At 36.1% G+C, this 72089-nt stretch overlaps 3 protein-coding genes across 3 annotated transcripts; 2 read left to right on the forward strand and 1 right to left on the reverse strand.

The window, feature by feature from the left end:
• The first annotated feature begins 31427 nt into the window (after positions 1-31427).
• On the forward strand, positions 31428-36941 carry LOC104248251 (two-component response regulator-like APRR5). The gene is made up of 8 exons (XM_009804478.2): positions 31428-32134; positions 33194-33355; positions 33453-33583; positions 33674-33829; positions 34020-34188; positions 34307-34628; positions 35107-35860; positions 36228-36941. The coding sequence occupies exons 1-8, from the start codon at positions 31888-31890 to the stop codon at positions 36327-36329; spliced, it is 2043 nt and encodes a 680-aa protein (XP_009802780.1). The 5' UTR covers positions 31428-31887; the 3' UTR covers positions 36330-36941.
• A 7497-nt stretch (positions 36942-44438) lies between these two features.
• Positions 44439-45515, forward strand: LOC104248252 (NDR1/HIN1-like protein 26). The gene has a single exon (XM_009804479.2). The coding sequence runs from the start codon at positions 44509-44511 to the stop codon at positions 45154-45156; it is 648 nt and encodes a 215-aa protein (XP_009802781.1). The 5' UTR covers positions 44439-44508; the 3' UTR covers positions 45157-45515.
• An 8081-nt stretch (positions 45516-53596) lies between these two features.
• On the reverse strand, positions 53597-54914 carry LOC104248254 (uncharacterized). Its single transcript, XM_009804480.2, has one exon. The coding sequence runs from the start codon at positions 54733-54735 to the stop codon at positions 53896-53898; it is 840 nt and encodes a 279-aa protein (XP_009802782.1). The 5' UTR covers positions 54736-54914; the 3' UTR covers positions 53597-53895.
• Between the last annotated feature and the right edge of the window lie 17175 nt (positions 54915-72089).

The raw sequence follows: 72089 nt of genomic DNA on the forward strand, positions 1-72089 counted from the left end.
TTGATGTTAAAAATTCCGACAAGACCACCCAAAACTTTTATCACAGTTCCTCGATTACCTTTTCCTAGGTCATTCCACCACATGTGGAGCTGTAAGGGGATCTCTTCAAGAGCTGCGAAGGGTTCGTTTTCATCTGTGCTCATCCTGCACATTTATTAGGGTGATTTAATTTAAAAGGTTATGACTCATTTTGACTCAAGAAAAGGTTATCACTATTTTTTTTTAAAATTTTCATAAAAAATCCGGCTTTGCAAATACGGCCTTTCAGCACTTCGGGGAAGAAGATTTTAAGGCTGTGTTTGCTAAACGGCCAAAACCTTAAAAAAACTACTAAAGGTGGTTGTTCTTGCAAAAACGGCCTTCCGGCACCCTTTTGGGGACATTCAACTATTTTAGACAAGAATGACATCACCTTCTTATTTACAATTAAAACAAAATTTTTTGTTCTTTTTGGGCTATTTTTACAAAAATGAAGTTGGACCCGATGGGAGTTGCCTACGTATCCCACATTCGGTGATAATCAAACTAGCGTAGTTCGGGAAGACCAAAAATAAAGTAAATAAACTAACTCTTTTTTTTTTGGAATATTTTAGTTTCCGCAAGAAAGACTTATAAAGAAGAAAGAAAATCTTTTTGATTTCAATTTTTTTTGGGGGGAATTTCGAAAGAGGAAAGATTTTTTTTTTAATTTAGACTTTTACTGTTTTTTTTTTGGAATTTCGATAGAAAAAAAACTTCTAAAGAAGAAAGAAAAATATTTTTGGAATTTTATTTTGAATTTATGAAAGAAATGCTTCTAAAAAAATGAAATATTTTTGAATTTTGAATTTTCTTTTCAATTTTGAAAGAAGAATGAAAATATTTTTGGATTTTAGGAAGAAATTAAAAGAAAATATTTTTGTATATATATATATATTTTTTTTAAAACAAATAGATATTTTTGGATTTTATTTTTTGAAAATTATGGGCCGGAACCGATGAGGTTTGCCTACGTATCTCACATCCGGTGAGAATCAGACCTGCGTAGTTCGCCAGTTTTGACAGAACATGGCAGTTGAAAACTTTGGCACATTTGGAGATGACTTTTTTTTTTCCCGGAATTTCGGCAGAGTTTCAGAATTTTCTAAATACCTACCTCTCACTCCTATATTATTATTATTATTATTATTATTATTATTGTTTTTTTTTATTTTTTGATATTTTTTTTATTTTCTTCCTCTGTTCTAGAAGCCGGTCAACATGCAAGCCGAAACAAACAGATGCGCAAGTAGCACGTAAGATGCATCAGGATGGTCTTTTTCATTTGGGTACACCTGTCCTAGACAGACCCAACCCTTGTATTGAGTCTCCAAGGTCAAATGCACATGATGCAAACAAACGTTCCTACTAGGGATCCGGCATGAGGCTTGTTATACAAGGTTTAAAAACCTGGGTTTATTGTTCTAGACCTGGCTTACCCGAGCGGACAGCTCGAGCCGAGGGGGGCAGCGTACCGGGAATACAGAAGCTTCACCGGCTTTGCAACTTGTCCAAACCTCGTTCTAAAATTGGGATAAGACTCTAACAGAAAAGAAGTCACACGAAGTGCACACTTCCCAGATGATTTAGAAGACTCAGAGAGAGGAGGGTTTCGTAGCAATTTATATACAGTCCAAACAATATCAAAGCGGTAAAAGCGGCATTTAGCACATTAGGCTCAACATGTAAAAATCAGATAAAACAAGCCAACTATAACAGTTATTCTAAGCTCGAATTCTTGAACCCTAAACCGAAGTTCTGGGTTTGGATCCCCAGCAGGGTCGCCAGAGCTGTCATACCTCTTTTTTACACACCCGAAGGTATATAAGGGAGTTTTTCTAATTTAAGTGACATTATTCGAAATGAGATTAATTATTCAATTCAGAGTCGCCACTTGGGATAGTTTATTTGGTGTCCCAAGTCACCGATTTATTTTAAATCCCAAATCGAGGAAATTTCGACTTTCCTTTTGAAGTCTGCGAACCAGAAATTCTGAGTAGGGAATTCTGTTAACCCGGGAGAAGGTGTTAGGCATTCCCGGATTCCGTGGTTCTAGCACGGTCGCTTAAACTATTACAATTGGCCTATTATCTGATTTTTAAAACATGTTTCAACCTATGGTATATTTTTAACTTATTAGCCGCTTTTAATTATTATTTTTTTGGAAAATTCAACGTCATATAAAACACGTATTGAACCACGTCACATGAAATGCACCCGCGATCCACGACACATTTTATCTAACGTTGTTGAGATTTGGATTTGGGTCACATAAAATGCACACCCGAGTTTAGGAAATTATTTTTTTTAAAAAAATAGCGCGCCTAAAGCAACTACGCACTTTCAATTTTGCGAGGGCCATGGAAAATTCAACTAAATGGCACGACTCGATTTCTAAGTATTAAAATTAATTAAATGAGGGCCATGAGTTTTGAGATTTTATTTGGCATGGCGCGCCTCGATTATTCTAAAAGGATTGTATTCAATTTAAAGCAAACTACAAATATTCATGATTATGTTTCTTCCTAAAACTACTTTGAGATTATTGCAAGGTCATGATTTATGAATATGGAATTATTATTGAAGAAATATATGATTTGAGTTATTATGGACCTAATCACCCATGTCGGTATCAAATTTGCTATTGACTTAACATCCTTTAATTTGGATCCAAGCTATTACATCGTTCTCTCTCCATTTTGAATACATTTTCCTATCTTTCCCTATGAACTACAATCTCATTGAAGAAACTCATTCTGTCTTTCACGAATTCTATTTCTTGATGCTCTTCCTTCATTTTTTTTGTTCATATCTTTCAAGTTGGTAGATAACCAAAATATAATATACAAATCAAAAGGAAATACGGTGAAAGAAAAATAATAGAAACATTGGTTAAGAAAAGAATGAACCTTTTATAGATGAAGATCTTATTCAATACATATGGAGCAAACAACCATCAAATTTAATGTGCAAATAAACCACAATCAGAGGCAACGAGCGGAAACCTTTCGAACCGAACTCGACTTCGACCTCTTCGGGCTAGTATTTTAGGCTATCTTTTAAATTGAGTTTGAAGCTTTTGGATTTGATTTTTGGTGTGATTTAGCTCCTGTTTTTGAGGTATTTTTTTTTAAACAAGATAATGAATGGATATATGTTTTTTTTTTGTTGAAGGAAATAGGTAGAAAGAATAAAACTAGTAGAAATTCTCTTTAGCATAGAAGAAGAAAATTTGTTTTCTCTCAATATTCTTCCCTCTTCTCTTCTCTTCTTTTCTTCAAATATTTCTCTTCTATTTATAGGAGAATTTTCAAAAAAAATCAGATTTTTTTATTTAAAAGAAATCCCTCTTACATTTTGCTTTTTTTTATTTTATAAAAAGAATTACCACCTTTCTTTACTTTTATTTAAAAAATTATACTTTATTTTAATTTAATTTTTTTTAAAATTTTCAGCTACCTTTATATTATTTTTTAATTCCAACTTTCATTTACTTTTTATTTTTAAAAATTTCCACAAAATTTTACTTTTATTTTTTAATTTTTCACTTTCTTTTACTTTTTTAAAAGAGAATTCCACCTACTTTTAATTTTTTTTAATTCCATACTTTCCTTTTTCTTATTTTTTTAAATCTCTCCCGAAAATTTAAAAAAAATTAATATTTTTTGGATTTTTTATTATTATTTAAAAATAAGAATAAAAATAATATAATAGTAATAGTAATAATCCACCTTCTAAAATTTTGTATTTTTAACCTATAATAAAAAGTATAACAAAGCTAAAAATTTATATGTTAAAACTCCCTAAAATATTTACATAGAAGAAGTGACAAAAAAAATTAAATATTGTCAAAAATTAGGTGCTCACAATTATTAACTGCTATCACCACCTACCATTATCAACTACCACCATGCCTTCTACCACTACCATACTCAACCACCACCACCACCATCCTCCTCAATCATAGCCGCCACTACTATCGACTACCACCACCCATCATCCCCACCACTCCTACCACCATCATTCTCAACCAGAACCAACACTCATCTAACCACCCCATCACCATTAACAACCATAGTCAACACTGTTAATCATTATAAACTACCACTACCCACCACCACCTTCCTCAATCACATCTACAACCACCACCCGCCATTATTAAGTATAACCACCCACCACCATCATCCTTAATCATAATCACCATCACTATTAATCACCACTAGCTACTACCCTGAACCACCACCATCAACCAAAACTACCACCGCCTCTAATCGGCATTCAAAAGCACCACCGTTGTCTATCACCACCAGCAACTACCATATTTCAAAAAACTATATATACTTTATTGATAGAATATTACATTAATTAGTATTTTATTTGAATTTTATGTTTAATAAATTTTATATATTCAGATGTTAAAAATCAAACAGTCTTAATTATTTAGTATTCAAATTTTAATACACTTCTTAATATTCAAATGTGTATTCTAATTCAGATATTTTAATCTTAATACATATCTTAATATTCAAATATGTATTCACATGTCATAATCTAAAAAAAACGAGGTCTTACTGATTTTGTATGTATCAGCCTTTATTCTTGTAGATAGCGATTTTGTTGGTGGTCTAATCGCGTAGAGAACCTAAACTCTTTTTGTAATGGTCTTTTATCATTTATCAACTGGAGCTTGTGATTGTCCTTTTCTCATAAACCAAGGGACAGTCAATTTATCAGTCAATCTAAACGACGTGAGGTCCAATAAGTTGAAAAATAAACAGAGAATGCATTATCTATGTACGTACTGACATTTCTAATATCAGTTTTCTGTGTTTTCTTTTAATTGCACTGACGTAATTTTATTTTATGTCTTATACAACTTATATGATGTAACTATATGGGTCAAAATTAGATCAGAGAAATTCGGCATGCAGAGATATAAGGCCGAGGTCGGACACGCCGAGGTCGGACAATCATCAATAGCTGAGGTAGGACAAGCCAAGGTCGGACAGTCATCAATAGCCGAGGTGGGACAGTCATCAATAGCCGAGGTCGGACAGTCATCAATAAGGCCAAGGTCGGACAGTGATGAAATAGCTAGTTTGCTTTGGAATCCTCAAAGGGAACTGAATATTTCCTCTAATTGTACTCTTTTAGGATTTTTTATGGATACCCCTTATAAATAGGAAGAGAGAATTTCTAAAAAAAGGGTTGACTCTCTCTCCCCCTCCATCTCTCTAGAAAATAAGTAAGCATACCTCTTTAAAGAAATTAGAGGATCTGTGATCCCAGATCTTTATCAGATCTAAAAAGGGTCTTAAGGTTCTTGTATCTGTTATCATTCGTTTTTATCAAATGAAAGAGGATCCGCTCCACTCAAAATTTGGTGAATCTTTTCTTTTATTTACATTTTATTGTCATTTAATGTTACTTAATGCATCTTTCTTTATGCTATTAAATCTGGTCATAATCACGGCCAATATTTATACTCGGCTATGTTTTTCTATTTATATTATTCATCTCAAATCTAGAGTTAATTATCTTTAACTACGATTTACCCATTCATCTTTGATTGATTTGTTCAAAAATATTTTAATATCTTTTGAAGCAAACAATTTGGCGCCGTCTGTGGGAATTTTCTAGTTAAAATTTTAGTTTCCTTTATATCTAAAATTCAATTCCAACTATGGAGCGTCTTCAGGGAAGCCAAACGAATTTGATACACCAAATAGTTTTTGTATTTGGTGCTTATGCAAATGAGAGACAGCTAATTAAAGGGTCATCATTTGATTTTCTTTTTCCTATTTATTTAAAGAAGACTACTACATTCAATAGGCTGCAGAAAACAGAAAAACAATAATAAAGGCAGTAGGACAATTTTATATATGCTCCCGTAGAAGTTATTATAGAAGTTAAAGACTTTTGCTGCTGATTAATGATCATCAAAAGTTAACTTTTGTTGCTGATTAATGATCCTCATGTTACAGTAAAGGGTAAAAGGAAAAACAATAAGTTAGAAGATCACATTTCTTGATGATGAGAAAGGACAACCTAGCAAACGTCAATGGAACAAAGCTTAACAACAACATACACTTCTATCATTTAATTAATGCTTTCCACGTTTCACTTTTTTTTATTAAGTGCACTCCATTACTGTCCATAACAATTGATGTCTTCCTTCTTTACAGTGTCCCAACATTACACCTGGCAGCTAAATTACCACGGTTGAGAGGTGTGGTTCTGCACAGTGGCGTCCTTTCAGGACTTCGTGTGCTTTGGCATGCCAACTTCACTTTTTGCTTTGACATTTACAAGGACTGAAACTAACTCTCAAGTATGGAGCACGGCGAATTATCTTCCTATATGACTCACAACCCGTCGTGAACCAAGTCATAGAGGCTTTCCAAATAAAAGAACAAAGGATACGAAAATATCAGGCAGGAATTCATAAGCTACTGCCCGAGTTTGACGAGTGTCAACTCGACCAGATACCCCAAGCACAAAACATCAAAACAGACGGCCTTGCCAAATTGGTAGCGACCACTGAAAGCATAATCGGAGAAGGGAACGTGATCAGACTGAGGTAACGAAAGCTTTTATAATGTTTTAACTAACTATTTCTCCAAGTGGAATAAAAGTAGGGGCAGTCACCCAAGAAACGCGTCATATTCTCCAATGCAAGCAAAATTAAGCAAACTGGGACTCACCCAAGAAATGCAGAAGCTAAGCAATATTGGGACTCACCCAAGAAGCGCGGAAGCTAAGCAAAACTTGGACTCCCCTAGGGAACACCCTTTAAGGCCAAGGGCCTTCGCCAAAAAAGAGGAGGTCGACCCCGTACGGCCAAGAGCCATCGCCAGAAAAGAAAAGGCCGACCCCTATGGCCAAGAGCCATCGCCAAAAAAGAGAAGGTCGACCCCGTATGGCCAAGAGCCATCGCCAAAAAAGGAGGTCGACCCCGTACGGCCAAGAGCTATCGCTAGAAAAGAAAAGGTCGACCCCTACAACCAAGGGTCATCACCAAAAAAGAAGAGTTCGACCCCTACGGCCAAGAGCCATCGCCAAAAAGAGGAGTTCGACCCCGTATGGCCAAGAGCCATCGCCAAAAAAGAAAAGGTCGACCCCTACGGCCAAGGGCCATCACCAAAAAAGAAGAGGTCGACCACTACGGCCAAGAGCAATCGCCAAAAAGAGGAGGTCGACCCCGTACGTCCAAGATCCATCGCCAAAAAGAGGAGGTCGACCCCACACGGCCAAGAACCATCGCCAAAAAAGAAAAGGTAGACCTCATTCGAACCACGCGGGTTAACATTTTGACAAGCTCGAAATAACACCCCTACGGCCAAGGGCCATCGCCAAAAAGAAGAATTCGGCCTCGCTCGAATCAACATTCGGCCTCGTCCTAATCAACCTTTGGCCTCATCCGAATTCACATTCGGGGACCTTGCCCGAATTCACATTCGGCCTACTTGCCCGTCCAGATCCGAGGACGCGAATTACCTCCTCCGATGCCGCCATCCCGGCCTCGACGACCTTCCCCAACTCTGTCGTCTTCTCGATCGACTCATCACTCGAATCATTGGCCCTGATCAAACTCTGCTAAAGTTTAGCCCGCGGGGATACCACTTTGACCTAAAGATCGGCACCCTCAGCCGCGATCCACACTAGTCGACCTCCCCATTTGAATTTCTCGAACTACGATTAATGAAGTCCGCTCACCGAGCTCGACCACAAGATGACCTCATTAAGCGGAGGGACTAACTGTATGGGTCAAAATTAGATCAGAGAATTTCGGCACGGAGATATATGGTCGAGGTCGGACAGTCATCAATAGCTGAGGTCGGACAGGTCGAGGTCGGACAGTCCTCAATAGCCGAGGTCGGACAATCATCAATAACCGAGGTCGGATAGGCCGAGGTTGGACAATCATCAATAAGGTCGGGGTCGGACAGTGATGAAATAGCTAGTTTGCTTTGGAATCCTCAAAGGGAATATTCTACTGAATATTCCATCTAATTATACTTTTTTAGGATTTTCTATGGATACCCCTTATAAATAGGAAGAGATGACTTCCAAAATAGGCGCTGGCTCTCTCTCCCCTCTCTCTCTCTAGAAAATATGTAAACATACCTCTTTAAAGAAATTAGAGGATCTCAGACCTTCATCAGATCTAAAAAGAGTCTTAAGGTTCTTGTATCTGTTATCATTCGTCTTTATCAAATGAAAGAGGATCTGCTCCACTCAAGATTTGGTGAATCTTTTCCTTTATTTATATTTTATTGTCATTTAATGTTAATTAATGCATCTTTCTTTATGCTATTAAATCTGGCCATAATCACAGCCAATATTTATACTCGGTTATGTTTTTCTATTCATATTATTCATCTCGGATCTAGAGTTAATTATCTTTAACTAGGATTTACCCCTTCATATTTGATTGATTTGTTCAAAAAGGTTTTAATATCTTTTGAGGCAAACAACAACTTTTTTGTCTCACAGTTTTGTGGACCTAGATTTCTGTGGACCAAGAAGTGTACGATTGGGGTCCACATATTTGTGAGACAAAAAGAAGTTTCATACAACTAGTGTAAGTTGCATGAGACACAAAATAAAACTTCTCCACTGCATATCTATGAGTCACTTTGAAAAACTTGAATTATTAAAGACCCAACATGCAACTCATCTCCTTAATTATCTAGAAAAATCATCAAAAACTTGACACATGATTCTGTGAAATAGGGTTCATCCAATATGCATAAAGAACCTTATAGACCCAAGTTCTTATCGCGACTGAAGCAGCCAATTTAAAAAAAAAATCGTCAATTAATTAAGGATAGTCAACGGTTCCAATTGTTTTCCTTGTTAAGGGCATGTTTCGCCAGCTTTTCAAATTTCATTGCTCTCCCCATTCAAAAAAAAATGAACTCATTTTCTTTATAGTTCGTTTAAAAAAGAATAATTCTTTTCTCATTACTGATAATTTTTAGCCCACAAATTTAAAAAATCTTCCATTCTTTCTAACCTTGGTGCTGCAGAGCGAGGAAGTATATTACTAATGATTTCTTTTGAAATAGAGCTTCAGAAGAAACAATTTGTAAAGCAACAGCTTGTATTTAGTCATATTATTTGAGGAGCACATTTATCAATATTAGAGAAATAGTATATACGAGAGCACTTGATGGTTCTTTTATTTATTTAATTAATTTATTTTACTGACAGTATTAACTGATAGGTAGTTACATGAAAATAGCAGTTTTTGAAATTTTAAATTAGATCTATTAGAAGGAAAGAATGCCGTTAAAAGCAAAAATCAAATCTGGATTACCATGGAAATTAACTCAGATTGCAGTGCAGTCGTTCCTAATATAGCTTATAGGGATATACATTAGCTTTGTCCTCGTGCATACATCTCATCAGACGCAGCCATTCTGCAAACACACAAAGAGAGACCAGTGAGTAAAAGTACTCAGTAAGTTACTACCTGCTCCAGCTTTAATTTTGCCAGAATTGTGTTGTCAACTTCAGTGTACTATATATGTCCCGGCCTTTCTCATGCTTCCAATCTATTGATTTGAACATGCAAAATAGGAGTACTTAACAGGGAGAGAATTCTGGGAGTACTTTCAAGAGCACAGAAAGCGTATTTACCTAAGCAATTCTTGTGTCAGCAAACTTGGCTTCATCTAAACGGTACGGATCAAACATCGGGTTACATGTAAAACATCAAATCTCAGAATGTGTACTCACTTTTTGAGTAAATGAGCTGTTATTTCGTCTTGAACAATACTCATCTAGAGCTGGCTTTTGCAATTGATTTAGGTCAAGGTCCTTTCTTTTCAAAAATACTAAATGAGGGAAGAAATTACAAGTTGGGGAATCGAACTCTCACAAATAAGGTGAAATTAAGTTTAGGTATCTAACCAACTGCATTACTAAGATTTCTCAAATTAGGTATACATTTTTTTATATGTATCATATTTCAACTGTTGTGTTTTCTAATGTTAGCCACTATATAATGTTATTTAGCCCCGTCAAGGCTTAGCTAGGCATGCGAGAGTGTTAGAATATCCCTCATTTCAGGTAGAGCAAATAAGTTATGTCATCTTGGACAATTCTCACACATGAGTTAGATTCCGAAGATGAGTTAAGCTAAACTCCAAACTCCATTTAATCTCAACATGGTATCACAACCAGACTTATCTTTATTGTGTTGTATAGTACTTCTATTCATACGAGTGTTAAATCCCACATTTCAAGTTATAATTAAGAGAATGAGTTAATATTGTCTCCTTGTATGATTCTAGACTATTTTAATCTCACAAACTAACTTTTGGAATTGATGAGTAAGCCCAATATAATGTTCATTTTTTCGAGAGTTAAAATAAAGAATGCATAGTAATTTTGCTTAGAAAGAGATGAAAAGCTTGGCATAGTTTATCAAAAATGAAAAGCTACTCATAGATGCCAGCTAAACTATTTTCTTATCTGAAAAGAAAGAAGGATTTAAGGTGCCGAATCCATTCTGCAGAATATATGTCCGTTCGGTGTTCAATAATTTTTTCATAGCACGATACCCTCCACTACAGCCTACAGGTCACATACTTGATTTTAATATACCAACGCATGTGTGTGCACACAAGTTTTCAAAGGCAAAGCTCATACATTTTCATTATTAGAGGAAAAGCTAGAATCTCGAGAACCTGCTAGTCTTGGTAGAGCATTTATTTATAGTAAATATTATATAATGTAGATATATATGAGATTGTTATACTAAGAATTTCATTTGTTCTATAATTCATTAACTCTTATTCACCATTAAAAAGGAAAATAATGTTTTTCTATCTATATAACCCTTTACAAAGTAAACTAAAAGATCAGATAAAGGGTTCTGTCCAGGAAAGATCCACTTATCGTCTACATTTCCAATATAAATCTATTGTTCTCTCTTTTTTGGGTGCATAAAGGGACTCTTCCGGGTGTACGCCGGAAATTTTGTAAATGGTATCGAAGATTATATAAGAATTGGAATAATAACTTTAATTGTCATACTTTTGGACAAAAAATAATCCTAGTTTATTTGTTTTTTTGAATCTTAAGTTAAAAAAGGTTTGAGTTCAATTTTAATTCATCACAATTTTTAACCACAATTTTTAACCACAAAGGCTCTCTCAAAATATTTGCAAAAAATATGCTAGTTAAGGTTTGAACATCTGAGCAAAATCAAACACATAACCAACAAGTCAAGACCACAATTTATATTGACACTGCTTCGTTAAGCATCCGCCCCTGGACGCTTGAAACTCTGTACAGAAACCCTAAAATGGTACTAATAGAAGAAAAAAATACGAGAAAGTTACTTTAGCATAAAAGCAAATTAAGTAGTAGATCAGAAGGTTTTTGCAATCATTGAGGCATAGAACCTATTGTAGTACTCAATGATAAAACCCAGACAAACAAATTATGCAACTATGATAACTAGGGTTGAAAAATACCACCTGAAATAAAAAGAACAGAGACTGGACTCGACAGTAATAATGAAATAACTGGCCAAAAAGGAGTGTAGGGGTCAAAACCATTATAATTATTCCAACATCCCTGTCGGTAAAAACCTGGAGATTTGCATGCAAATTAAAGTCCAGGAACAGAATGAAAATCCAAATACACGTGCACTTTATCCTTCCCTAGTGTATTTGGTACAATTTCAAATTAATCGAGTCAGTGAGTTTCATATACGAAATTCTTAAATGAAAAGATCCAACAGCAACAAACATTAAAACCTAATCAGAACTTAATACGATATATTAAGAAATCCAACCTGCGGCTTCAGCAGACAATCAAGCAAGGTAAGCCTATATTTGTTTCCAAATTGGGGGGAATGAAGCCTGGTCCGACGACACTATCTCTCATTATTGTTTGTTCATACAACTTTGACAAAAATACTCCTACTCCTTCTTGAACTAGGTTAAATCAAGAGGAGATAGTGGCTTCGAGCCAGACAACATTCCCCTCAAAGCTGGAAGCTTCCCCATCTTGATTTGCTCCTTGAATATAATTATGTTCAGCTAATTCCCTGAAAATCTGCCTCTTATTGAGGGAAGATTCAAAAAAAGTTAGAGTTCTTAGTTCCAAAGTTTAATGGAATTTCAAAACGCTATGATGAATACAATGATTTGATTCTGATGGTGCTTTTTGAATATTTGTGGTGGGGTGAATAAGCCATTGTATATAGGGGTGGGTGAAGCTAAGGGGCAGGGGAAAACTGTAGAGTGTAGGACAGAGCATATAGGGTTCTCCGTTTGGTTTGGTTTGGTATGGTGGAGTATTTATCTACTACGCCTTGTCCTTGTTTCACTAAACATGACACCTCAACATACTTTGTACAACAACAACAACAACCCAGTATAATCCCACAAGTAGGGTCTGGGGAGGGTAATATGTACGCAGACCTTACCCCTACCCCGAACGGTAGAGAGGCTGTTTCCAGGAGACCCTCGGCTCAAAAAAGCAACAGGAGCCGATATATTAGTACCATAAAAATGCATAATAAAATAATAGCAATATATAAGAGATATGAAACACAAATACGAAATAGATGGCTGGTATAGTAAAACTAGAAGGTAAAGCCCTGCATCAATAGACGACCAATGACATTCTTAGTCTAACTCCTAACTGGCTAGTCTCACTCTATTGTGCTGTAGAAATATTCACAACTCTCCCCTAACTTACAACCTTAATGCTCGACCTCCATAATTCCCTCAAGGGTCATTTCATTATTCAACATACTTTGTACCATTTCATTATTTAATTCTCGAAATCAATACTATCTTATTTAAGTCATGATTACTATGCACTTAGTTAGCAAAAGGATGGGGTTAAATTTTGATAAAACGCAGGGGAAAACATTAATTAGCATGATTATTTGAAAATTTTAAATAAACTTCTTTCTCAAATGTTAAATTAAACTTTGATTATATATTAAATATATACGATGGAAATATTTTTAATAAAAAGAATATAGTCAAATTTATGATAGCAGATTAATTATAATTTCTATTAAGGAAATGATTTATACTTACAATAAATATTTATTTATAATTACTTTATAAATGATATGAGTATATAATTACTTATTACATCGCTAGCGCATTCAAATTTGGCAAGCTACTGGTATTTTCTTTGCTTATTTGAGTTTGCTGATACTTACATTAGCTTTGCCTGAATCAATTGTATTTGTCTTACTTCCTATTTTAAATTGGTAAAACTTATGTGAACTCTTAACAAATGATTTTTTTTGCTTACAATTATCAATACATTATTGTTTTATTCTAAGAAAATTTAGCCTCAACTTTACTATTGACCCAATTTAATTTCATTTAAACGTTGAAAATGATACATTTTTGTTCTTATTAATAACCTGTCCAGCTTTAATACAACGATTAAATTCTGAAAGTGGAAGTGGTTGTTATTTGCTTAATAAGTTGGAGATGAAAAGAATTTGGTCTGGTTTTATTTACACCATTAAATAGAAGGAGATGAGATCATGACATGTATCACGGAATCTTGAAGTATGATAACCATATAAAACAATACCATATCTTCTCCACATTCGATTGTCTCCTTTCCATCATTACTTTTTGATGCTTTACCTTTTTAAGTCAATGATTTTCATTTTTTGACCTTAATTTTGAAAAATATTGTTTGTAACTTTGAGAGTCATGCTTTACGGAGAAAGAATTCTCAATTTAGGTCTAATTGTTATTTTCAAAAACTGGTTCCATCGTTGTGGATTCAGTTAGAAAATTGGTCGATTTGATTCGTATGCAAATTTTGTCACATCATAACGTAAAAAATAATCAAAATTTCAACTTTATATGAAAGAGAATTTACATCTTTAATGTCCTTATTATTTTGTTATCGCTACACTTCATTTGACTTGATCGCACAATGCTGCTCATCATTTGCTTTCAGCCAGCGCCTTCTAAGTTCTATCCCAGTTTTAGGGTTAATCAAAAGAAAAATAAGTTAATTAGTTGAGATTTAAACTGATGAACCATTCCCTATTTTAAAGACCTTAAAATGTGATTTTTATGAAGATCATGCTGTTGTATATAACATTCTTTGCGAATTTCTAGAGTACATCTTAAAAGGTGAATCGGGTCAAATTATGACCATAAAACATTAAAGCACAGAAGATAGAAAATCTCTCACTAGAAGCAGTAAAAGGAAAAAAGAATACTTGCTTAAAAATGTTTTTAAAGAGTCAAGACTCGTGGCTTTCATACTTGGAATGGAGATGTAAATGCATAAATTTACCGCCAAGAGTGCGGTGAAATAATTGGAATTCCTTCACTGGAAGCAAAGAGTTTTGGATGCGAACTATGAGAATAAAAACTTTTAATAAGCCCTTTTTACTCTGAATTTTGAATACCAAATGTCTAAATTAGAAGAGAGAAGAAAAAAAACAAAAATTCAAAGGCTTATGTCATAGGCTTGACCAAAGGATGATTTGGGACACATAAATTTGGATTTAGACCCTACCTTTAGGCTTTTCATTTAAACTTTCTACATTGACGCGGTTTAGTCATTGGAATTGGGATTCCTAAAAGGTGGAGAATTGAGAAAAAGAGAGCATCCGCCAATTGGGCATTGGCTCTTTTCCTTTCAACTTTTTGTCTCTTTCAGACTCCTCCTTTTACTATTCCGACATCAATGTACAGGTTTCTATCAGACTGCTCTACAATTCGTTGGAAATGACAAACCAATATTTACGAATATTCTTTTTACTTCGGAATAGTGTAGTATTTGATATCTAAAACAAATATGCTTATGATAATAATTGGGAATCGACCACAGTGATCAAAATTTCACAATTGAAATACAATGTTACAAATTCGAATCTAATGATCTCATAGACCATAGTCACTGTTGTCTTCAATTTTTTTATATCACTGTTGACTCTGTAAATAAATAAGTAATAGTCGGATAAGTAATCAAGCGGACCACTCCCATCCCTTTCGAAAAGAATGATTAGGCTCATAATCTATTCTTTTTACCCTCGCAGGTGGTATGCCTGAGCTGCCACTGTTTGTATAGATGTCTTTCGTTCAATTGACAACTTAAACTAAGTTCCACTTAGAGATAGATTATTTGACTTGATCAGTTACTATTAGTTGTAAACGTCAAAAGGACAAGCACTTACAAACCATATGCATCAGAATGGGCTGGACCTCTTTTACCTGCTTTTTCTCGTTTCTGGCCTAGAATTGTAGCATCATGTTTAATGATAATGGGCTGAGGGCCCAACCTTTTTACATTGTTGGACTAGTGCCACTTCATTAGTTCGGGATGGCAGCTTTGAAAAAAATGTTGGGTGAATGACATAGTTACCCTTATTTTAAAAATTCATTAAATATGTACAAATAATTAATTTAGAATTCACTCACTTAAAAAGATTAAAATTTCGAATTCGTAACGTTTAAATCCTGGCTCCGCCTCAGATTACATTTCTTACTCATAGTAGTTTTGTGGGAATTTTCTCTTTTTTCTTCAATTCTTTTTTATTTCTATGCTTCTTTTCTTTTTTCTTTTTTTTTTCTTTCTTTTCTCCTTTTCTTCTTCTTCTTTTTTCTCTTTTTCTATTCATTCATTTTTGTCCAAATTGTATTATTGTGTTTTTACCACAACTTATTTCACACTCAATTTTGACTCTTTCTTTATTTATTTTTTAATTTTTTTTCTTGTTCCTTTTCTGATTCCATTTAACTCCTTTTTCTTTTATTTTCTTTATTTCTTGTTCCTTTTCTAATTTCATTTAACTTCTTTTTTATATTCTTTTTCTCTTCATAATCAAATTTTATTTACTGTTTTCTCTATTTTTTATTATTTTTTTAATACAATAAGAAAAAATAACTGATATAGTAAATATTTGTTCACCTTTTTAAATATAACTAATATAATATATATTTTATCTTTTTCTCATTTTTTAAATTCAATTATGAAATAATATTAGTTGTCACTTGATCTAATTCACTGAATATCACACAGAGTGTTGTTGAGCACCATAAATTACATAATCAGATTTTAAGAATCAACACGTGATTGCCATGTAAACCTTGATTTCCTTCCTTACAAATATTAGTACACATACTATCATTAGCAGTAATACAATCAATTATGGAGCAAGAAAATATAATCTACGGCCACCAAATTTTCATATATACTAGTTAGAATAAATGATAATAAAATATTGGAAAATATAATAAAAGTATATGTAGCAAAAAATACTTCTAGTACCACATGATACCAATATGGTATACATGTATACCAACAGAGTATATGATTGCTCTAGAAAATTGCTACAACTATCTGCAACTATACTATTGTACCAAAATATTAAAGGATGCAATAAAAGTATGAGAAAATTACATGCTCGCATTGTAAGCTAAATATTCACAAAGCAACTTGCTCATTCCGTATACTAACAGGGTATATAATTGCATGAGATCGTTCCAACAATTGCTTATAACTATAAAAACTATTACATAATACACATATTGGCACAAAAAAATTCCAGCATTGCAAATCATGTTCATATAAATTATTTCATAATGGAATTCACTTAAAAATACAGCTAAAACAACCAAAAAAATGGTCAAACTACCATATGATACCAATATGACATATAACTATACCAACATGGTATACAGTTTTACTGGTTAATTACCGACAACTATATGATTATACTACTATTAGATAACACACATGCGTAAAGAAAAAAAATAAAAAAAGAGTGTACCACATATTAATATAATAAAGTATTTCAAGATATTGTACTATATTACTATTGTTAAAAGAAAATCAAATAGTGTACCAATTAAATGCAGCTAATACAACAAAAAAATAATTCAACTAGCATACGATACTAGGATAGTATATAGCTATACTAATAGGGTATATAGTTTATGGGGTCATTCCAACAACTGCATATAACTATAAAAACTACGAAAAAGGGCCAGATATACTCTTATACTATGAGAAAAGGTTTAAATATAACTCTCGTTATACTTTTGGTCTGAATATACCCCTACTGTAATACTATTGGTTCAAATATACTCATCTTCCATTAAGTTTGTCCAAGGTAGACATCCAATACTACGTGGCACTAACATTATGAGATGAATGACACGTTGCATGCCACCTCAGTGCCCCTAACTCATTTTATCCCTCCCCTATATTTGTTTTTCCACCACTAAAATTTTCTTCGAAGGGAAGGTAAGTTTAGTGATAAAAAAAATAGAAGGAAGGGGTAAAATAGGTTAGGGGCACTGAGGTGTCATGCCACGTGGCATCCACCTCATCAAATATTAGTGTCACATAGGATTGAATGTCCACCTTGGAAAAACTTAAAGGAATAGGGGTATATTTGAACCAATAGTATTATGGCACTATAACTAGGAATATATTTAAACCTTTTCTCAAAGTACATGGATATATTTGACCTTTCTCCGTAAAACTTATTACATAATACACAAAATCTATGTCCATAGGTACAAGAAAATCCAACACAGCAAAACACGATCATATAAATCATTTCAAAATAGAATTCACTTAAAAATATAGCTAAAACAACCAAAACAATATTCCAACTACCATATAATACCAACATGACATATAATTATACCAATAAGGTATACAGTTCTACTAATTAATTCCAGGCAACTATATATGGCTATACTACTATTAAATAATACACATGCATAAAGAGAAAAATCAAAAAATAGTACACCATATATTAATATAATAATATATTTCAAGATATTGTACTATAATATTATTATATATAACAAACGCTTAAAGAAAAAATCAAAATAATTATATAATACACACGCATAAAGGAAAATTGAAAAAAAATCAAGATACTGTACTATTCTATTATTACTAAAGAAAAATCAAATAGTGTACCAATTAAGTGTAGCTAATACAACCAAAAAATGTTCAACTAACATATGATATCAGTATAGTATATAGCTATACCAACATGGTATATAATTGTACGCATAATATTTTAAAAAGATTTTTTAATTTAATTATTAAACTGAAATAATATCAGTTGTCAATAAAAAATTCAAAAAATTCTAAAAGGGCCTAATTGTAAGAGTATACCGTTACATTGTATAGTATACTATAATAGTATATCATTAGAATGAACAGTATAAGAAAATGGTATACAATATATAATTTTGGAATACAGTACAAATTCTTCTTCGCCAGTCCAACGCAATAAATTTTACACTATTGAATTAACCAAAATGGTATATAATATGTTATTTTGGTATATAGAGGATTGGTTCATTCCTTCAAACAAAAAATTAGTAGTATACTATTGTAGTTAATTACATCCTCTTGAATTAATTATTGTACACCAATACAATATACCATTTTGGTATAAAGTACAAATCTGTCTTCTTTGCTAGTTCAACTCAATTTTAACCCAAATTTAAAAATGTAATCTAAAATCTCCACCAAATTGACTCAGAATATAGCCACATCCTCCAATTAACATTTTGAACATACCCCGTCAGAATCGGATCAAAATAACCACAAACTCAACAAACCCAATTTATGAGTTTCAAGCTTCAAGATCCTCCAATGACAGACTAATGTTTGTCACAATTAAATTTTCAAAAATCATCATTAACACCACAATCTACACAATCATAATCAATATCCACTAAATTCCAACAATAAACACTTCAAAACCACATGAAAATTCATATCTAAAATTTTAAACTTATGCACATGGAGTTTACATTCTTTTTTTTTTTTAGTTTGAAATTTTGCCATAATTGAATTGTGTGCTCAACTAATCCAAATACTAAATAAATTAGTAGCTAATTCAATACAGAATTTAAAACTAAAACCGAAAGAAAGAGGGAGAGAAATAAAGAAAAAGTTTAGCTATTTCCAGAACCAACAATCTTGCAAAAAATTAGAATTTAAAGTAAGTTACTTTATTTTTAGTTGATTAACCAAAGAATAACTAAGAAAGTTTGTCAGTTTGGCTTTAGGAGTCTTTGTGACTGAAGGACTAGAATTATGGTGGACGACCGGGTAATAAGTTTGTTTACCCTAAAGACGGATAACAATTGAATTTATATTGTGGTTTTAAGTACAGGTGATTTACTTAGCACAAATTGAGAGAAAACATAAATTGACAATGGAATTAACTACATATATAAATGAAGCAAACCAAATAAAATATATAGCTTTAATCCTTGAGCTAAACTGCCCTCGAATTAAGTAAATATTCTGTCGGAAAGTATAAACACAGTAACAAGAATATTGAGAGTTTAAGAGAAAGTGAATATATTTCTTTTGTAACGTGAGTATGATGCCCTTTACAACTGGTTAGACACCCTTTATATATTAGGGGAATTTTATTCTTGGTACAATCCTAAATACAGTAAAAAAATCCATGATTGGCTAATCAATCGGCCTATTTTTGATACGTGTCGGGATTTATACCATGATCCTCGCCCAATTTCGGATATTTCATCTTTTCGTTATTCGACCCAGTAAGCTTCCCTCGATCTCCCTCTTATTCGGTCCCGATCTTGGTCGATCTCCATCTCGGTTGGTCTCGATTTTGGTTGGTCTCGATCTTAATCGGTCTTAGGTTCTCGAGCTTGGCAATCTAACTTCGCATCACGGTCTGGTATGACATGGGTCAGATCTTGGCATGTCACCCCCAGTCTCAATTAATCATAAAAAGGTCGAGCCCGATTTCGACCGTATACATATAGTCCCCTCATTTTTTGGAGAGTAACGACAAGAAACGATTTGAGCCATCGAACTTCACCTCGATATATCATGATGTAAGCACCATGACATAAGTAACAAAGATAACCGAAACATCATGTCGGTATGGTTCCCCATACATTTAATGCGCGTCAGTCGATGGTCGGCCATTACCATTTTGGACCGTTACTAAGAAATTATAAATATCCTTTTTCTTAACCTTTTAAACTTTACTTTTAAATCTTTTTCATTCTAATCATCAAAACCCTTTGCCTTCCTCAAATCTTTGAATTCTCAGATCCCTAAATTTCTTCACTCGCTTCATCACAAAATACCAAGTGGTCCTCTACAATCCCATTCTTCTTTACTCATAAAAGTAGAAATGGATAAGACTTCAAAAACCGTTCCACAAAAGAAGACTTCTTCATCGTCACGGCCGACCAGTGAGGAACCGGCAGTAGAGCCACCCCTTGAAGAGTTTTTTTCTCGGGGGTGTGTCCTCGATTCTAATTTCAAGGTTGAAAAGACTTCCTCGGTGCCAGTCCGATGCAAATCGGTATTGAGGTATATATATGTTTGATAACCGAGAAACTTCTCTTCCAGGTTAAAACAGATTGCAACTAGGTAAAAACACGTGGTGGTGCCTGCTCCAGAAGAAGAAATCACCACTCAAGTGGAAGGGTTCTTAAGTGTTTATACTTATCCCTACAAGTTGGGTCCCTTGGATCCAATCATCATAGATTTCCGCAAGATTGCGTGATCCTTTATGTTGTTTATTGGAAGATCTCTGTTACCAGTGAAATATATGTATTGCAATTCGTATTTGGGTTGCCTAAGAGAGTGGGCTTGACTGTTGCGAAGGTGAATGCGAGATTTATAGAAGATTTAAAGTACTAGATGGTATGTGTTTCACGAGCTTATGAAGGATTGAGTTTAATCTCACAATGGTATTATGACAGTAATAGAGTATATGCATTATGAGTTATTGTGTGCTTTGATATGTGGCTTTGGGCCAAGTGGGGGAGTCTGTTATTGATTAGTTGATTGCACGGTTATGTGCGATGTTAGTTCCAGTTTGAGGCATACGGGTGAATCATTTACGACTTATGAAGGTTGAGACCGACGATGGCTCGAGTAAAGGAAATTTCAATAAAAGTTATGTTATGCTTCATGGGTATGTGAGAATCACGGAATGACTTCAGTTGTTATTGGTAAAGGATGTGCGATGCATAGAACATAAAGTTGCTTGGTTGCATTAAGGTGAGGTTACATTCTGCGGTGTCGGAGTTCTAATGGAGCATGGGTCGTCCGGTCCGTTTGATCGGTCTAATTGCGGTTTGAGTAAAGCGGATGACTCTCGAGAATGGTTCTAATGGGTTCAAGATTTTACATGTATTAATTGGAGATTTTCAGGTTGTATATTTGGATAGAAACTGAGGTTTGCATTAGAGGGTGTCAAGACTCGTGGTGTTTCTATATAATTATGGGATTCTATATATCAGCATCAAGAAGATAAGGGTAGTGGCTTTGGGGTTCGCAGGGAGTCACTTCAGGGTAGGTATTTTGGAATGTGGTGCATTTGGCATGCGGGTTTGATCGTATAAATTCTCAGGACCCTCCTGGAAAATGGGACTTAGCTTTAATTCAAAACATTCATGAGTACAAGATCTAGCATAAGCTCCACTTCATGAAAATATAAGTTGGTTTGAATTTTTCATTTTTTTAAGACAAGACTCAATTCGAAACTTCAGGACCCTCTTGGAAAATGGGACCTAGGTTAAAATCCAAAAAAAACATAAGTAGTGAATATAGGATAAATGTGCACCAAAAGGGGTATAAGTTGGCTTCAAAGTTCGCATAAGAGTTTTTAGGACCCACCTGAATAATGGGACGTAACTTTAAGCATTTCATTAGATAAGTAAGTGTTGTTATAAGAGAGTACAATTTAGCAGTAAAATTGTCACTCTTAAGATAAGACTTGATTTTTGATTGTCAGGACCCTCCTGGATAATGAGACGTAGTTTAAAACTGGCTTGGATAACAAGATTTAGCATAAGACATACCTTCAGTAGATATAATTTAGCTTTAAAATTGTCGTTAATTAAGAGTTGTCAGGACCCTCCCGGATAATGGGGAGTAGTTTAAAACCTTCTTAGATAACAAGATTTAGCAGAAGTCATACCTTTAAAATATATAGCTTAGATTTAAGATTGTCGTTTAGTTAAGAGTTGCCAGGACTCCCCTAGATAATGGGACCTAGCTTTCAAATTCTTAGTAATATTTGGTAACATGATTCAGTTTAACACTCACAGATGCGCCCAGCTACCAAACTGGGGCAGAAAATTTTCTTTTGTTTTGTCTATTTTTGTTGAAGTCAGGTGCCCATCTGAAGAACAGAGAGAACAACACGGATGTTAAAGATAAGAGCATGACCAAGTACTAGCAATCAGGCGTCCACCTGGAGAACAAGGAAAAATAGTTGAAATATCAGCAATCAGGCGTCCGCCTGGAGAACAAGGAAAAACAGTTGAAATATCAGCAATCAAGCATCCACTTGGAGAATAATGAGCAACAGTTGAAGTATCAACAATCAGGCGTCCACCTAGAGAACAAGGAACAACAGTTGAAGTATCAACAATCAGGCGTCCACTTGGAGAACAAGGAAAAGCAGTTGAAGATTCAGTAATCAGGTGTCCACCTGGAGAACAAGGAACAACAATTCAAGTTTCAGCAATCAGGCGCCCGCCTGGAGAGCAAGGGAGTACAATTCAAGTTTCAGTTTTCAAGTTCTTACTGATATTTGGTAACATGATTTAGTTTACACTCATATATATGCCCAGCTACCAAACTGTGGCAGAAATTTTTCTTTGTTTTTGTCTATTTTGTTGAAATCAGGCGTCCACCTGGAGAGCAAGGGAATACAATTCAAGTTTCAGCAATCAGGCACCCACCTGGAGAGCAAGGGAATACAAATCAAGTTTCAGCAGTCAGGCGCCCACCTGGAGAGCAAGGGAATACAATTCAAGTTTCAGCAATCAGGCGCCCACCTGGAGAGCAAGGGAATACAATTCAAGTTTCAGTAATCAGGAGCCCACCTGGAGAGCATGGGAGTATAATTCAAGTTCAGCGGTCAGGCATCTACTTGGAGGAAAGCGAAAACATCTCAGATTACAATTAAAGTCAACAACAAAAGAAGTTCGCGGCAAGAATGCAAGTCAACAGTCCGAGCTGATCAACAAAAGTTAGTCACGATCCAAAAAAAAAAAAGAGAGAAAGGCAAGAAGTGAATCCAAATGCAGAAGTTGATGAAAGATGTGAGCTTCTCAAGACATGGTTAAGGTGACAAGCACTACATGTCCGATCTTGATCCGAAAATCTGAAGAAGAACGGGCTAGCACCTGCTACTAGCAAGCGTCAAGGTTCAAATCCAAAGTCTGCATGAAGAACCATTCAAGACTCAAGATCTAGCTTCAGAAGACTTATAGATAGGAATCTTGTAACTCATAGTTGATAGGCTTAGCTAGTTTTTTCCATGTTTTGATTTTTGATGTAACATCAAGATTGCGGATCGGAGCCTCGGACGGAACCTCACTCGACTCTCGAACATCACTTCATCACCTCATCCATTTCTGAACTACACGCGACCTGATTCCCTTATAACCCGGGATATGTAGGCTGTCCAAAACCAGGACTCGGTTGCACCTTTTATTTTTATTTCTTTTCCTATTTTGAATACCGATATGGTCAAAAAATTAGTCACATGGTTCACTTTATCTTTTCCCGAAAACTCTTCGTGTTTCCGAACAAAGAGGGGAAGCTGTGAACACCTAATTTTTGACCGCACTCAAATTTTATACTAGTTTAGTGTAAATATTTCTTTTAGGTCTAATCTTAATATTTAAAAAAAAAATTCTTACTTTTAATATGTTTTACTTTAGAAAAAAGGGGTGCCAAGAAAAGTTAAAATAAAATAAATAATAAACTAACGGAAGAACAAGAATCAGTAAATTAAGAAAGATACAAAATAATATCCCTTTTACCCATGATCTCCTCAACCGCCCCACGATTTCTCCTCCTAACTCCTATTTTTCCACTTCCTCATGTTAGTGACTTTCCCACTTCCTCATATTAGTGACTTTTCCACTTCCTCATATTAGTGACTTTTCCACTTTCTCATATTAGTGACTTACCCACTTCCTCATGTTAGTGGTCATGTCCCAATCCCCACTTCCTCATGCTAGTGCTCACTCCCTCACGTCTCACATCATGCGCACACACACAATCACTGGCACACACACATGATCTTACACAAAAACACACATACACATCTATATAATACACTTCACAAATAAAAAGAAGAAAGGAGAGAAAAAAATCAAGTAAGAAGAAACGAGAGGAGAAGTTCAAAACACAGAGGAAAAAAAAGGGATGGCTTCTTCTTAAAGGATACATGGGGTATACACTCGATATACAGTCACTATACATTATATATACACTAGAGATACTCTCGATATACACTGGATATACACGGGCAGCCATTGAAAAATACAAGGTCATAAACCCCACCCCAGACGACCACTATTTTGTCTTCTTCGTCCTCACTGTTGGAAACAGATACACACATACACATAACAAAAGAAAGAACAGGAATTCGTGGGACTTCAGTTAGTTCGAGAAATTCCGGCGACCTCCATTAACGCCGACGAAATCGCATTTTTGTCTCTCTCCACTGTTCTCCTCTCATTTTTCAGTTATTTTAGTGACTTTGTTCTACAAAATCAGATCCGGCTGTTTTTTTAAAAAAAAAATCCAACGAGGTTCCGTCGAGGTCCGAGCTCCCGTTCGTTTGAGTTCCTGTCATGGCTGCGGTGTCGATTTTGTCTGTGTAATTGCTGAATGCTTTGAGGAATTGAAACTTCATTTTTCAGGTGCAATTCTTACTTCTTATGTTTCTCTAATGGTAATGGTGTGGATTCATTTTGAGTTTATTTTGTAAGTATTATTTTCTGTTTGATTTACAACAACGTAAGGAAACATGATTAATTTGGTTATAAGGAGAAGAAAACGGTACTGCCCGTCATTTTGATAATAGAAAACCATCCAATTTTCAATTAAGGATTATATTCATTAATTCATATAAAATAATTGTTAATATATACATTTTGTAATATTGTAATAAGTGTCATTTGGAAGACGTATACATATTGTAATGACACTTATTTGTGACCTTTTTGATTAATGATATACGCATGAGACAAGAACTTTTCCCAACAGAAAGCTCTTTCTTTTCTATATTGTTTAGCATCTTTCCATCCTTCAAGTGCTTCAAGAAGTGCAATATGTGATTTTTACACTGTTTCATCTTTACAAAAGGAATTCTATAATAATCTTCCACGAGTTATATTTTGATAATTACTTGGACTGGAGAATATGTAGTTTCTGTAATTTAGTTAGTCATTGCAGTTGAATTAGCAGTTATCGTGATTGTGTACACGTTCGCGTGACATGATCATGATTCTAATAATCAATTCGGAGTATGCCTTCGCGCAACTTCGATCAAACTTTTGTTAATAATAAAAATGGGTTTTCATGGGCTATTAATTAATTTTAGTTTATATAGCTTGAGGTGTGTCATTCACAATTTTATCATTTGTGGCCCCCGTATTAACTTCACGACTTAGATATAAAATGACAAATGTTTGTAGCATGCTTTAGGCATGATTAATAAATAAACCATCGTGATTGTGTACATGTTCGCATGATATAATTATGATTTTAAAATAAATTGAGGTATGTGTTCGCGCAACTTCGGCAAAACTTTCTTAATAATTAATATAGCGTGATTAATTGTTAAAATAAAAACGCAACTTTCTTTTGTTAAAATAAGTGAGGTGTGTCATGCCAAACAAAATTTATAATTCATGGCACTCGTAAGATTAGATTAAGAACTAACACTTATAGAAAATGTTTGAGGTGTGCCATAAATAAGTTAAATCATCCATGACCCTCACAAATATTGCTTTTAAAAATTTGAACAATCGTAATTTGCTTTATGCCCGATTTAGATAAATATTGCGATTATATATACTTTCGCGTAATATGATTGCAAATTTAACTCTTAAAAGACTTGAGGGATGCGTTCGCGCACCTTCAACCAAATTTTCCTAATGAATCAACGAAGCGTTATTAATTGTGGACATGTTCGCATGACATGATTTTTGACGTGCCAAAGGAAAAGAGTATACGTACGCGTAACTCAATTCTTTAATTACGAATAAATCAAGTGATTTAAATGCGGTAAAAAGATAATTGCACATAGGTTCTAAAATAAGTAATTAGACAATTTAAGTCGAGTATAAATTGGTAAGCGACCGTGCTAGAACCACGGAACCCGGGAATGCCTAACACCTTCTCCCGGGTTAACAGAATTCCTTACTTAGAATTTCTGGTTCGCAGACTTCAAAAAGGAAAGTCGAAATTTTCCTCGATTTGGGATTTAAAATAAACCGGTGACTTGGGACACCATTTAAAATATTCCAAGTGGCGACTCTAGAATTAAATAAATAATCTCATTTCGAATAATGTCACTTAAATTGGAAAAACTCCCTTATACCCCTCAGGTGTGTAAAAAGGAGGTGTGACATTAATTAGCTAATCATGGTATTTACTTCCGTAATTAGAATTGTACCATAGATATGATTCCTCTACTATATAAAGAGGGTTCTAATTATTTTGTAACCATCTTATGTTCACGCATATCAAAGCAATACAATATTTTTTAGCTTATATCCTTGTTCATCAGATTGTTATACTTTTAATGGTTCTTGCATTGGTCAGTTCGAGAATATTCAAACTCGAGGGCTTGACTGCGTTCAAACACTGGTTGGCCTTATTTTATTGTTGATTTTTATTACTGATCTTTACATTTATCTATTGGTATTAGGTGAAATCACGTGTTCTTAAAATCATATTATAAGTTTAATTATTATCTAATTTTAAGGGTAAACAATAATATAAATAGCTCAAGCCCCTCACCTACACATGTTAAGTGAAAAGTGAATCGTTTGAAAGCTCCAAATTTGGAAGTTGAGAACCAAGAAACAATGAGAAAAACTAGAGACAACGGATGAAGAAGGTTATTTTCTTTTATTTTGTTGGTTTGGCTGGAAATTGAAGGACTTTTTTATTTTATTTCTTTTCTGGTCCAAGAGGAGAGTTGTTTATTTTCCTTATTTTCTCTCCTAATTTTCTACCCAAACCAAACAAAGGGAGGCTTTAAAGCTGTCTACTGATCTCTCACTTTCTCTAATTTCCACCAAGGAAAGGAAATAAGAAAAAGTACAGGGATTGGCTCTAAACGAAATATCTATCTTTTTCCTATTTCCTTTCTTAGAGCCCGTTTGAATTATGCTTAAAAGTAGCTTTTAAGTGTTGTGCCTTGTTTTATAAATAAGCAGTTACATGTTTGGATAAAAGTGTTGAATCTTAAAAAAAGTTATTGAAGTGTTTGGTAAACAAGGGCTGGTAAGCACTTTAAAAAGACAAAAATATCACCTAAAATAAATCAAGAACCTACATCTTCCTCTTGCTTATTATGTAACAATCTGCCAAACCTCGATTTCTATATAAGCGGACCATGACCAAACATAAAACTTGCAAAAAGATTGTTACCATATTTTTAAAAAAAAATGTAAAGTCTTAAAACCAGGCTTGGGATAATCTAGGTATACAAATACCTCAAAGAAAAAACATATAAAGAAAAAGCATATAACAAGATGAATAAGAAAAGAAGAAAGAATGATCTTATAAAGATCGAAGATAAAGGAGAAGAAGAGGAACAGAAAGTGGGAATAATTGGATATTTTAGGATTTATTTGATGAGGGTGATTTTGGGATTAATAAAAGTTATAAGGGATAAGTAAGTAATTTCATTGGTCAAAATAAGATTGCTTTTAAGCCAAAAAAGGAGAAGTTAGGATATTCAACTTGTGGCTTTTAGCTTTTTTTAAGTCCTTTTTTTTTTTTTTTTTGCCAAACACTCCAAACATCTAAAAATGCCAATCCAAACAGGCTCTTGGACCAAGCAAGCAAACAGATATTTTTGTACGTTCCCTTCCCTATTCCCAAATCAAATCATACAACAATTCCCCTAACTTTTCAATTATCAATTTATGCAAAAAAGTTGAATTTCTTTCTAGTTCGGCTCATAAACTTTTCCAAGAAAACACATTCATACTCTCGTACCAAAAATTTCCTCTGAAAAAAGCTTCTTGTGCTAGTTATCCCAACAAATAGTCCAACATAATATTCTTTCCTTATATGCCCCAACTAATGAAGAATAATACATTAATGATTTGAGTAGAATCCTTAATTAATTCTCTAATCGGACATTTATGTCATTTTAACTAATTTAAAGAAAAAAGGAATTCAGTTAGAGCAAGGGAAGAAGAAAGTTGTTGACAGTTTTGTCTCCCATTACAATATAGAATTAAGTGAATATATACATAGATCATTGCCTCACGAAAGATTTCAAGTAAATCAAGACAAAAAAAAAATTATGAATTATATAAATACAGTCAAACCTCTCTATAACAACGTCTTTATATAACAATCACTCACTTTAAAAGTCAAATTTTCTTCCGAATCAATTTTAAAGTTATATTTTATCTCTTTATAATAATTTTTTACCTATGGTTTGCGCTCAGCCCATTCCTATTTGCCCTGGTGATGGATGCACTGACTCATCATATTCAAGGGAAGGTTCCATGGTGCATGCTATTTGATGATGACATTATTCTAATTGACGAGACAAGAGGCGACGTCAACGAGAGGCTAGAGATTTGGAGACATGCTCTTGAGTCTAAAGGTTTCAAGTTGAGTAGGACGAAGACGGAATACCTCGAGTGCAAATTTGGAGTTGAGCCGACGGAAGCGGGAGTTGAAGTGAGGCTTGACTCTCAAGTCATTCCCAAGAAAGGTAGTTTCAAGTACCTTGGATCGGTTATTCAGGGGATCGGGGAGATTGACGAGGATGTCACACACCGTATAGGGGTGGGGTGGATGAAGTGGAGGTTAGCGTCGGGAGTCTTGTGTGACAAGAAAGTGCCACCGTTACTAAAAGGTAAGTTTTATAGAGCAGTGGTTAGGCCTGCCATGTTATATGGAACTGAATGTTGGCCGGTAAAGAACTCACACATCCAGAAGATGAAAGTAGCAGAGATGAGGATGTTGAGGTGGATGTGCGGGCATACAAGGATGGATAAGATTAGGAATGAAGATATTCGAGAGAAGGTGGGTGTGGCCCCCATGGAGGACAAGATGCGGGAAGTGAGACTCAGATAGTTCGGGCACATTCAGAGGAGGAGCACTGATGCACCGGTGAGGAGGTGTGAACGACTGGCTGTAGTGGGCACGCGGAGAGGTAGAAGGAGACCTAAGAAGTATTGGGGAGAGGTGATCAGACATGACATGACACGACTTAGGATTACTGAGGACATGGCCCTTGATAGGGATTTATGGAAGTCGAGCATTAGGGTTGTAGGTTAGGGGAGAGTGTGAATATTTCTACAACACAATAGATGGAGACTATCCAGTTAGGAGTTAGACTAGGAATGTCATTGGTCGTCTATTGAGGCAGGGCTTTACCTTCTAGTTATACTATACCAGCCATCTATTTCGTATTTTCGTATTTTCGTATTTAGTATCCTATATTTCATATTTCATATCTCTTATATATTGTTGTTATTTTTATTACGCATTTTTATGGTACTAATATATCATCTCCTATTGTTTTTTGAGCCGATGGTCTCCTGGAAACAGCCTCCCTACCCTTCGGGGTAGGGGTAAGGTCTGCGTACATATTACCCTCCCCAGACCCCACTTGTGGGATTATACTGGGTTGTTGTTGTTGTTGTTGTAATAATTTTTTACCTATAGTAACAATAACAATATTTTATCTCTCTATAATAATTTTTTACCTTAACTGTTAAGCTCTTCAATTATCTTCAAAAGAAAGCTTTTGGATACATTTTTGCTGAAAATTTGGGCACGAATCTTCGTCAATTCAAACGTTATATCGCTAGTAAGAGAATGAAATCTACAAAACAAGCTATAATTACAAAGTTCTTCCATCAATTTTGGAAAAATTTATTTTTTAGGTAGTTTTTAAATGTTTGCCTTAGAGTTTGGATAATTTTTATCTATAACATCCAAAAAAAAAATTAAATATTAAATGTTGTTATAGATGTATAACAGTCATTCATTATAAAAATCAAAAAATATCGGAACAAATGAGTTTATTATAGAGACGGTTGATGTATTAGATAAGAGATAGAGATATTTTGGCAAAAAATATTTATCTTACATAAATGCAATAGCAAAGACACCAATATATTTTAATCTTCCCTTTTTTTAATGGTAAAGTTTTCAATGGTGATCATGAAAGAAGCTTGTCCTTAATTTCTGGCACAGATTGATCCACATTATTTTGGGTTAATTGAGGTTACACCAATCCCTAGCCAACAGGTGTCCCAATTCTGAAGGAAGGCTAAGCTTCTCTGATTGGATAAGGTTGCTTGGCGGCCAGGGTATGCACTTTTTTAAATTGTAGTACTGTAGCTACAAAAATCCTACATATGAAAACTGATGAAAAAGAAAAAGAGAGAAAGAAAAGTAGTTGCAATGTCCACCACTAAATTAAAAATCTTGGAAGATATTTTTATTATTCTGTGCCCCAAAAGAAGACAAATATCTATGCCCATTAAGATATTTAAAATTCATTTCTTTCTAAATAATAATTGCAATATATAGTAATAATCAGGGATGGTAATTATGGCAAAAAAGTATATACATGCTTGGTGTTTACCAAATCACATTAGTTTATTATGATTAAGTTATAAATTAAATTAAAAATATGTATTAATTAACTATAATTTGGTGATTAGAAAATATGTGAAGACATATCATTGGGGTTGATATAAATATCAAAATTAAATAAATTTTTATCCCAATATTATGTAAATTGCCCCTAAATGCACTTTCTTAAGTGTACAACCATCTAGAATTGGAGCTTTAATCTTGATATTGTAGTTTGAACTTATGTGAGTTAGGGTTGAAATCTGACCAAAGATATTTTTGTTCTTTTTTTCCCCCCTTATTCAAAACTCGTAAGCATATTTCTCCTCAAAAATAAAAAATAAAAAGTACCACAAATATCTGCTGCCACGTACACCACAAGGACATTTTCGTAATTAATGGGTGAATTAGCATCTACCAATAACCACGAATCCAAGAACCTTTTCTTATTATGCGATTCCCCAACTAATTACATCGCCATTCGCCAATAGCCAGTAATCAGTAGACTTTTATTTTATATACATAATATATTCCCTAGCACTCTTTCTTCTCCACTCGTTACAATGAAGAAAAAAAAAAAGTATCTTCGAAACCACAAATGAAAAGATCAAGAAGCGGACAATCCACGTGTCGACTTGATATCCATTAGACCCTCCACCCAAAAAATGAAAATATCTTCTTTACCGGGGCCCACTAAAAAATATCTAAAAGAAAATCTATTTCTTTAAGTAAGCGATAGTATAGAGTAAAACAAGGGCGACCAACCAAATTCAACAATTTCATCCTAAGAGAAAAAAAAGCAAAGCCAATGGCCAATAGCCAATGGGTCCTAACTTTTTGATCTCTGAGGCAAGTTGCAACGTGGCCAATTCGGACCTTACACATGGCTCTTCTAGATATTTTATGTCTTTATCGCCAGACTAGAGTATCTATGACCCACTATTATAATTTCAATCAATTTGGACCGTTAGATATTAGGCGGTTAAACATATGTACTTTAATTCACCACCTTTGGATCAAACTCTCCCACTAATTTTTCAGATATTTTTTCAAGATTGTTTTAGCAAGTGGTAAAGAGTTGAGAAATGTGACATGACTTTTTGAGTTCTTTTCTAGCTTCACCACCAACATTAGTGCTTCTTTATTTACTTTTCTTTTTGTTTTTCCCCCACTTTCAAGAAGTACGAGGATTTTGTAATAACAACAGTGGGGATTTTCGAAATGGGTGAAGTAGTTATAAGCAGCGAAAATGATATGGAAGTTATAGGGAGAGATGATATGGAACTGCAGACAGAAATAGAGGCGGCTGAAAAGAATAAGGAAACAGGGGCTGCTGCTGCAGCATCTTCTTCAATTGTGAGATGGGAAAGATTTTTGCCTAAAATGGTTTTTAGAGTTTTGTTAGTGGAAGCAGATGATTCTACTAGACAGATTATTACTGCCCTTCTTAGGAAATGCAGTTACAAAGGTTGGTGTTTCTGAATTTGCAATATTTTCTTTGAATTCTCTTTTGTTAGGCTGTCGGGTTTTGTTAGTTAGTTGTAGCTAATAGTGACTCCTTCCTAACAAAGAATTGAGGAAAAAAGATTGAAACTTTTAAGTGGATTTGAGTAATCTAAGCTCATAAACGTGTTCATTCGAATAATCTTCGAATTGGATGACAATTTTCTTGCTAAATTGCAATGAAGATCTGTTTTTGTGAATTCAATTGGTGTTTTTTTTCCAGATTCCTGGGGAATTGGAATTAAGAGGCTTTGCTTGTAATTTCCCCCCATTTTCGACAAAGTTAGGCGGAGTATTATAGAATTATGTTGAATCTGGAAAATCGTGAAGATTCCCTAAATCCCGATAGATTTTAAGAATCATAAGTTGTGATCTTTCCTTTTGAGGGTTGAGATAACTTCAAATTGATCATCTATTTAGGATCTTTGGGTTTGAACTCGGTTTGCTTAAGGATTTTCTTTTATGTAGAACCTCCTATTTGTGGTAAAAGACAAATTTGGGATAGAGCGGATATAGAGGAGTCCTAGAGCTGATCCGAACAAATTTGGGATTGAGGGGTAGTTGATTGGTTGCATAACCCGGAAATTACATCTTTTACCTGTTGATAACAACCAGTAGAAGAGTAGTTCCGTCTTCTTATTGAAAGTGATAAGTACTGCAAAAAAAATTGATATAGCTTATTGGTAGATGAATGAGCCTTTTTAGCCACAAGAATGAAATGGAGAAGTATCAAATGTACTTGAGCTAAGAGTAGTGTATGGTAGATTTTTCAGTTTAAGGTTCTTGTTACATTTTGGTATATGTTGCTGAACTGTATGCTAACAAGTTTATATCTGTGTTCTTGTCTTCCCTTATGGAAAACAATCAAAAGAATAAAGGAAGAAAGAAAGAGTGCCTCTGATCACCTTTGAATTTTTCCTGACTTGTTAAAAAGAGAAAAAAAATAACAAAAAAATTGATGATGCCTTTAAATCCTTGCTTATGACGATCAGCAATTTATGCGTTAAACTTTATGTTTGTGCAGTCGCTGCAGTTGCTGATGGTCTAAAGGCGTGGGAGTTGTTGAAAGGTAGACCTCATAACGTGGACCTCATCCTGACAGAAGTTGACCTGCCATCAATCTCTGGATATGCTCTTCTTTCCTTGATTATGGAGCACGATACTTGCAAGAACATCCCTGTAATAAGTATGTTGCTTCCTCCATTCAGCTTTTGCTATTGTTACAGAAAAGGTTTGTCAGCATGTCAAATTTACTCATACTCAAAGCTCTTTTTTATCTGCAGTGATGTCCTCTAACGACTCAGTCAGTACGGTTTATAGATGCATGCTTAGAGGTGCAGCAGACTTTCTTGTCAAGCCAGTTAGGAAGAATGAATTAAAGAACTTGTGGCAACACGTCTGGAGGAGAAGAGCTGTAAGCATAATTCAAATTTGCTCTTTTGCTATCTGAATTGTTGTGCCAATCATCTACATATTAACTTGATTTACTATGTTGTCCTTTCAGGCAAGTGTTAGTTCCCAGGGGCCTCTTGATGAAAGTGTTGCACAACAAAAAGTTGAGGCCACAGCTGAAAACAATGCTTGCAGCAACCATTCAAGTGGTTATAATGCTTGCGTTCAGAGAAATCGGGAATGCATTGAGAAAGGAAGTGATGCTCAGGTAATATGCATTATCCTCATGGAATTTCTTTTGGCAACAGTCACAAATATAACTTATCATGAAATTTTTGTTGGATATTTATTTCTGTGGAAATGTTAGTTTAGTTTCCTTATTAAAGATAAACTTTTTGAGATGTCTGCTTCACAATTTGTAGTAAGTGAGATTTTAAACTGTGTTTCCTTTAATGTAGAGCTCCTGCACAAAGCCAGAGTTGGAGAATGAAGGAGAGAACACAGAAGACCTACAGGAATCTATTAAACTGAATAGGACTGCATATCTTCCAAATGGTGCAGATTTGGGGAAAGAAATATTTCTTGAAGCAAGTGATAGATTGAGAATGTCCGAGAATGATGCTGGAGGTAAAATTCTTCTAGCCTTCGCATGATCATGAAAGAAAGTTTGTTCTGTTGAATTAGTTAGGAGTAGGTTTACGTGTTCTAAACTCTTACCATTTTGCCTTCATACAAATTGGTGCAGCTCCTTTAAAAGGCGCGAATACAATGACCACGGGAGAAGATATAAATTCTGATGATAATTGGGGTCATGTTCGTACAATTGATCAAACTTCTGATGAAAATCCTGGTCCTCTAACCAAACAAGCCATTGACTTGATCGGAGCGTTTGATAATTACCTCAAATGTAATTTCAAAAGTTCTGGTTCCAACGTTAGGACAAATAAGGCTGATTCTTCTCCACAACTGGATCTTTCACTGACTAGACCCCATCCAAGTGGATCTGTAAATCAATTTACAAATGAGAAGCAGAGATTGAACCATTCTGATGCTTCAGCCTTCACGCGGTAAGTTTCCAATTTCCTGATCTTTTCTTTTATATACTTTGATGCAGCATTATTCTTAGAGTAAAGTAATAATAAAGATAAAAGATAAAGTATATCTTATTGCCTGAAAAGGAAGTGCCTCCATTGTTGTATTTTGAATTGTTGAAACTTGAAAGCCTCATTATAAACTCATGAAGCTTTGAGAGATTAAACAACTTGAAGGACGTTATTTTACATTTGACTACCTGTATTATGTGATGAACTTTTAAGATAACAGAACTGCAAATATGAATCCTGAGATAACTTGGTTGTAAGACTTTGATTAACTTAAGGCATCTCATCCTTGAGTTTGAGACGCTAAACTTGTGAAATTCTACTTTCTTAGATTATAGAGTGGGAGCATCATTCTGAATTCTCTAAGATGATTTGTTTTATTCTGATGCAACCTCTTCAAACCAATGAAGTTTCTTAACTAATGATAAGGAATATGCTCCTGCAGGTATGTGAACAGGGCAATGCAGTCTGGACAGTCAACATCGTCTAGGACTTATTATCAACAGGACTATGAAACTGATTCTGATAAGCAGTTTCCTGGCCATGCCACAGATTACAACTCAGACGCCCGTGCTGCAATGACTAGACCTCACAGTTTTGCCCCTCCTAGCTGCGGAGAACCAGGACCAGCTGAAATTGGACATCCTTCTCCACAGCAGAGAGTGACGCATCTCCCCATACCAGTGAGAGGTATCAGATTTGAGGGACCAAGCAATGCCTACAGTTCCATGATAGCTCCTATACTTCGTATGCCATCAGGCATTTCTCCATTGCAGAGTCCAGGTTCGGCTACCCCTCAGGAATCTTCCTATCAAGCGAATCCTTTCCTTACGTTAAATTGTGAAAGTAGGAGCTCTCAGCAATTGCACTCACAGAGTGATCAAAACAACAGTGGTTCCACAACCTACAATGAGGGCAAGAGAGCACACAAGTCTGAACCCAAAATTGATTGTCGATATTTACCCTCTACAGCCGATCAAAGTACAAATAGCAGTTGCTGCAATGGTGCTTTAAACCAGGTTCATATGAGCTTTGGAAGCAGTGGAAACATCTCATTTCCAATTGTTGCCAAAACACCGGCGGAGTGTTGGAAAGAAGAAAGCTCTCACACTCCTGATGGGAACTCCAGTCGATCTCAAAGAGAAGCAGCTCTTACAAAATTTCGTCAGAAGCGGAAAGACAGATGCTTTGAAAAGAAGGTATGTCAGGTCCAACAGCTTTTTAACAAAAGTTTTGTATTGTATTGATGTATCATAATCTTCATCTTCAAATGAACTGATCACAGAATCATCTAGAAAATTATCTCAACTAAACAACAGAAGACTCTATCAGCACAATTCTTATCATAATTAACCAATGGAAAAGAGAGCAGATATCAACAAGATTTATTGGCAAACAGTTAATCCTGATAAATAGAACAATTTTTTTGTTAGCAGTTAAAGACCACTGGCCATTTGATGAATGATCACAGAGGCACTTTACTTTCATGTGTGAAGGATGCAAAATTTGATGGCATATGGTTCTCTCGTTGCTTATCGATCATTTTCCCTTTGTGATTGGTCGCAGGTAAGATATGAAAGCAGGAAAAAACTTGCAGAGCAGCGTCCGAGAGTGAAAGGGCAGTTTGTTCGTCAAGTTCCTAGTGAGCCTCAAATGGGTAACTCATAGGCTGTTTGGCAATATAGGAACACGACTTCATCCAGATAGAGGAGGAAACAGAACAAATATGAGTGCTGTCAAACGACTTGAAAGTCCAGACTTCCACAATTCGAGGAACAAACAAGAGGATGACCAAGTTTAATTATGTGGTCACTCGCTTGCGCATCCCACACTGATAGTCTGATTTATTGTTAATAGGAATTACAACCTGATGAGGAATTCTCTACATTTTTGTGAAGCGGGCACTTCTGTTTTTGATGATATATAGGATAGTACATCTCAATTAACATATAGGTTTGTAACGTCAAAGTATCGATTCTTATATTCATAACTAGGATCAATTTTTCCATTTTTGTTATAGTTGGTTAGTTGATAAGATCCTTTTTCCAATGCTAATATTGGAGTCCCTTAGTGTACTTCTCGATCATCTGATGTAGCATATCACGACTAGCTCTAGACCTATGTACAGAAAATTAGCAGTGATTTTCTGGCTTGAGACCAGCTATGGATTGTTATGTTTCTGTTTATTTGCAGAAATTTATTCTTGCAACATCAGTGTATATTGAAATATCACTATATGAGCATTTATCTCAAAGGATTGGTTTCTTTCTCATGACCAATGCGACGCATGTAGTCATCCAATGAAATTCCTTTTTGAAGAATGTTTTGCCAGTCTTCTACTAACTCAGGCTCTGGAGTCTCTATCCATTTCCGTTTTTGGCATATTTTATGGTAGCAGTGTTTGTAATGACAATTATCAATGTGCATAGTGCCAATTGAATGGCACACATGTATAAATGGTAATCGGTGGCCTATGCTTTTATGTGTGTGTTTTGGTCTCTTTTGGAATTGCTTGAATACTTTGAGAAGAGATTGGGGTTATGACTTCTTCAGGTTAATTGCATCATCTCAGAGCACTTTGGCAAATCTTAATGCAGCAACGCTGACATAAATTGCTTCCAACGCTGACATAAATTGCTTCAGATTAAAAAGAGAATGCGACACTTTAACAGGATATTTTCACTCTGATTCGTGAACGACTTCACGAAAGCATTGTGAAAGGAAAGTGATAATACTATGTGAGAAAAATACGCCCCTGACTGAAAAAACAAGTATTAGGAGCTAATTAGAGCAAGAATAAAATGAAAATTTTAAAAAAAGATAAGAAACGGGGGGTTTTGGGGGGGGGGGGGGGGGCGGTGTGTGGCATTACGTTATTGTGACATGGGCCATGGATGTTGCTCCATGATAACCAAATTACAAAAGCTCGACGACAACTAAATTCGCGGTTGTATATCCTGCCATTTGCTTGCGGCCTAGGACCTTCTACTTTATTGGCTGTAAAAAGTTCATATGAATGTTGTCTATTAGTGTTGATGTTTAATATAAATACTTTATTATTCTCTAATTTACCATTTTTCTTTTACATGAAAGTGGGAAATTACAGGAGGGAAAAAAATTGCGTGAAATTTTGCTCAACAGAAATGAGAGGAGGACAAAGAAAAAGAAAAAGGAAGAAAGAAATTAGAGATTGACACTATACCCTGCGCTGTTTATCATGACGAAGAAGCTACTCAAAAAGCAAAAGATCTTTTTACAAAATTCAGGGCAATAGTGGTCCCTCGCCTGTCCTATTCAAAGTAAAATCAGAAAGCTCCATCCATTCACAAAGAGAGAGTTGGTAGGAGAATCACTTGTTAAAATAATAATGATGGGGGACGCCCAGACTCAACTTTCTCCTCATTGATTGTTTGAAAGGCCATTAATTGTAACTGAACTCAAAAAAAGGTTCAAAAAGCAATCAATTAGTTACCCGCTGTTTTCAAACTGGTTTTGCTTTTACAATTTGTAATACTTTTCTCGTGTATATCCTACCCCTTTACCCCTCTCCTAACCAAAGATGGCGTGCTTCACAGGAGTGTCTTTTAACTATAAATAACATTGTTTTGCTGCATCTACATCTATATGCCGCTTCTCTATTTTAGTTTAGTTTTCATTCTAGTCGTAATAACCAGAAGTTTTAGAAGGCAAAATTGGAACTCGTCTGCCCAGACACGTTTCCTCAGATGTTCATTTCGAAATATAATATTGTTAGTATATATATATATATATATATATATATATATATATATATATTACATACTAACAATATATGTGTGTATGTGTGTTTATCACGCCCAACTATGCCTTATAAAAGGACTAAACGGTCGTTGCAAATATAATCCGGTTTACAAGTCCGGAGTCGAATCCCACATAGAACTAAGGCTTAGCTACAGTTGTTCAATATAAATAAGAAACACAAGTCCAAACAAGCTAATTATAAAGATTATAATGTTTATTTTTATCTAATTAACTAACAAATACTAGAAAGCAGTAAAACTATCAATTAACAAGGACAAGGGTTGGAGACAAGATTAAGGAGGTCTAAAGTTATGATTTCCCCTATTATCGAAATCCTTTCCGCTACGTTTTCTATAAATTTGCCTAAGTCTTCTCTACCGATCATGAGCGCTCTGAGTGTTGTAATTCTCTTCCGACTAACTACCGCAATTTATTAGATATATTGTTCCGAATTACGCTATCTGACATTAAGTATGGCTCACTCGGATCGCACCAAGGTTTTGCTATCCCTAATCCCACCTTTAAACCCTCCGTATTGATCCATCATATACGTTAGGAGTGATGTTGTTCAAAAAATACCTAAATGTGCACTCTCTCCCGAGTAATGCACACTAAATAGGGACAATTGATTGAGAGTTCTTCAACCAACCACAATAATAACGTAGTTGAACAATTAGAGAAAAAGCTACAACAAATCTATATTAACATAACAGGAAAATCATCCTCCAATAGGTTCCATCAAAACCCTAGATAATAAATTAGCTATTCATAATAGTATGCATAACTACAATACAAGAATTCATAACCAATAATGAAAATAGGAAGAAGGAAGTGAAAAACTCGTAGAAGAATTCTCCGCCTTGATCCTAATGTGTTCTTGCCTCCTTAGATCGAATCCCCGGTTTCCTTAGCCTCCTTAGGTCTAAATTATGTCAAAAGTATGTCCCCCTTCTTAAAATAACGTTTTTACATGTATTTATACTAAGTAGGGTCAGGCCCAGACGAAAATGCCTTCTCCCGTGCGAAATAGGATTCTGGCTCTGTAAAATTTGCACAAGCGCGCTGCAAGGGGCGACGCGCCACGCGGTGTGCTTGTGGGGAAGTTCAGAGAGCTGATTCTAACAGGCTGCAGGAAATTTGTGCGTCGCGCCGCACCATGCACCGCGGTTTTGGGAATTCGCAAAAATGCAAAACATAAAAGTTGTAACCCTTTCAAATAGCTTTCCGACGATGTATTTTGGAGCCCAAACGGAGTTCTGAGCGAAAAATTATGTGCATTTTACTAGACAATGTGCCGTATGCCCGTTCGATTCTCCGTTTCGTTCTTAACTATCATCTATTGATCCCCGAACACGATCCCGGCTTGATTCCTTGAGCTTTTACTCAGACTTCAAAGCTTCAAATCACTTGAATTTATTCCATAACATCTACATAGCTTGGAATCACTCATACAAAGCATAAAATACACAATTAGTGCAAAACACTAGCGATTAAAGTTCAAACTCAATTAAAGTGCAGTACATTAAAATGTAATAAGTGACTAAAATATGCAATTACAGTCTATCATCATGCGCGTGTGTTACTATTTGCAGTGGTAAATTCTTTTACTTTGGATTTAATAAATTTTGAATAATTATTATTGTTAGTATTATATATTTCTAGCATTTGTTTTTATTTTTAAAAATCAAAAAGAAATTTCATGGGACTTGTGTCCGATAGCTTGGAGCTCAACATCCTGACACGTGTGGGTAATAACTACCGGTAAGTTACATAATCGAAACTATTATCTTCTAATTGACACTTAAATAAGAAAAGGGCAAAAGGAGGAGGTCGGAGGTGGAGGCAAATACAGAATTTGAACTTCGTGGATTCAACTTTTAAAGTTATTAATATTAACCCTTATATACTGCTATTTGTTACTTCGTATAATTTAATAAATTTTTGCATAAAATTTATGCTTCATATTAAAAGTATTTGGTTAAGATAAATAGGATAGCTGCATCCACATTGGTTTTGGGGGGAGGTGGGAGGGTGGGATAGGTGGAAAGTTCCTCAAGGCAGAAGTAACAGCGACCTATAATATGCAACCCGATTGAGTTTGCTCCACCTGCCCCATGGACCTCCAAAAAGTCCATATCTTAGATTCTCCATGTCTTCCTCTTCTTTTCAACTATTTACCACCGAGCTCAAGCCTCAAAATAATGAATAACATTAAGCAATGACTATAGACTTTGCAACTTTTGTGTTCTCACACTTGTTTTCCTATACTAATTTACATTTCATAACTTGGAAAAGCATATCTACAGTTTAATTATAAGCAATAAACCAGCTACGGAATTGAATTTTTGGTATATACTATAACAGGTATCCTCGTATGTTGTTAATAGTATAAACTAATTGTTTTTCATACGAGATGGAAAGAATCACTATTCAATGTAATTAATTATGTGTTACTATCCAAAATCAACCGTCGTGATGACGTCTATCGTGGAACTAGGTCAGTCTCAACTCAATAAACTCAACACAACAACAATAAGTTTGAAAAATATTAACAGAAGCATTTTCATTTAAAGAAAACTGATGAAACACAAGAAAAATCCCAAAGTAATATAATCCAGCCCAAAACCAGTGCGTCACTCAGTACATGAGCGTCTAGATAAAAAAAAATACAGTCTACTACCGTATCTAAAGATATAAACTGAAAGTAAAACAAAGATAAAGAAGGAGAGTCAAGGCCCGCAAACGCCATGCAGCTACCTCGATAATCTCCAAACTCTGGAACCTCGATCAGCAACCGCCGCTACGATCGGTATCGCCTGGATCTGCACACGAGGTGCAGGGGGTAACGTGAGTACACCAACTCGGTAAGTAATAAGTCCAAACTTTGGACTGAAAGGTAGTGACGAACTCAACCTCAACAAGTATAGCAGAAATAAATGTGCAGAAACATAGGCATGCCTTCATGTCAAATATACAGTTCAAAATAGTAAATGAAATACATATCTGAACAGTGTAAGGTATACAACTCAGCTATCTCTACATGCCAATGCACAGACTGTATGAAATATACCATGTGTTCTCACTCTCAAGTGCTCAACCACTCGGTACTGTATATGGCCATCCGGACTAGGAAAATCCATCCCGCAAAATCCTACTCTGTGATGCCTTTGCCTCTCAAATCGGCCTCCAAACGCCCCGAATCTAACCACAAGCAATACAATACGATCAATATAGGCTAAAGGAATCAATTCCACAAGGAAAATACTATTTTCTAGCCAAAAATCCGAAATCGGCTCAAACCCGGCCCCCGGGCCCACGTCTCGAAATCCAACAAAAGTCACATAATCTGAAAGCCCATTCACTCACGAGTCTAACCATACCAAATTTACTCAAATCCAACAACAAAATACCATTCAAAACCTCAAAATTCCTTCTTAAGAACACCTCCACTTTTTTCCCAAATCACAACTTAGATGATAAAATCAAAGATATACTCATGGGATTTAACCAGAACCAGGTGAAAAACACTTACCCCAATCAACTCCGCAAAAATCCCTTCAAGAATCGCCCAAATCCGTGAACTCTAGCTCAAAATATGAAAAATGAGCTCAAACCCTCGATTTTGAATTTAGCATTGTCTGCCCAGATTTCCTTCTTCGCGAATGCGACCGTCCTCTCGCGTTCGTGTAGAACAACTTGACTGCCTCTTCAATTTACTCTTCGCGAATATGACACATGCCTCGTGAACGCGATACTTTGCTAGCTCAGACCTTCGCGAACGTGACCACCACCTCGCGAACGCGTAGAACAAGGACCTGGGGTCCCCAACGCGTAGACCACACCTTCGCGTTCGCGTCTGCCCCTTCTCGAACACGAAGAACAAATCCTCATCATCTCAAAAATATTCTTCGCGAACGCGAGCGCCCTCTCGCGAACGCGAAAGAGGAAACCAGAAAAATGCAGCAGCAGATATGAGCAATCTCACCAAGGCCAAAAATGCTCCGTTAACCACTCGAACTCACCCGAGGCCTTCGGGACCTCAACCAAGCCTACCAACATGTTCCATAACATCATACGAACTTAGTCGAACCTCCAAATCACCTTCAACAACACCAAAAACACGAATTACTCACGGATTCAAGCCTAATGAACTTAAAATTTTCCAAATTCCACAAACGACGCCGAAACCTACCAAACCACGTTCGAATGACCTCAAATTTTGCACACAAGTCAGAAATGACACCACGAACTTACTCCAACTTCCGAAAATTCAATCCGACCCCGATATCAAAATTTCCACTGTCGGCTAAAATCGCCAAAATTCTAACTTTCGCCAATTCAAGCCTAATTCTATTACGGACCTCCAAATCACATTCCGGACGCGCTCCTAAGTCCAAAATCACCTAACGGAGCTAATTGAACCATCAAAATCCAAATCTGAAGTCGTTTACACATAAGTTAATATCCGGTCAACTTTTTCAACTTAAGCTTTCAAATAAGAGATTATGTGTCTCAATTCACTTCGAAACCACTCCAGATCCGAACCAACTAACTCGGTATATCATAATATAGCTATAGAACACAAAAGAAGCAGGGAATGGAAGAACAGGGCTATTACTCTCGAAACAACCGTCCGGGTCGTTACATTAAGATGCATCATTTGATTCGCTTCTGGAAATTCGATAAGCATACTCCCCTTTTTATGCTCGAGCATTTTTCTTTAATAGTCGTAGAGTTTTAGACAAGGTGATCTTATATATACTGTACCTTAAGATACATGTACATCAATCACAGATGCCATAACTCTGATCAAGCTAATATATATAATATGTTCCTTTGTGAATACTCTCTGTATATCTATATGACGAACGTTCTCTAGTCAAGTACTTCATAAAGAAATCTTCGATTAAAACTAGGAAAATACAGAGGTTTTTATTTCTTGCTGCTTTTCATTTTTGGTAACGGGAGGTCAGAATTGAGGGACCCTGATAATTTATCATTTTAACTGCAATCATTACGCACTTTAAAAAAGCTTAACTTTTCTTTCAATAATGCTAAAAGGTGTAATCAAGATTCTATCTCAGAGAGATATCCCAGTATCCCTCAGCCATCTTAAGCTACTCCATCAATTGACATGATAATTAAAGCTTCAAGATATACTTGGTAAAGCATGCACGATACCAAAGTGCATTGCATGCATATTCATGATACAGGATAAAAATAATTTCCCTCCGACCCTATCCTAGAGAAAAGAGGTCTTTTTTGAAAAAATTACTTTCTTTTAAAGTCTTGTAGTTGACAACTTTCGGAGAAAATAAACTTTTGGGGAATTTCTTCAAGAACACGCCATGTATATTTAGAAATAACAACAATAACATACTCGGTGTGATTCCATAAATGGGGTTCGAAGAGGATAGAGTTTATCCAGATCTTATCCCTACCTCGTGTGAGGTAGAAAGATTATTTCCAATAGACCATCGGCTCAAGAAAAACGTTGTCAAAACAGGTTTAAAAAATACAATAGCAAAGACGCTATGATGAGAATTCTTAAAAAAAAAAAAGGTATTTTCAATGACTAATTACACTAGCAATAAACAATAGCTACCACAAAGTTTGAAATTATAAGTTCGAAATAAATATAAAGGATCTAAGTTATTTGTACGGATAATATAACAAAAATTTTACTTTATCACTGTAATTTTTTTTTAAAGATTATCAACTAATGCTCTTAAAGAAAATCATTTGCAACTACATTTTAAGTGATCTAATTGTATAAACATATTTTTTACACTGTCAGTCTGTACATAAATTAAACTCAAAATTAAATTACAGTATTAGCATAAATGAAAAGAGAGCACATTCCAGAAGTTAGTTGGATTTCTCAGCTACTTTCCACTAATATCATTTCACTTAATTAGTCAATACCCCATGCGGAGCAGTCAGTCAAAAGTAGTCAAGCACAAAATAATTGGTGCTCTTTATATTTAACCTCCTCACTTCCTTTCCTTAGCCTTGTGAACTTACCCCTTACACTTCTTTCTTTGGTTCTCTCTTTCTAATATTCTTGATGTCTCCAATTGATGTAAGATCTCCAAAACATTGTGACGAGAAAGAGTATAACTTCAACTTAGAAAAAGTACTCCCAATTAAGAAATTAGTCTTTGGCTTCTCTACCATTTTCCTCTCTATTCTATCATTTATCTTTCTTCTATATCTCACCCTCCATCCAACGAAGCCAAACTTCACTCTCAGAGAAGCTGATATTTATCAACTCAACCTCTCAGGTCCACGTCAACTTCTCAACTCCTCCATTCAACTCACACTTGTATCCAAGAATCCAAACAAGAAAGTTGGAATATACTACGATGAGTTCCAAGTTTATGCTTCTTATAAGGGTCAACAAATTACTCTTTACACTTCTCTTCCTCCATTTTATCAAGGACATGAAGATAGTAATTTTTTGTCTGCCTCTTTGATTGGGAATGGACTGCCAGTGGATCCTTCTTTTGGTTATGAAGTGCAACGTGACCAAAATGCTGGAAAATTGGTAATGAATTTGAAAGCAAGTGGTAGGTTAAGATGGAAAGTTGGAACTTGGGTTTCTGGAAGGTATAGGTTCAATGTAGATTGTGTTGCTATTATGCCTTTTGGACCTTCCTTACCAGCTGGTCCCCTCAGTTTTAGACAAGGAGCTCAATGTTCTACCACTCTTTGAAGCTTGAAGCAATAATATATTACTACTCCATACTGGGGTTCGAGTCTGGGATATGGAGTGCTCTTTAGTAGGGAGCGCTAAAACCTCCATATATAGTTAGTCAATCCGAATTAGTCGAGCCAAATGGGTCCGAATAAAGGCCGGAAGCTTGATGAAAAATATATATTTACTCAATTAGCGAGGAACATATAAATCTCAATATCCTTTTTTTTTTGGGTATATATGGTTGTAAATCTTGATTTGTATTGGAAAGTTATTGTTACTTTGATGTTAATATATTGTGAAGCAGTCTAGTAAAAGTAATGCAAAGATAAGTGGTAAGTTAGAAATGAAAGGGTTCTTTTCCCGTTTGTTTATCTTATCATGTAATTTCTCTTTTGTCATGCTTTTACATTTTTGAGTAGATTGATGGTGGTGGAAAGATAAATGAAATTTCTAGTGACAGAGGCAAGTGGATGACCTAGATTAGATTGATATGTCCCATATTTGCCGCTTCAATAATATTTACAGTGGAAAGATTTTAGACGAAATCATATCAATATAAAGGGTGAGGAAATTTATGGCATCCTTTTGCCAAGGAATCTCCCTACCTATTCCTGCTTCAAATTCTTGTGCCCAGTGCTGACGAGTTTAAGCTATAGGATTGGCTGTGCAGACAGCTTCTTGTACAGAAGCATAACAGAATTTATCCATCCCCTAACTATTGGTAAAAGGATTTAACATGAATATTTAACATATTGTGGCAGGTAGATTAACTTTATATTACAAGTTACTAATCTCGTTTGTTTATGAGCAATTTAAATTCTTGATAGAAGTGACAGATGACACGGACGTAGGAGTGAATATAGCAATGTAAAACGGGCCATTGATTATACCTCACCCAATATCTGATTGTTGCGAGTAGCTTATTAAAGCCACTTCCTTTGTTTGGTCTGATATGCGGTATCAATGTCTTCGATATCAGAATTGTTATTGTAGTTGTTGGCCGTGAAATTGGATCCAACCCAACTGTTGACAAACTTAAAAGCTACAGCGCGTGTACGTCTTTCTGTAAAATATGATGGATTTTGGATTATTGTTTTTTAATTTTATATTGAGATGGATTTGGGAAAGTTTTCCCGTGACAATTTAAAACTACAGCAAAGAAACGAACTATGACCACCAATGTTGCTTGAGACTAAAGGTGTTAAACGGGTGGACCGGGCTGGGCCGCTATTTTTTGGACCCGTACGGGTTACGGTCTGGGCCGGTTCCGGGTTGGTTCTTAACGGGTTTCGGGTTCATCCGGGTAAAAATTGAACCGTAAGGGTTACAGGTTGAGGGGGCCGGGCCGGGTTTAGTGTATTTTTAATTATTTGTTTTTTGGAATTTTGTATAACTATTGTAGGTTATATTATTACAAAGTATTAACATAAAGATTACAAGGAAGATGGGAAAAAAATGCACTTGTTGCAAGTGCTACATTTATTTCATAATTCAAACTTACAAATTGAAAGATTTATATTTTTAACAACAAGTAAATTCAAAAGTTTTGCATTGCCGTAGTAAGTTTTTCATAATCAATATGAACTGATTGACCTTCTTCTGGAGTGTTAAATTCGGATGGGTTACCATGTGTTAATATATCTCTAAGTTCCTCGTCTTTTGGGCTATCAACATCTTCACGTCCTTGATTTCTTCGTTCCGATCTAATCCAATCTCTGAAACATACTAAAACTTTCAAAGCATTGCTTCCCAATGAGTGACGGGTGTCTTCAAGTTGTTGTCTTGCTTGGCTAAATGCACTCTCCGATGCAACAGTAGAAATTGGCACATTCAGCACATCCCGAGCCATAGCGAAAAGAACAGGAAATTGCTTTTCATTCTCGTGCCACCATCCCAACGGTGAAAATTCCTTTGTGTGAGGCTCTTTTGCTTCTGCAAGTAGAATTGAAGTTCATCAATGTTCCTGTTACTGGTTTGAGTGTTAGAAAATGTAGAAAAAATATTAAAACTCTCAAGGCCTTCTTCATCATCCACAGTAGCAGAAGTGGTACAGTGCATAGTGGGATTAACATTGCCTACAACACGAGCATCATCAATTACATTTGCATAATAATTATATAATTGTTGTAAATAATCATTTAGCTTGTTCATAGAGACATATAAATCTGGGGTTTCAGTTGGTCCAATCTCCATATAAGTATATAAAGCATTCATTAATTGGTGACAATCAGACATCTTAATAGAAGGATTTAAAACTGCACCAATTAAGTAAATCAGAGGAATTGAAAAGAAATATTTTTTGAATTTTGCTTACATTTTTTCAACAACATCCTTATATTTTTCTTTCTTCTTAAATTCAGAGAGTAGAAAAGAAATTTCAGCTATATGTACTAAAGCCATAGTAACAATAGGGTAATATGTTCCAGAAAACTCAACAGTAGCTGTATAAAATTTATGTAAAAATTTAACAACATCACTAATGACCTCCCAAGTACTAGTTGTTAACATACGGTTTGGATCAGTACAATGCGCATTAGCAACTTCAGTTATTGGAAATCTATATTTGTAGCAACATTTTAAAAATATATATGTATAATTCCATCTAGTAACAATTTGTCTGGCATGAATCTGGGTTTAAGGTTATACTGGACACACTTATTCTTAAATTCCTTTATTCTAGATTGTCTATTATTTCCTTGAATAACACCAACTGCTCTTCTAACATGAGTAATCTCAGTTGAAAATAAATCAAGGCCACTTTTAACAATTAAATTATAAACATGACATGCACACCTAACATGAAAAATTTCATCAAGAGGTGGTTGTAAATGCAGTTTTAATATTGAAATTGCGGCATTATTGTTAGAAGCATTATCAAAAGACATACACAATACTTTTTGCTTTAGATTATAAAATTCAACAACTTCACAAATAGTACTACTTATAAACGCAACAGTATGACTCTGATCTTCATCATATCTAAAAGCGATAATACGTTTTTGCATACAAGTAGTATCATCTATCCAATGACATGTAATTGTCAAATAATCATTTCCATTAACATGGCCAATATCAGAAGTTAGAGAAACTCTACAAGGAAGGTGACTAAACAAATAACGTATATATGTTTGATATTGTCCATGAAGTCTAAAGATATCAGCTCTACAAGTACTTCTAGGGATACCTTTAAATAAAGGATTGTAAATCCTTTGAATATACATAAATATATATAATAAGATATGATGAAGAAGCAAAAGAAAAAGGTAGACAACCCAAAGCAATCATTTTTGCTAACTCCTCACGATCCTTCATTTTATCATATTCACTAGACCTCCAGTAGTAGGGTTAATAGTTGTTTGATTTCCATCACCATCAGCGCCCCATTCTATGGGATGCTCAGTTCTCATATGTCTACTAAGCGTCCCAGTCCTCCCTAAATTTCCTCCAATCAAATGTTTAAAATTACATTTACAAATTTTGCATTTAACTCTATCAGTACCTTCTATTATTTCAAAAAAATTCCAAACCTTACTTCTTTTTCTACGATTAGTAGTCGGAGCCACAGGTGGTCTATTACTAGTGCCACGACCACCACCCCCTGTAGCAACTCCAACACTACCAGCTCCAACACTAGTAGGTGTAGCTGATATCTCATCTTCCATTCCTATTTCATTATCTTCTATTCCAAAATCTTCTTGTAATTGTTCATAATCTATATCTATATTATCATTAGGCGATGTTTCGGAAACATGTGAAAATGATAATGGGTTATTATTACTACTACCAGACGCTGAAGGACTACCTCTTTTTTTATTTCCCCTACCAGTAACTCTTTTATACGCTCTTTTAGCAGCATTAAACATATTGTAAAAATTAAAGTATAAGCTAAAATTAAATATGCAATTAAATAGTAAATAAGAGAAAGAGTTGGAGGGAGTGCACCGAATTCGACAATAAATTGAGCACTTGATTACGCAATTCCGATGTTACCACGAACAAACGTCAAGCAAGTATTTCAATTTTGAACTTCAATTGTTCAAACTTCAAATTCCGAATGATAAAACACGATAAATTAAATTCAAGAAAAGAGAGCCAAATAAAATTAGAAGATGAATTGAAGACTTGAAGTCTTGCAAATTGGAGAATGAGAGAATGAGAGAAATTGAGATTGAGAAATGAGTACTGAGTGAAGAAATGAAGAAGAGGGGGGAGGGTATTTATAGTTTTAGAGAAGGTTAGTTTTGTAAATTGAAAAATGATTAAAAATTTAAAAAAAGGCTATTTGTGCAATTTTTCCGTTAGCCAACGGACCAATTCAAGGTCTGCCAACGGTCAGTGGGGCCCACCTATTTCGAAAATTAAAAAAAAACAAAAAAAAATTCTAGCCGTTGTACCGGGCCGGTTAACCCGGTAAGGGTAACTGTTTATTGGACCGGGTTCAACCGGTCCAGTTACCCGTTTTAAAATTCTAAACGGACCAACCCCCTCTACCCCTACTACCCAGCCCAGCCTAGCCCCCTTTAACCGGTCCGGGCCGGTTCCGGGTTTAACCGGTCTGGGCCGGTCCGGAACCGGAACAACCCGGCCCGTTTAACACCTATACTTGAAATTGCACTTTCATGACCCAGACACAATAAAAACGTAAACTCGCGCACGATACTATTGCTGAAGAGATTAATGATAAGATGCTGATTATTATAGGATGGTAATGGGGTGGTGCGAGTGCGGAGCAGTGTTGGTTTAGACACATTCGGGGCGTGGCGGGTTTAAACATATGCGATTGCTGGGCGGGGCAAAAGGAAAAAAAATTAAAATTTATGCGGGTGCGGTGTGGGTTTAAAAACTTCATCAAAGAAGAAAACTCAATTTTCTAACTTTCTAAAGATGAAATTGATTCCACGTAAAATATATACTTTTATCAAATATAAAAAGTTAAAAAAAAAAAAAAAAAAGAGGTATTATGATATCAAAGATTTTTGTTAACTAACTTTTTTTTTCCATATGTGCAAGATTTAATTTCTACATTAACTAGCATTGCCAGAATCCTTTGAGGTTGGAAGATCTTCTGAGCAGGTGCCAACTAACTTTATCAACATGACGAATGATCATGTTTTTATCGGCGTTATCAAACCATAGGCCAAAATTTCATGTATTGTTCTATGTTTTATTGAAAGAGCACTTTATTCAAAGGCAATAACAATTTAAGTGCTATCATGATACGTGTATGCGTATATCAATTTTTTCTTTAGTTTTCTTAACAGATAGCACGGGGATAAGCTCCTTGATGAGGCCAAATTATCGTCCAGGCAGGTCTTTAGAACTTTTAAAAAAAACACGAGTACATATAGTAAAGTGTAAAAAAAATTCCAGCCAAGATTAAAAATAATTAAAACTAACAAAAGAAAAAGGAAAAAAAAAACACTAAGGCAGGGCAGGGCGGGTTACAATTTTGCGGGTTAAGAGAAAACCTGCCCCGCTTGCCATCCCTATGCTGATATATAGAACAACAATCAGGTAACAGTCGACGATTTCCACCAGGTAATGTGTATTTGTTTAGTTGTTAATACCCTGTAAACATAAAATTAACCCTCAGGGGTTGGCCTGGTGGCAATTGACTTGAGCCTTGGGGTTTGCTCCCTTTCAAGGTCTCAAGTTCGAAACCCACTGGGTGCAAACAATTTCTGAGGGCCATCGGACTGGGTAAAACCTGAATTAACCGTGGTGCACTTGCGGGAAACTCCTTGCCGAGGGCCTGTGCACCCCGGGAATAGTCGGGGCTCGAAGAGACTCGGACACCCGGTGCAAATCAAAAAAAAATGGTAATCACAATATGTGCCTCTTGCAAATAGCTGCAAGACATCTTGTCTGTCACTTCCCTAGCATTACAACAGTTGAATCACGACCCAGAAATGGTAAGCCTTCTAACCACTTCTATCATGACCAGCGGCAGATACTTTTACAAAAATTTACGCAAATGTTAAACATCAAAGATGCCTTGACTGGGTAAGCAAGAACGAGAGTGAGGAGTTAAGGGGTCACATATGCAGAAGAAAAAGCAAGCGCAAAAAGATGAGAAGAGAAGGCCACCTTAACAATCAGGGCCTAGTTTAACAGCCCATGATAACTCATCCTTCACTTTACCAAAGTCCTTAGGGGAAAAAGAAGAGATTCACAGATGAAAAGATCGGAAAGATGCCCAAAGATGTTAACCTGAATCAGCCTAACATTTTGGGAACCTAGGGCAGGAGAAGCATTTAGAGGGATCCTAAGAAAGTGAACTTTAATCAATTTGTCCAGTATGTGTTTCCATCCTCAGCATGTTATATAACAGAGAATAAAGAAACTTTACTACATGAATGAAGAGAACTTGCTCTACAGCACCAATTCACAACAAGAAGGAAATGGGAGGCATCTTCAGCTAAGAAAATGCTTATGAGTTGCCTATTGATCACCACATTTTAAGGCCATGAGAGGCCTTGAAGAACTCTAAATCCTCGAATTGGTGTCAGTTAGAGCAACACACCCAAAAGATTTTATCAAGCCTAACTAATACTAATTTTTTTCGTACACCATCAGCATCATTATCTACTTTTATGCTAATTAAGCCACAAGACTAGGGCAACCCGGTATATGAAACATTGAAGGGTCTGAAGGAGGGTCGCACCCCAAGAATTGAGTGTTTATTTCCCATTCCTTTTCTCCCTAACTCCAGCCTTTCCTCCACTTTTGTGGTGCCTATTTTCCTCTAAGAAGTAGGTACGGATTGCAACTTCTTTTTTGCTCATGGTTAAACGCGTACTTGCAACTTACAAGCCAAAGGTGGTGTTCTATTGAGCAAAAGAAAAGATTTAATATTTGAGTACCTTACGTACTCCATTTAACATAGTAGGAGTTTGGGGAAGTGCATGTCAGAGAAAGAAACTTTGAAGTAGAGGGGATGATTAAACTAAATTTCCTACCCTTGGAAAAGAATGATTGATGCTCAAAAACAACAAAAGGGGCAAAGCATATTTTTTTCCACAAGGAATTCAAAAAAACTACAGAGTTTCAACATTGAGACAAATATGTGAACTGTTTATACCTTGAAAGCTCAGTTTTAATCTTTCTCAATTTTTATCACTAGCACCCCAATGTATTAGAACCCAGAAGTAACCATGAGTCAGTTTGGCTGGAAAACCAATAAACCCAGATACTGAAAGAACATAGACCTCAATTCTTCAGTATTCCTGATACCTCCCCTAAACAAGCAAAAACATAAAGAATAGGCACCAAATGAGTGGCTGCAAAACATTATCATCAGGCGACACACTCCATGTGCTTTGAACACACAAAACTAGACCAGAAACCATATGTCGTATAGACTATGCAGAGATGAAATCAGTAGCCGAGTGTTATCCTAACAGCTCTTTTCTATGGCTCACACATTATGATGAGGCCTTATCAACCTCTTGTATACGAGCATGCCCTATCAACATTTTCTCTATATAATCTTTTCCCACGTAAATCTGCCCGAGTACTGACAGATTCAGCATTGCACCCACCAGAAAATCACTCTTTCACCAGCCCTACTGTTCATAAGACCTTGACCAATGGCCACCATGCTAGTGGCGAAGCTAGAAATTTCTCCAAGGGTGTTCAAATCTAAAATAAGTAAAAAAAAATTCTGGCAAAGGGTGTTCAATATGTGTTATATACTTGTAAAATATAATATTTTACCTATGTACACAGTGCAATTTTTCGACGAAGGGTGGTCGGTCGTTGACCACCCTTAGGAACATGTGCCTTCGCCACTGCACCATGCAATCATAATTCCACACCCCCCAAAAATAAAAACCTAAAAGAACCATCTGCAGATTTCAACTCCTGTGGCAGCTACAATAGCAGAATTAAAGAAGAAGCAATATAAAACCCGTAAAGAAAAATTTCAATAGAGGTCATAGATAAGGGCAAGACCCCAAACTTGTTTGATTCAGGTACTGCTTTTGGTTTGACTTCCTGAATCGAGATGAAAGTGTGCCATTGAAATTGATATAGATCGCCTGCAATTAAGGTCCTTAACAATAAATTTTGCGACATCTAGTTTAGAATTCCAAGCTACCTGAAGCCATCCTCAATTGCAAGACAAAGTACATTCAACATAAAAGGTCATTATATTCTTTGGCTCTACGACATACCTTAAGCTCATTTTGGACTTACCATGAATTTAGTAATGACTCCAAAATTGGCAACCCAAAAAAATATACATACAGGGAACATCTATAGAAGAGCATATAGGTGGCAAGTCCACCTCTAGTCCTAAAGTGATCATGGGTACCTAACCCAAAAAATTAGACACACAAATCATCTCAAGGGGTAGGAGATAAGCTCACCCACCCACTATAACAAGCACACATCTATTTATCTTGGCTGTGAGCTGTTAAACATCAAGTTACTTCCACTTGGACGCACCATAAAGTAAAATGCAATTGGAGTTTCCAATGATATCCTGTTCTTCTCAGGATAATACAAGGAGCTCTTGCCGTTAGAAAGATATACACGCATTAAGTATTAAAACCTCAATAACCGACATGGATATTAACATTAATATAGAAAGTTAAACCAAGAATTCTTCTATGTAACTGTATCTAAATATCCTATAAAGTATACCAAAAGCAACCCAAAGTCCTGAGAAGCCATCCTTATTATTGAACCATGTGGTAATCAAAATTCAATCTTGGAAGGAGAAGAGGTCAGACTCACCTCCCACATAAGTGATCACAACGAATCAGCATCGACCCACCTCCAGTAATGCTTTTTACATGAAACTGCACCATCTGCGAGCATCCTCCCGCTAGAATCTCCATATTCATCGGTCTCTTCCGTGCAAAACTCCTCTTCAGGCAAACCGTCCACTACGGCATCCACTGTATGCAACACATAACAAGCAGGCAATCCAGGATACGACGCTGAAACCCTTTCTTCCACCTTCTTCGAGTACGAATTCGGCAATATCTTAACAATTGAAGAACCAAGCTCTTCTTTTACTGCACGAAACACCGCATCTTCAACGGTCTCACCAGGCTTCATCTTTTCAGATAACGGCCGGCCTCGGTGCCTAACGATGCCGTTAGACAATTCTTGGTGTGATTCAACAAGGACTTTATTGTCTTTTCCAATAACCCGAACAACCATCACCTCCACGGTTCGAACCGGAGGGGTGGAATCAGCCAGCAAAGTCTCCCCTTCAGATAACTCGAGCCAGAGGTTATTAACGTTCTTAGTGCCCGGTTTAACACCCCAAGAGGAAAAAGAATCGGAAGGCAAACGCGGTCTTAACCAATCGGAGAGGGACTGTGGGTTAGGGAAGGGGTGGGTGGTAGGGTTACGAAGGTTGGTGGAAGAGGGGTTGGACATAGTGGGATTTCTGACGAATCGACGGGGGTTTAAAGGGAAAGAAATAAGTGGGGTGAATTTGCGGATAATAGAAGTTGTGGGGTTAGAAGAAGAGAAGAAAATGAAGAGAGAAAAGGCAGTGAAGATGAAGTCAGGGAAAGAGGTGGGTTTTTTGTGGAGGTGATGCTGATGCGGTTGTTGTGGTGGTGGCTGAGAAGACATGTCAAGTAGTTGTAGTGAATAGTGCGGAGACAGTTTCGAGGAATTGGGGAAGTTCCATGATTGATAGGAATGAAAGAGGAGGGGAGGGGTTAATCGTTTGGGGGAATTAGAGGTTGAGATCCATTGTTCCTTTTTGGTATCAAAGACTCCACATTCCTTTCCCGATTGGCTTCGACAATTCCTTTGACTTGTTTTCTAGATCAAATTTAAGGTGGAGTATCCCAAAAAGTCCAAAAAAATAAGTTTGTAAAAGATATTTCTACTTTTGTCGCAAATTTGGGTTGAAAAAAGAAAGGGTGAAAATCATTTATATTTTCAAGTTTATTCTTAAAATTCAATTCATTCTCCAACTTTAAATAATTATCATTTTCTTCCTTTCATCCTAGGCAATATCTATTTTACCCTTAATATTTCAAGTCTCCATATAGAAAGAATTACAAATCTAATCACTTGGTCTAGCAGCCCAACTAAAAATGGCCTATGTTTGAAGTCTTTACCCGGTTTGGCCAGATTATATATAATTTGAAAAAAACTTTTCAGTCTTTAGCCCATTATTAAAGACATACTTCTAGGATTTTTTTCTTTTCTTCTTTCTTCTTTCCCGACATACTCAATCTCTCTTCACTCGCATCTCTCTTCGTTCTCCTTAAAATTACAGAATTTTTTTTTGTACACACTCGTGATAATTGCTTTTGAGCACTCAAGTGAAGAAACAAAAATAAATACTGTAACATTTTAGTAATTTTAGTGCTCTATACAGATGTGCATAATGGCTCTTTCATCCCCGCATTCTGTATCAATTAGATTTCGATTTTTGAGTTAATTGACAAAAAGAGGTTAAGGAACCACAATAAAATTTGGCATATCAGTCCAAAAACTATCAGATCTCGCTTAAAACCATCAGATCTTTCCTAAAAGAGCATTTCCGGCAATCTCGTCTCATATTTTCTTATTTCTCTTAGTTTTTGTTTCATCCTTTTCTACTGGTGAAGCCTAGATTTTGATGTCAAAACCTCACCGGAATAATTCAATACCAACAACCACCGAAAACTGTAATGTGGTGATGGACAGAAGGTATTTTTTAGTGTAAATTTGTATAGGTAGTGTTTATACACGCTTATACAATATTGTATAAATATGTGTAAGTGTGTATATCTGTGTACAATGTTGTATAAATTATCTATATTTTTAATGTATAAGTGTGTATATACATTGTACGTGCATAATAGGCATCCATGGATGTTTGATACTCTCTTCTTTTTTCGTCTTTGTCTTATTTTTCTGATATACATTATTAGAGATTGTATATACAAGTTTATACAAAGTTATACATCATTATACATGTAATGCACATATGCAGTAAAATCTAAAATTAAAATTTTATATGTTCAATATATGTATAAATCGACTTTTCTTGTTGATTTATTTGCCAAATCATGGACGTGCACTAATTTTTTCAATTTTTATTTTTTATCTATGCTATTTGGAACTTGGAAAAGAAGAAAATTTAAGGTTTTCAAGTTGCATTATATATGAATTTTAATTTTTTTTGTAGCTGGAATAGGAATATATACAAACTTGGGGAAGAAGAATAAAAAAATTACCGAATTTTCATGCTTGAAGATCTGCAGAATAAAAAAATGCTTATTTATTGAACTTTGGCCTATTGTTAATGGGCTACAAATTTGCAAAGTTGTAACTGGATTATTCTATAATGTATATGGGTGGACTGTATTTTTGTGTAATTTTCCCCTCCATATATGTAATAGCTTTTTTATATATAATACCTTTTTATATTGTTTGGATATTTTTTAATGCATGTATCTATTCATAAGTTAAAAATATTATATCTTATTGGGAAAAGGTCCAAAATAGCCCCTCTACTATATTATATTATATTATTTACTTCTGCCGCCCGTTATATTATTCGTCCAATGTAGCCTCTACCGTTAATGAACTTTTAAAAGTTGCCCCTTGATAAGTGTAGATTTTGACCACTTATTAGTACCTTTTACTTTTATTTTAGTCTGAAAGTATTGATTTATGTTCATAAAACTAATGAAAGTGTACAAATTATAGGGATGCTGGAAATTTGGGCTCTTATGAAGAAATTTGACTAAAAAGGGAGTGTTCTGACTCACAAGGCAAGAAGCGGTGCAGCATACTAGAAGTGCGGTCCGCAGAAGAATTTATGCGGCCGCAGAAGCAAGTGTTGATCGCAGAATTCTCTTTGCGGCCGTAGAACTGATAAAGAAGCTCTGAAGTACTTGAAGTAGAAGTGCGGACTGCACACTATTTATGCAGCCGCAGAACATGGTCCGCACTGACAACAACAACAACTCAGTAAAATCCCACAAGTGGGGTCTGGAGAGGGTAGTGTGTATACAGACCTTACCCCTATCCCAAAGGGGTAGAGAGGTTGTTTCCAAAAGACCCTCGGCTCAAGATAATAAAAAGACAAAAGGAGAGAATATTAGATTCACCACGGAGATCATAGGGAAAAAGGAACATAAAATGCAGAAGAAAAATGCAAAGCAAAAATGATGGCTAGTAAATGGATCCTGCGTCGAAAATAGAAAATTGTAAGACACGACATTGCCCCTAGCTATCTTAGACAAAACCCCACCGGAATAGGCTCACAAAGGTACAAAGTAACTCAAGACTCAACTACCTCCGAGCCTACAACCGTAATACTCGACCTCCACAACTTCCTATCAAGTGTCACGTCCTCGGAAATCTGAAACCGCGCCATATCCTGTCTGATCACCTCTCCCCAATACTTCTTAGGTCGCCCTCTACCTCTTCTCGTGCCTTCCATCACCAACCGCTCACACCTCCTTACTGGAGCATCTGGGCTTCTCCTCTGTACATGGTCCGCACTGACAAGAATTTTAAAAAGTTCAAAGAGTGTGAAATGACCAAAACTAAAGCCTTACCTGAAGTGCGGACCGCATATGAATTGTACGGCCGCTGAAGCTGAATTGTAGCCGCAGACCAAATTGTGTGGTTTCAGAATCCAGTCTCCTGTATACTCAAGTATGTGCGGACCACACATGGAATTGTGCGGCCGCAGAACCTACCGAGGGGTATTTTTTCAACAAATTTTGGGCCACTATAAATAGATGGGAATCACATTTTTAGGTCAAGTTTTGAAGTTCCAACAACTGTAGCCGTTGTAGTTTTCCATTTTAGAAATTTTTTGATCATTTTGGGATAAAAACATCATAGTTTATCATTTTAATTTTATATTATGGGTTTAATTAGTATTTCTTCCTTGGTTCCTTTATTTTCTACTATGAGTAGCTAGATTTTTGCTAAGGTTGTAACCCAAACCTAGTGTGTAAACCTTATGGGTATTTAATTTAAAGTTTGTTTATGATTGGGTGTCTGTTATTTAACCTTGTTCATGCTTTAATTTTAGAATTAATGGTAGCAAGCATTGATTCATGCCTTTTTGACTTAGTCTTTACTCGAGAACGGGGGACAATTTTGATAGGTTTTCATTGTCTTTGACTTATGTTTTGATGATCTAACAAACTTTATCAAGAATCAGATTGGGAACCTGACACACTTGGGCTACACTGCAAGTTAATGGATTTCAGCTCAATGTGAACTACTATAGCTTCAGGGGATAAAGAACCAAACAAGGACCTGATACCCTTGTTGTTACCTCATAGCAGTACGAAGTCAATGGGACACAGCTGGAAATGACGTGACTGTCTATACTGTTTCTGCATGCACTGCACTGTTTCTAGTGCCCACGTATTTGACCAACTAAAATGCTTACATCATTTCAAGTGATGTCATCAAGGTGTATCAACAATGAGTTTATACATCACTTGAACACTTCCCTTTCTCATTCAAGCCTTTTGCAAAACAGAGAAATTAATTCTTACGAGCTTGGAGAACAAAGGTAAACGCTACTATGAACCAGTTCCTAAAGTTAGTATTTTGTTGTCCCTAGTTGAGTTGTAACTTTGTGATTGTTATTATTATATCTCCTAAATTGCTTAGCCAGAAGCGTTGATTAGGAACCCTCTTGTAAAATTCGTAAACTCTCTGAGTTTATATTGTGATTAGGTTTAGTCATAAGTTAAAGTTTTTGTAACTAGAGAGTGACAAAGTGGCTTGTGATGAGATTATCACAAGTTAGTTAAAGTCTTTGTAACTAGAGAGTGACAAAGTGTCTTGTTGTGAGAGTACCACAAGTTAGTTGAGTTGAATTCTTTGTAATGGAGTCATTACAAAATGGCTTGTAATAGGTGTTTACAAGTTAGTGAAGTTGACATGTGTAGGTCATGGTTTTTGTCCCCTTGAGTTGGGATTTTTCCACGTAAAAATCCTGTGTCTCATTTACTTACAGCTTTATTAGCATTCTCAGCATAACCTCATAGAGGACCAGGTACTCTACTATTTGGTGGACTCATACAAACTAACAATTGGTATCAGAGCGAGTTCCTCCTATCAGGCTAACACCTAGGAAAGATCCTTATGGCTTCTCCACCAAATTTTGAAGAAGGTCAATCTACATACCGACCACCCAGGTTCAATGGACAATACTATGGGTGGTGGAAAGCAAGAATGCATGATTTTATCATGGTTGAGGATTCTGAGTTATGTGATGTCATATGTGATGGTCTTTATGTTCCAACAAAGGTACTGGAAGAACTTCCATTTTCAATGTCAAAAACCAGTAAAGAATACACCGACGCAAACAAGAAAGATGTGGAGAAACATTTTCATGCCAACAAGATTCTGGTATATGGAATAGGACCTAAAGAATATAATAGAATCTCCGCTTGCGACACTGCTACGGAGATATGGGAAGCTTTACAAACAACTCATGAGGGAACCACCCAAGTAAAACAATCTAAAATCGATATGCTCACTACCGAGTATGAACTCTTCAGGATGAGGGACGATGAATCTATTCAAGATATGCACACAAAATTCACCTTCATCATAAATGAGTTACACTCACTTGCTGAAACCATTCCTAGGAACAAGCTAGTGAGAAAAATCCTCAGCATTCTGCCTAGCCTTTGGGAAAGTAAGGTGAATGCTATTACTAAATCAAAGGACTTGCAGGAGCTGACCATAGAAGAGTTGGTTGGAAATCTGAATACCTACGAGATGAAGAGAAAGATAGACAATGAAAGAAGAGAACCAAAGAAAGAAAAGAACCTGGTACTCAAAGTTGATACCAATGACTCAAGTGAGAAAGACAGTGACATGGCCTACTTAACCAAAAGATTTCAGAAGATGGTCAGAAGAAATGGAGAAAAGCTTAAAAGGGGCAGCTCTAGCAAACGAAAAAACTATGATCTTTATCATAAGTGTGGAAAGCCTGGACACTTCATCAAAGACTGTCCTATCTTGAAGCAAGAACTATCCAAGAACAACCCTGAAAAAGTAGCTAAGAGGAACCCGGTTCCTTTCAAGGACTTCAAAAGAAAGAGATCTGCTGACAATGTGGTGAAATATGCTCTTACAGCACGGGGGGATTCCTCTAGTGAGTCTGAAGATGAAACGGATGCTGGTGACAGTTCCACAATGGCAATTGAAGGTGAGGAAAATGAATATGACTCAAATTTTGCTTTGATGGCCCAATCAGATGATGATGAAGATGATGACAACAAAGAGGTAAATTTCAGGGATGTTCAGAGAAATCTGAAATCCTACTCTCCTAAGAAACTCATGTCTTTAGCTAGTGTATTGATCGATGCCTATCATAGTCTTGTGGAGGATTGGGATTCCTTGACCTTAGAACTAGGAGAAGTTGAACAAACTAGAGATGACTTAGTGGCTGTAGTTATTGACCATAAGGAAACCATTGAAAACTTCAGAGAAGAAAGAAATGATCTCTTAGCACCAATTGCAGACCTAAGGGAAACAATAGAGAGACCAACAACTAAGTCAAAACCTAGAAATTCTGAAACGAAATGATATAGTCAGTGAGGAACACATTAGGCTTGAAAATGAGCTGAAAGTTGTGAGAACTAGTATGTGTGTTGAAACTGAGAAAAACAAACACCTCCAAACTGATCTGGAAAGAGTAAAAAATGATCTTGAAAAGTCCCTAAAGTGGACCTAGTCCTCGGAATCTATCACTGCCATGAACACTAATAATGGTGAAAACAGGTAGGGAATAAGGTTCCAAAGGGAGAAAACTCATTACAACCCTCACAGTAAGTACGTCACTGTTTCTGATAACTGGCTTTGTACCCACTGTGGGAACAATGGGAATTTCAAAGAAAATTGTCAGGCCAAGGTTCAATCTGTTCAGAAAAACAAAGTGTTTGCTAAAAAAGTGACTATAAAAGAGGGACCAGGTTTCACTCACAAAACGCGCACATTACCTGCATGGACTAAGAGAGCTCTTATTCATCCTTTTGCCTACTACAAGGGACCCAAACTTGCTTGGGTTCCGAAAACTAACTCTTGATCTTCTTGTGCAGGGAACAGTAAAAGGAAGCGATCAACAATGGTTCATGGATAGTAGGTGTTCAAAGCACATGACTGGGAACATCATGGACTTTCTTTCACTAAAAGCCTTGCAAGGAGGGAGTGTATCCTTTGGCAATGGGAAAAATGGGTACATTCTTGGAGTTGGAAAAGTCGGGAAGTCACTCACTCATTCTATTGAAAATGTATATTATGCCAATGGCCTTAAGTATAGTCTCTTGAGTATCTCTCAGATTTGTGATAAAGGAAACAAGGTGGAATTTTGTCCAAGATATGTACAGTTACTGATCTGGTAACTGATGAAGTGGTACTTGTGGCTAAGAGATACAAGAACATCTATGTTGCTAATTTCGAGTACTTACAAAGTGGCGATCTGAGTTGTCTGAAAGCTGTTGATGATGATGCTGAACTGTGGCATAGAAGATTGGGGCACACAAGCTTTTCTCTTCTGAATAAACTAATTCAGAAGGACCTGGTCTATGGTCTGCCCATGTTAAAGTTCAAGGTGCAAAAGATTGTGATGCCTGTGCTAGAGGAAAACATGTAAAGTCCTCTTTTAAGTTTAAAAAGGATGTGAGCACCTCAAAGCCACTTGAGCTTCTACATATGGACCTATGTGGTCCTATGAGAGTGCAAAACAAGGGAGAAAAAAGATACATTTTTGTGATAGTGGATGACTACTCCAAGTTCACATGGACTCTGTTTCTTAGAACTAAAGATGAAACATTTGAGGTGTTTGTGGCCTTTGTGAAGAAAATCAAGGTAAAGATGGCATCTAGAGTAGCATGCATTAGATCAGATCATGGAACAGAATTTGACAATGTCAAATTTTATGAGTTTTGTAATGAAAATGGCATCACTCACAACTTTTCAGCTCCCAGAACTCCCCAGCAAAATGGAGTAGTGGAAATGAAGAACAGGACTCTGGAAGAGAGGGCAAGAACAAATAGTGGAATTGCAAAGAACTTTTGGGTTGAAGCGGTCAACACTGCCTACTACTTGGTGAACAGGTGCATGATCAGATCACTCCTGAACAAAACCCCATATGAGTTGCTGAACGGAAGGAAACCCAAGCTGACTCACTTAAGAACATTTGGGTGCAAATGCTATGTTCTCAATAATGGAAAGGATCAGCTTGGTAAATTTGATGCCAAGAGTGATGAAGGAATATTTCTGGGCTACTCTTCTCAAAGCAAAGCATACAAAATATACAATAAGCGGACTCAATGTGTTGAGAAAAGTATTCATGTTATTTTTGATGAGTCTTATCAATCCTGTGAGAAGAGTGCTGAAGAAGATCAAGATGAAGAACCCTTACTAGTCCCTAGTGAAGTCATTGACATGACAAATGGAAAGGCATATATGATGAGCTAAGTAAAAGAACTGAGTGAAGACAATGCCGCCCCATTTTCAATGGAACCGGGTAATTCAATTACAACCACTAAAGCTGAAGAAAGAGTGGTTGATGCAGTTCAGGGTACTCTACTAGCACTTGAGAGAAGAACACAGAAAAACCAGTCAAATGTACCCACATTCTCTATAAATGAACCTCAAACGTCTAACTGGAGACACAAAAGCTCACATCTTCTTGACAACATAATTACCCCTCTAGATTTCGGAGTATAAACCAGGTCAAAAGCCGGAAATTCACTTGTCTTCTTAGCCTTTCTCTCCCAAATAGAACCCAAGAATATAAAGGAAGCCTTGACAGATGCAGATTGGATTACAGCCATGCAAGATGAGTTACATTAGTTTGAAAGGAACAATGTCTGGCACCTAGTACCCAAACCCTTAGATCGAACCATTATAGGAACCAGGTGGGTATTCAGGAACAAGCTTGATGAACATTGAAATACTACAAGGAACAAAACCAGGCTAGTGGTTCAAGTCTACAATCAGGAGGAATGGATTGACTATGATAAAACGTTTGCTCCGGTCGCTCGCATAGAAGCTATTAGAATTCTAATCATTTTTGCATCTCATATGGAATTCACCTTAATGGATGTCAAAAGTGCATTTCTGAATGGACTTCTTAAAGAAGAAGTCTATGTGAAGCAACCTCCATGGTTTGAATATCATGAACACCCTGAATATGTATTTAAACTGGACAAAACATTATATGGGTTGAAGCAAGCTCCTCGAGCTTGGTATGAAAGGCTGTCAAAGTTCTTCTTGGAAAATGACTTTAAAAGAGGGAAAATTGACAACACCCTATTCCTAAAGAAACAAGGAAGGAACCTGCTCATTATTCAGGTCTATGTTGATGATATTATTTTTGGGGTAACAACTGATTCTTTGTGTGAAGAATTTGCAAAACTCATGGGAAGCGAGTTTGAAATAAGTATGATGGGGGAACTGAATTTCTTCTTGGGTCTTCAAGTAAAGCAGTCCACAAAGGGTACATTCATTTGTCAGCAAAAATACATCAGGGATCTCTTGAAAAGGTTTGATATGGAAGCATCAAAGGTGATAGACTCTCCCATTGCTACAGCCACTCGACTGGACATGGATAAAACTGGGCCTTCTGTGAATCAAACCATGTATAGAGGCATTATTGGGTCACTTCTCTATCTTACTGCCAGTAGACCTGATATTGTCTTCAGTGTGGGGCTATGCGCAAGGTTTCAATCAAATCCCAAGGAATCTCATTTAAAGGATGCCAAAAGAATTTTGAGATATCTTAAAGGAACACAGGACCTGATTTTTTATTATCCCTCAGGTGACAGTTTTAATCTCATTGGATATGCTGATGCAGACTATGCAGGTTATCTTGTGGATAGGAAAAGCAATTCTGGAATGGCTCACTTCCTAGGTTCATGTCTCATCTCTTGGGGCACAAGGAAGCAAAACTCAGTGGCTCTTTCAATAGCTAAAGCAGAATATGTAGCCGCAACATCCTGGTGTGCTCAACTTTTATGGATTAAGAAGCAACTAGAGGACTTTGGGGTACTTACTGAGAGCGTGCCCCTTCTATGTGACAACACCAGTGTACTCAACATGGCCAAGAATCCAGTTCAACACAAAAGGACCAAACATATTGATGTGAGGCATCACTTTCTGAGGGATAATGTGGAGAAATGGTTGATATGTATGAAGTTCTGCAGTACAGAGACCAAATTGCAGATATCTTTACCAAGGCATTAAGTAGAGAATATTTTGAAAGAAACAGAGTGAAGCTGGGCTTTTAAAGCCCAATTGAGAACCTGATTCCTCATTTTTTTGGCTATGAAAAATCACCTTCAAGAAAAAACTGGCTAAAAGTGTTTTCTGGCCATGTCTAACTCAGTTCAATACCATTGCAGGTAAACATGCACGATGAGTATAAAAGCTGTAGATGCAATGCATAAATGATAAAAGGAGATTGATAATACTTTCAAATAATAGGTCAAGAACCTGGTTCTTGTACCAAAGGTTAGTAGTTTTGTGCATTCTTTAATACATGTCTTAAAAAGGTACAAAACACAACTGCCATGTCATCCACCTTTTCAGACTCTGTTGTCACATCACCTCACTTCAAATCGTTTCATCTCTCTCTAAAACGTTGCACTTCTCCATGTCCAACCTCCGTTTCAGAACCGGTCCTTATCTTTCTCTTCATAATTATCCATTTTTAATAAAATCCTCCTTTGTTATCCACAAACCGTAACTCCTCTATTAGTTCCCACAACACCTCTACTCCTTCTTTCCAATGGCTGATACAAACTCCGACCTCCCTGCCTTAATCATACTTGTTACTAAAAAACCTATGTAGTCCTCTGCCCCTACTGAGCCTTCTTTAACCACTCTTACCCTTCCTGCTAAAATCACACCTCACCCAGATTCCCTATCTCTCTCCATTTCAGAAACCCCTAAAATTGTTGATCTGTTCTCTCCATATTATGAGGTTCCCACTAATTAAAGAACAAGTGGAGAACAAGGTCAAAACTCTGAGGTCACAAAGGGTTCTGCCATTGTTGCTACAGATTCCGTGGTGACAGTAGTGCTGATTGAGAAAGAAAATGTTGCAATCATCTTTGTGGTATCTGCTGATGGTGTACTGCATGAGATCATCTCTCAAAAAAATGAGGTACAGGGTATGGGGGACGAAGGGGCCATTGTAACTTTTGAAGGCACTGCACTAGCAGAAACTACTGGGCCCTCACATGAGGAACCTAACCCCTCTCCGGAGGACCCAGATCAGGGTTCTCATTCCTAGGACAATTCTGCTCCTGCATTTGCTGTTGTGCCTTTGAATATACAGGCACCTGAGATGAGATCCAGTGATGAGGAGGATTTAGATAACCTGGCTCTTAATGCGTTCATAGTCAAGCGGAGGGTGGTGTCCACTCCTGAGTCTTCCACCAAGCGACTCACTACCAGGTTTCACGCTAAGGTGGCCTATGACTCTGCCCTTCAAAAGAGCGGGAAAAGTAGTAAGAAGAAAAAGAGGAGGTTTGTGAAAGATAATTTGCCCTTATGTGTTAAAGCAGTCCCTATGGTAGAAGTGGAAGAGGAAACACCAGAGGAGCCTGGTTCTTTGGTGAGACGGTCCAGAAGAAGAAGAAGAATCCTACTTCAGAAGAAAGAGTTTCAACCCCTAGTTCCAAGTTGAAGAATGTTGTGAGCGAGTCATCAATGTCTGATGAGGATGTGTTAATCAAGTCTAAGGGAAAAGAGAAATCAAGTGGTGAGAAGTCCAGCAAACATAAGTGTGAAACTATTCACGAACATGGTTCTGTGAAGAGACTGAGGAGTGAAGGCAGTCCATTTCAGAATGCCTAAGGCATCAAAAGGTTCTGCTAGGTCATACTTTTGACCCAACAATCTCTGAGATAGCTGGTATATGTCAAGTTCTTGAAATGGTTGAGTTTCAACGATGGGTGCATCTGTTCCAAATAGATGCACCTAAAGTGTATGAGGATGAGGTACAAAACTTCTTTGCTAGCCTTTTTCCCGTTGAGACCGACCACATTTGTGCTTTTGTGAATGGAGTAGATATCGTGTTCGATGTATAGTTGCTTGGAGATATTCTTAAGGTTCCTACAGTTGGTGTGTCCTATCACACCTCCTTTTTCACCTGCGCCACCGCAAAGGACGCAGAAGGGAATTTTTCCAATTAAGGGACAATTGAAACGGGATTTATTTATTTATTTCAGAGTCGCCACTTGGGAGATTTATGGTGTCCCAAGTCACCGGTTGAATCCCGAATCGAGGAAAATAATGACTCTGTTTAACAGTCTGCGCACCAGAAATCCGGATAAGGAATTTTGTTAACCCGGGAGAAGGTGTTAGGCATTCCCGAGTTCCGTGGTTCTAGCACGGTCGCTCAACTGTCATATTCGGCTTGATTATCTGATTTTAGACAATTATGAACCTACGTGCAAATTTTAACTGTTTACCGCTTTGTTATTATTTATTCAAAGAATTACAACATCGTGAGAATGCATCTCGAATTGCGCCACATAAATGTACCCGCAATTTTTGATACGTTCCAACTTCGTTGAGATTTGGATTTGGGTCACATAAATGTGCACCCAAGTTTAGGAAAATAACATTATTAAATACGCGCCTAAAGACTAACGCGTTGTTATTTTGAGAAAAGCCGGAAAGTTCGCTATACGACCTGTCTCGAAATCTAAGCATTCGAAATAACTATCCGTTGAGGGCCCCGCAATTTGTGTATTCTTGTTTGTCGAGGCTCGTCTCATTCATTATTTTTTAAAGGAATTTGCAACGTCATGGACATGCATCTCGAACCACATCACAATCAATGCACCCGTGATTAGCGACATATTTCGACTCCGTTGAGATTTGGATTTGGGTCACATAAATGTGCACCCGAGTTTAAGAAGATAACATTATTAAATACGCGCCTAAAACAACTAGCGTATCATTATTTTGGGTAGGGCCGTGAAATTTGCTAAACAGCCCGTCCCGGAATCTAAGTATTTAATACATACATTTAACGAGGGCCCCGCCATTTATGTGTTTATCCAGCGAGGCTCATCTCATTTATTTTAAAAGGACAATCCTAAAGTGACTACATTTTTATTAAGTTTGTCTCTAAAAGAAAATCTCCAAATTAATTACATGCTTAAAAAAGGGACGTGACTTATTAGTTATTAGTCTAAGACAAATACAAATGGGAAATTGTAATCGAGCTTGTACAAAGGGAGATTATTTCGTTCCTTATTCTATTAGTTAATAACACTAAAGTTGAGATTATGAATAGAACACGAGATTGACACCCGGTAATATCAAAACAAACCAACTACTCTTTGATTAATTTAAACTAACATTATTAGATGACTTGAACTATTGGAATTGACTATGTGTAATACAAAGCCATTTTTTTTACTCTTTTTACGACTTGTCGAAGAAATGCGTCAATGCTTAAAAAACCGACATAAGCTAACATTAATCACTAACATTCGAGAATATTAGTTACTAACATTATTCACATGTTTGTAGAAATAGATTCAACAGTCCAATTTATGCATTCCGCAGGCATTTGCATGATATTAATGAATGAGATATCCTAATATACAAATCAGTAGAAAAGCTAGATTAAACTTAAAGCTTCAAATCTTCATGTATATTCATGCTTATGTTTTTGGCTTACAAATGACCAAGGTTACAGCTGTGTACCTGGAAATGGCAATACAAGAAGATGAAAGAGCAGTCAGCAACAGTAATAACACGGCAAGACAACAGCAACCCAATAGTAGCAATTCAAACCAGATTCGAGGCCCGGGAAAATTTGAAGAAAACCAAACAAGCTCCATAGAACAACCCCAAAAGTTTATAAAAGACTAAACCGCAACAACCAACATCACCACAAACAGACTCAACCACGCGTGTATTAAACCCAAAACTAAACTCGTAAACTACTTTGTTTTTGTTTTCTCTTTTTAAACTCTCCAGCACTCTCTTAAGATTTTCAAAAAAGTGTTCAACCTCTCTCCAAAATGAATTCTGTCCCTGTATATCTAGTGTATCCAGAGTGTATATCGAGTGTATATCACTCTCTCCGCCCCCTCTTTTATTCTTCTCTCTATCTATTTTTTCTCTTTTTTGAACCCTCTTATTCCTAAATTTTCTCTTCTATTTATAGAAAAAATTTCGAAATTTTCAGATTTGTTTTTTTTTATTTTTTTTATTTTTTAATTAAAAGAAATCCCACTTACAAATTGTTTTTATTTTTTTAGAAAAAGAAATCCCACATTTATTTACTTTTATTTTTAAAATTCCAACTTTAATTACTTTTATCTTATTTAAAATCCCACTTTTTATTTTTTTAAAAGAGAATCTCACTTTATTTAACTTTTCATTAAAAAAAAACCACTTTTTTTCTTTTTATTTTAAAAATGCTACTTTCATTTACTTTAAATTTTTTAAATTTTCAGATACCTTTATATTTATTTTTTAATTCCAACCTTCTTTTAATTTTAATTTTTTAAAATTTCCACAAAACTTTTTATTTTTTTAAATTTTCTACATTCTTTTACTTTAAAAAAAAAGAGAATTCCACCTATTTTTACTTTTATATTATTTATTTTTCTCCCAACTTCAAAACTTGAAATGTAAAGACTGAAATGTATTCCTCTGTTATATGGGCGGGCTCCCAACTTCAAAACTTGAAATGTAAAGACTGAAATGTATTCCTCTGTTATATGGGCGGGCTCCCAACTTCAAAACTTGAAATGTAAAGACTGAAATGTATTCCTCTGTTATATGGGCGGGCTCCCAACTTCAAAACTTGAAATGTAAAGACTGAAATGTATTCCTCTGTTATATGGGCGGGCTCCCAACTTCAAAACTTGAAATGTAAAGACTGAAATGTATTCCTCTGTTATATGGGCGGGCTCCCAACTTCAAAACTTGAAATGTAAAGACTGAAATGTATTCCTCTGTTATATGGGCGGGCTCCCAACTTCAAAACTTGAAATGTAAAGACTGAAATGTATTCCTCTGTTATATGGGCGGGCTCCCAACTTCAAAACTTGAAATGTAAAGACTGAAATGTATTCCTCTGTTATATGGGCGGGCTCCCAACTTCAAAACTTGAAATGTAAAGACTGAAATGTATTCCTCTGTTATATGGGCGGGCTCCCAACTTCAAAACTTGAAATGTAAAGACTGAAATGTATTCCTCTGTTATATGGGCGGGCTCCCAACTTCAAAACTTGAAATGTAAAGACTGAAATGTATTCCTCTGTTATATGGGCGGGCTCCCAACTTCAAAACTTGAAATGTAAAGACTGAAATGTATTCCTCTGTTATATGGGCGGGCTCCCAACTTCAAAACTTGAAATGTAAAGACTGAAATGTATTCCTCTGTTATATGGGCGGGCTCCCAACTTCAAAACTTGAAATGTAAAGACTGAAATGTATTCCTCTGTTATATGGGCGGGCTCCCAACTTCAAAACTTGAAATGTAAAGACTGAAATGTATTCCTCTGTTATATGGGCGGGCTCCCAACTTCAAAACTTGAAATGTAAAGACTGAAATGTATTCCTCTGTTATATGGGCGGGCTCCCAACTTCAAAACTTGAAATGTAAAGACTGAAATGTATTCCTCTGTTATATGGGCGGGCTCCCAACTTCAAAACTTGAAATGTAAAGACTGAAATGTATTCCTCTGTTATATGGGCGGGCTCCCAACTTCAAAACTTGAAATGTAAAGACTGAAATGTATTCCTCTGTTATATGGGCGGGCTCCCAACTTCAAAACTTGAAATGTAAAGACTGAAATGTATTCCTCTGTTATATGGGCGGGCTCCCAACTTCAAAACTTGAAATGTAAAGACTGAAATGTATTCCTCTGTTATATGGGCGGGCTCCCAACTTCAAAACTTGAAATATAAAGACTGAAATGTATTCCTCTGTTATATGGGCGGGCTCCCAACTTCAAAACTTGAAATATAAAGACTGAAATGTATTCCTCTATTATATGGGCGGGCTCCCAACTCCAAAACTTGAAATATAACAACCTCCATTCTACATGCGGGATCCTGACTCCTTTAACTTGAATCATCTTCTTTCAACTGCTTCCCTCAAAACTGGTGTCTTATTCCTCCGAAAACTGCTGGGGACAACAACGGTATTTTATTCACAACTATGTTATTTTCTTTCTTCAAAGACTACTTCCTTTAAAGCTGGTGCTTTCCTTCCACTGGAATTACTTCCCTCCGACTGGTGTTTTCACTTCTCTGAAACCTGCCGGGAATAACACTGCTGGGGAATTATCTTCCTTATTTAAGAGTAGTTACTTTCCTCCCTTTAACAATGGTGGGGATGATACTGACTCAAAGACCACTACCCTTAAAACTTGGGTTATCTTGCTTCTTCCAAGATTGCTTTCTTTAAAACTTGTACTCTTTGCCACACCTCCTTTTTCACCTGCGCCACCGCAAATGACGCAGAGAGGAGTTTTTCCAATTAAAGGACAATCGAAACGGGATTTTATTTAAAGGTTCAGAGTCGCCACTTGGGAGATTTGTGGTGTCCCAAGTCACCGGTTGAATCCCGAATCGAGGAAAAGAATGACGCTGTTTAACAGTCTGCGCACCAGAAATCCGGATAAGGAATTCTGTTAACCCGGGAGATGGTGTTAGGCATTCCCGAGTTCCGTGGTTCTAGCACGGTCGCTCAACTGTCATATTCGGCTTGATTATCTGATTTTATACAATTATGAACCTACGTGCAAATTCTTTAACTGTTTACCGCTTTTGTTATTACTTATTCAAAGAATTACAACGTCGTGAGAATGCATCTCGAATTGCGCCACATAAATGTACCCGCAATTTTCGATACGTTCCAACTTCGTTGAGATTTGGATTTGGGTCACATAATGTGCACCCGAGTTTAGGAAGATAACATTATTAAATACGCGCCTAAAGATACTAACACGTTGTTATTTTGAGAAAAGCCGTAAAGTTCGCTATGCGACCTGTCTCGAAATCTAAGCATTTGAAATAACTGTCCGTTGAGGGCCCCGCAGTTTGTGTATTCTTGTTTGTCGAGGCTCGTATCATTCATTATTTTTTTAAAAGGAATTTGCAACGTCATGGAAATGTATCTCAAACCACGTCACAATCAATGTACCTGTGATTAACGACACATTTCGACTTCGTTGAGATTTGGATTTGGGTCACATAAATGTGCACCCGAGTTTAAGAAAGTAAATTATTAAAAGTACGCGCCTAACAGTGACTAACGCGTTATTACTTTTGGGGAAAAGACCGTGAAATTCGCTAAGCGGCCGATCCCGAGTTCTAAGTATTTAATATATATACAATCGTGAAGGCCCCACAATCGGTGAGTTTACTAGGCGAGGCTCATCTCGTTTATTTTGAAAGGACAATCCTAAAGTGACTACATTTTCTATTAAGTTCGTTTCTAAGATAAAAGAGAAGAGGTCCTAATTAGTTACATGTTTATAAGCTCGTGCCTCTTTGTTTATTAGATTAAGACAAATGCAAACGGAAAATTGCAACAGAGCTTACTCAAGGGAGATTGTATTGTTCCTTATTCTATTAGTTAATAACACTAAAGTTGAGATTATGAATAGAACACGAGATTGACACCCAGTAATATCAAAACAAACTAATTATTCTTTAATTAATTTAAACTAACATTATTAGATGAATTGAACTATTGGAACCTGTTTCGTGGCATAACCTATTTGAAATTATTACACGACTACTGAAAAAAATTAACTACACTATATTTCATAACTAGTAATCACAAACTAAGATTAATTACAATTGATATTCACATGTTTGTAGAAATACATTCAACAGTTAAGTTTATGCATTCAAAAGTCATTCTAATACATTCTATGCGATATCAAGTGAACTATTGCTTATACATTAAATTAAACACAAAGAAACAGGAGACATTCAGA

Source organism: Nicotiana sylvestris, chromosome 3 (genome assembly GCF_000393655.2).
Source record: "Nicotiana sylvestris chromosome 3, ASM39365v2, whole genome shotgun sequence".
Classification (NCBI taxonomy): Eukaryota; Viridiplantae; Streptophyta; class Magnoliopsida; order Solanales; family Solanaceae; genus Nicotiana; species Nicotiana sylvestris.

What these genes read in the sequence shown, in the direction of transcription:
- LOC104248251 (XM_009804478.2), top strand. Translation starts at nt 31,888, where the DNA reads ATGGGTGAAGTAGTTATAAGCAGCGAAAATGATATGGAAGTTATAGGG. An exon ending in CAAGAACATCCCTGTAATAA is followed by an intron (nt 33,356 to 33,452) that starts GTATGTTGCTTC and finishes TTTTATCTGCAG; the next exon opens with TGATGTCCTCTAACGACTCA. An exon ending in ACAGATGCTTTGAAAAGAAG is followed by an intron (nt 35,861 to 36,227) that starts GTATGTCAGGTC and finishes GATTGGTCGCAG; the next exon opens with GTAAGATATGAAAGCAGGAA.
- LOC104248252 (XM_009804479.2), top strand. Translation starts at nt 44,509, where the DNA reads ATGTCTCCAATTGATGTAAGATCTCCAAAACATTGTGACGAGAAAGAG.
- LOC104248254 (XM_009804480.2), bottom strand. Translation starts at nt 54,735, where the DNA reads ATGTCTTCTCAGCCACCACCACAACAACCGCATCAGCATCACCTCCAC.